Source organism: Nicotiana tomentosiformis, chromosome 10, assembly GCF_000390325.3.
Source record: "Nicotiana tomentosiformis chromosome 10, ASM39032v3, whole genome shotgun sequence".
Taxonomy (NCBI): domain Eukaryota; kingdom Viridiplantae; phylum Streptophyta; class Magnoliopsida; order Solanales; family Solanaceae; genus Nicotiana; species Nicotiana tomentosiformis.
The window spans coordinates 38,905,698-38,977,786 of record NC_090821.1 but is presented as its reverse complement, the minus strand read 5'-3'; the positions used below and the strand labels follow the sequence as shown (position 1 = coordinate 38,977,786).

The 72,089-nt window shown below is 40.1% G+C and overlaps 2 protein-coding genes and 1 long non-coding RNA gene across 10 annotated transcripts; 2 read left to right on the top strand and 1 right to left on the bottom strand.

The window, feature by feature from the left end:
• The first annotated feature begins 35,675 nt into the window (after positions 1-35,675).
• Positions 35,676-38,619, top strand: LOC104106980 (uncharacterized). Of its 2 annotated transcripts, XR_688682.4 has the most exons (3): positions 35,676-36,057; positions 36,247-36,349; positions 38,279-38,619. It is a non-coding gene; the product is annotated as an uncharacterized lncRNA (long non-coding RNA). The 2 variants fall into 2 exon arrangements; XR_011411508.1 differs by having other exon boundaries at positions 35,676-36,349.
• Positions 38,620-60,968: 22,349 nt separating this feature from the next.
• Positions 60,969-66,438, top strand: LOC104106982 (beta-arabinofuranosyltransferase RAY1). Of its 7 annotated transcripts, none has more exons than XM_009615656.4 (6): positions 60,969-61,281; positions 61,838-62,051; positions 63,073-63,224; positions 63,310-64,083; positions 64,304-64,550; positions 64,766-66,438. In XM_009615656.4, the coding sequence occupies exons 1-6, from the start codon at positions 61,195-61,197 to the stop codon at positions 65,206-65,208; spliced, it is 1,917 nt and encodes a 638-aa protein (XP_009613951.1). In that variant the 5' UTR covers positions 60,969-61,194; the 3' UTR covers positions 65,209-66,438. The 7 variants fall into 7 exon arrangements, with proteins under 7 accessions (XP_009613951.1, XP_009613950.1, XP_009613949.1 ...); XM_009615655.4 differs by having other exon boundaries at positions 61,735-62,051; positions 62,972-63,224; positions 63,316-64,083; XM_009615654.4 differs by having other exon boundaries at positions 61,735-62,051; positions 62,972-63,224.
• Positions 66,439-66,705: 267 nt separating this feature from the next.
• Positions 66,706-70,813, bottom strand: LOC104106984 (inorganic phosphate transporter 2-1, chloroplastic-like). Its single transcript, XM_009615660.3, has 3 exons — positions 69,744-70,813; positions 67,936-68,127; positions 66,706-67,835 (listed from the first exon to the last, which is right to left on the bottom strand). The coding sequence occupies exons 1-3, from the start codon at positions 70,488-70,490 to the stop codon at positions 67,011-67,013; spliced, it is 1,764 nt and encodes a 587-aa protein (XP_009613955.1). The 5' UTR covers positions 70,491-70,813; the 3' UTR covers positions 66,706-67,010.
• Between the last annotated feature and the right edge of the window lie 1,276 nt (positions 70,814-72,089).

Here is a 72,089-nt window from a genome sequence, read left to right as displayed (position 1 = left end):
TCTTGTACTCTGTCACAGTTTTTCTTGCGTTTCATATCTCCGTTTCCTCTTATTTTCTTGTTGATACTTGTTATTATCTCTTTTGGCTAATTGGTATGATTTCTGAAAACCCGAGAGGGCTGGAGAGGTTAGTGATTAAGATAGGGCCTGAGTGCCGAGCTGTGAGCTATGTGAGGGTATATGGATCGGGTTGCATGCCGCAACGAGCCTTATGGCTATTTATGGATTATGGATCGGGTTACACGCCGCAACGAGCCTTATAGCTATTTATGGACTGTGGATCGGGTTGCACGCCACAACGAGCCTTATGGCTACTTATATGATTTGGTCGAGCTGCACATCGCAACGATATAACGCTTCGGCTGAAAGGAGCTCCTCCGGAGTCTGCACACCCCCAGTGAGCGCATGTACCTATTGAGTGTGAGTACTGAGGGTTCAGAACCGAGTGATTTAGTTGTTGTGATGAGTTGAGTGACTGTTGCCCTGAGAGGCTGTACTTGCTTTTCATTTGTTGATGCACTTAGTTGCTATCTGTCATTGCTGTGAAATTTCTGAAAGATTTTATATCCAAATTACCTGAACTTGAATTATATAAAACTGATTTGACTTAAACTGCCGGATTTGAAAGAATATCTATTCTTTGCTGGAATTATTGAAAATGAACTGTATTTGTATAGCTCGTCACTACCTTCTTAGATCCTTATTTATTTTTGTTACTTACTAAGTTGGTTATACTCACGCTACACCCTGGACTTCGTGTACAGATCCAGGTGTTCCCGATCATAGCGGGTGTTGATATTTGAGCAGCTCATTTCGGAGATTTTTTTATTTTAAGGTTGTTGCACGGCGTTCGCAGGCCTTGTCTCTCCTTCATTATCTTTATCTCATTTCAGTTCTTATTCCTTAGACGTTGTATTAGACTGTTCCTGGTATAGATGCTCATGTACTCGATGACACCCTAGTTTTTGGGATAGATTGTATTGTGATGCGGGTTATATTTTTGTTCCACAAAGGTTGTCTTAAATATTAATTGCTTCCGTCTAAAATTTCAAAGATTTTACTGTGTTAAGATAGCGAGTTGTGGCTTGCCTAGTACCACGATAGGCGCCATCATGACAGTTGGTTTTTGGGTTATGACAACATGCGTATCAATATCACAACATATCACAAATCGCACATCGAGTGCCAATAACACAACTTGCCAAAGAAGTCAACAATAATAATGTTTCCACAATAAATAGCCCAAGGCTCAACCACAATATGCACAAGAGTCTCAACAATAGCAACCGAAAGTGAATAACTCAACAAGAATGGTATTTCAATAATTTACAACTTTGCCTCAATGTGAATTACGACCTTTATAATTCAATACCAAATTCCACAATAAGATATTCCAAGAAATAACAACTTCAAGTAAGGGACTCAACGGTTGAATAATGAATAAGGCATAGAGAGAACAATAACTTCAAATAAACATGTAAAGATAATGAGCAAGTAAGAGTTAAGACAAGTATTAATGATGACAAGTAAAACATGTGAAGATAGACTAACGATGATGAATATAACATGTTATGGTAACTCAATTAAAGGCGTGAAAGGAATCTACATAGCTAAAACCGGCCAATTACCACATTTAGTCCGTGTACACACTCGTCACCTTGTGTACACGGCTTTCACATATCACAATTAGCACAAAACAACACCAATTCCAAGGAGTAATTCCCTCACACAAAGTTAGGCAAGTCACTTACCTCAAAACACGCTAACTCAATCCACTAGTAAGCCTTTCCCGTGATTATCTAACTCCGAACGGCTCGAATCTAGCCAAAACAATTTCATACCATAAATATAAACTATAGGAAGCTATTCCGAACAATAAAGTTACAATCTTTAAGGAGAAACAAAAAGTCAACTCAAAAAATCAACTACAGACTCGCGTCTCGAAGCCCGACCAAACTTATAAAATCCGAATACCAATTCGATAATGAGTCCAACCATACAGAAATTACTCAAATCCGACTTCGAATCGCCTTTCAAATCCCCAAAATTTAGTCTAAGAAGTTTCATAATTTTTTCCCAAATGTTTCAACTCAAATCACTAATTAAATGACAAAAACAATGATGGATTCATGTAGTATAGCCAAATTCGAGTTAGAATCACTTGCCCCGATGATTTTCTTGAAAATCCCTCAAAACATCGCTACAAATGGGCTCTCTAGGTCCAAAAGATTAAAATGAGAATAATCCCTCGAAGACCCCTTTTTCTGCCCAGCGATTCACGCTTCTGCGAGGCCTTAGCCGCATTTGCAGCTCAGCACCTATGGAATTTCCATCGCAGGTGCGGCCCTCACTTAGGCCCCTGAATACTCACACATGCGAACACCTTAAGCGCACCTGCGCTTGCACTTCTGCGGAAGACCAGCTGCATCTGCGCGTCCGCTTCTGCGCATCACTGACCGCACCTGCGGTCCAAGCTGGCCAGACTCACTTTCGCTTATGCGGCTCGAGGGCTGCTTCTGCAGTGCTGCACATGCGGCCCAAAGTGCGCAGGTGCGATTGCACCAGACACAACAATGGTTCAGCAATCAACCAAGCCCAAAATTGCTCTGAATTCAATCCGAATCATACCCGAGGCCCCCGGGACCCCGTTCGAATACATCAACAAGTTCCAAAATACATAACGGACCTACTCAAGGCCAAAAATCACATCAAACAACATCGATTCTACGAATTGCAACCCAAATCAAGCCTATTGAAACTATGAATAGCCGACTTCCAAAACTAATGCTGATTCATACCAAAACAACTCTCATTGACCTCAAATTTTGCACACAAGTCATAATTGACATGACATGTCTATTCCAACTTTCAGAATCGGAATCTGATATCAATAAAGTCAATTCCCAGTCAAACGTCTCAACTTTCCAAACTTTCAACTTCCTAACTTTCACCAATTCAAGCCGAAACGACCTATGGACCTCCAAATCAATGTCCGAACACACTTCTAAGTCCAAAATCACCATACGGAGCTATTTGAACAATCAAAACTCCATTTTGGAGTTGTTTGAATAAAAGTCAAACTACAGTAAACTCTTTTAACTTAAACTTCCAACTTAGGGACTATGTGTCCCATTTCACTCTGAAACTCACCCGAACCAAAATCAAACACCCCCGGCAAGTCACATAACCACAATACAATATAGAGGAGGCAACAAATAGGGGATCGGGGATAAAATACTCAAGACGACCGACCAGATCATTACATAAATATATATAACAAACTATTTCAAATGATCCAATAAACCATCAACTTTAAACAAAACAACAACAAACTAGAATCATTTTCACCACCCTCTAGATTTGCAATGACAATATATGCTCTACCTTTGAATTTTTTCTACGACAGTATGTACTTTGGCACAATCTTAATCTACTGAAATAACATCAACAGAATTACAAGTACCAAAAGGTTCAACGACAGGTTCAGAAAGACTTAAAGGTTCAACTAATGAGGATTTGTCATGAGGATCATCAACATGATAAACTAAAGGACTAGAAGAGCCATCAACAAGATCAACCAATGAATATTTATTTTTAGGATCATTAACATGATCAGCCAAAGGACTAGAAGAGCCATCTACAGGAATGTCAAGGCCCAATTTTCACCACAGGCCGTTATGGCGCCCAACGGTGCTGTTAGGCAAACCAACGGTGAACTTCCAACTTAATTATTTATTTTTAACTTTTAAAATCAGGAATTTTATTAAATAAATGGAATTAAATCTAGAACTCGTGGAAACATACGTTCTTCCTTACTAAATCACAGAGTATGAATAATACATAAAGCAAAGTGATAATAATATTAGGTACAACTGTGAACATCCACTAGACCCCCAAAACCTGGTGTCACAAATACATAAGCAATCTAGTGGGATATACAAAACCACTATAGCTATTGTCTGAGATAAAATAGACAGAAATAATAAACTGACAAGACAGAGACTTCGGGTGCTTCAGATCGAAGCATAGAGAGCAACTCACCGCTAAGTCTTCGGGTAGTGCATCTATACGCTCGAATGACCACTTGAAGTACCTGCTTATGTTGGGCATATTTCTATATGTTTTAATGTTACTTTACCCATGTTTTAACCTTTTTTTGGTGCTATTTGGTGTTTAAAATGGCCAACATGTGTTAATTATTAATTTTTTGAATAATTAAGTTGTGTGTTATGATTTAGGATGTTTGGAGTGCAAAAATGTAAAAAACATATGCTCCAGCTATAGGATAAGAGGGTGGATGTGTCGCATCCAACCTAGAAAATAAGGCTATTTGAAGCACCCTTAGCAGTGAAGTCTTAAGAAGGCATCCACCTTAGCATCCGCATCGGGGCGCAGTAAGGTTGAGGGAACAGAGGGTGGACGCGAAGCATCCACCCCAGCATCCGATGTTGAGAAGTTCAAGCTGAGACAGACGCGAAGCATCCAACTCAGCATCAATCCCTGAAGCTGATTCGAAAAGGAAAAGGAAAGCTTTGGCCCACGACTTTTGTACGCAATATATAAGCAAAAAACGCCTCTTTTAGGTCATCTAACACAATGGGAAGCGGAGAAAAGGCATCACAGATTTTGGAAACCACGAAATACGTCTTGAGTTCTTGCTTTTTCCTTATTTTCTTGATTTTTATGTATTCTTGGGAATTAATTGAGATTGCTACCATGACTATGCGTGGCTAAACTCGTTTATTCTGGGGTTATGGTTTCACATGAATATTGATATTTGAATATTGATTTGACGAGTTAATTTATCATATTGAGTTGTTTATTCATATCCTGAGTTTAATTATTTTACTGCCTAGCTAACAGTGAAATACTATATATGAATCTTGAGTTGAACTTGAAAGAGGTAATTCTTGATTGTGATAGAATTGAATAGAGCGCGATCTTGAACCTAGTCATTGGGGAATTAATTTATGAATACGGATAGAAATATACCTATTTGCCGTGCTTAGCCAATTGTGCAAGAAATCGTTAGTGCGTTCTTTTTATCTCTAATCTCATAGAAATATAGGGTTTAGAATAAATTGAATAGACGAGTAGACGTTGTCAAATTTCTACAAGTATTATTGTCCTTGCAGGTTAATAACCCAGATAAATTAATAAGTCGAGTTGATTGAAGAATTCAACAGGATCGCTATCCAACTATGACCCTGGAATCTTACCTCGCATTGAATTAAAAATCTTCGTGCTAAGTGTGATAAATCGCAACTTTAGTTAGTAGAATTAATTAAACAAAAATCACCTTGAAATTGTTCTTGAATCGATAAATTAGAAATTGCTTGATTTAGTTGATAATTGATCACAAGTCCTCGTAAAAACGATACTCTACGAAGTTTTTGGCGCCAGTTCCAGGGACTTTGAAATTAATTGTTTCACTACATCAAGATTTTACTACCTATCAAGTCAAATTTTTATTTTTATTTTTGTGTTTTCTAGTTTTAGTATAATTTAGTATGTTTTTACTTGTGTTAGATGGCATCTTTTAACAAAAATTAGTTGAATATTGGTTATTCTTATTTTGGTGATCCTTGTCCATATTGTGGAGGACTACACTTATGGCAAAATTATAAAAATAATTCCGTGAGCGAGTTGTGTGCACCATCACAATCGTTTGAGTGGAATATGTGTAATGTGTGTGATGGTCAAGGTAGCCATTGGGATGACTATCCTAATTCTTTTTATCCTTCTTCGAGCCCTTATTATGATATTTTTAATAATGTTTGTGAGTTTGATAGGAGTAATGAAGTGGAGGATTTGGAACATGCTGCCTGTATTATGGACATGGTGAGGCAAGTAGCCGAGCAACAAGATGAAATTCAAAAAAGGATTGTCTTAGAAATCAAAGTACTGCAGGCTAGAATGGAAGAATTAATGGTCAGTTTTCAAGAACAACCTTAACTCGACGAAAAGAGTGAGTTCCCACAAGAAGATAACTTTGAAGAAGCAGATATCGTGAGCCAATCTTGGCTAGAGGAACAAGCGAAATTAATGAAATTTCATGGATTTCTCTGTAATAGTCTTTAAAATATGGGAGAACTGCTGATAGAAGGAAGAATTGAGCTTAGGAAAGAGATAGACCAATTTGGCTCAGATATCTATGACCTGCAGACTCAATTGAATAAAAAAGTCCGACGTCTGATGCCCAACAACAAATTATTCTAGATACTAGCCAGCTTGTGAAGCATAAAGAGAAGTTCCAATCATTCGACCAAATTATTATTGATGATGCCAAGGTTGAGTAAGTTTTCAAAAGTGAGGATATCAAAAGTGAAGCGATTTTAGAGTTGGAGCATATTGGACCTCATTCTAACCACTTTTTAACATTGTGTTGGGATGATGACATGGGAATCGATCCTTTCGTGTCTATGGAGGAGTCAAGGAATGAAGAACAAAGTGCATATACTCTGAAATTTTCTAGGCCAAGAAGACAAAATGGCATTTCTCACTTAAAGGCCAAGAAATACAAGATGCGATATATATTACTTGGTTCCTTTATTTTCACACCACCTTCCCTGGAACGTGACAGAAAAATTGATGTAAATTGGGGATACAATTTATATCTTCAAGGTAGAATAAAAAGTGGTGAAGTTGGTGTAAGTCATGCCACAACTATAACTAAGGCACTTGTTGGGATGCAACTCAGTCTGTATTTTATTTTTAATTTTTATTTTATTTTTATAATGTCACGTTTTATTTTGTTTTTATTTGCAGATTAGGGGAAGTCTGAGTACCCGAAGTTGAAGCTGAGGAGCATGTTTGAGCTTAAGTAAGGGGTCGTCCTGACCCTTAGTATTGAGGATCATGTTGCTAGCTAGGCGCTAGAGGGTCTCAGGGAGTATTTCTCATTCTTGTTTTAATATTTTTCTCTGTGATCATGCATTGAGGACTATGCATAACATAAGTGTGGGATGGGAAATTATTTTCTGAGTGTAATTGTATAAAAAAAATTCTCATTATTTATTTTAACCCGTAGCTAAAAGTAGTCTAGTTTAGAGTAGTTTCAATATAAAAAAAATAGAAAAAGTTTGGATTTTTTCCGACGATGGATCTCTTGGACAACTTTCTTGAGATATTAAGGTCTGATTAAAAATACCAAAAAGATTTTCTTTTTCTTTTATTAGGATTTCATATGTAATAATTCCCTTGGTTTTTCTTTGGGCATTGGTTCTTTTCCAAGGGATGAATTTTGAACCGAATATTTTTTATTTGAGAGTAGTATAGGATGTAGAGACTCGGATTGAATTTGGTATATTAAGTGACCTATTTGATACCAACAGAGTTAGACCTGGGCATGTGGATTATAACACTCCCCATGAGTCTTTGAGAACTATTTGTGCCTTGAAAAGTAGAATAGCTTGTTTTGTGATGCTTAGGTTCATTTTCTTGACTTTGGTGCTAACTGTTGTGCCTTGTGCATTAAAACCGTGGCTTAGATCTGTACTTGCTTTGATTGAGAGTTGGAATGTAGCCATATAATTGAGTCATGTTCCATTGTGTGGAGAGATTTTTGTGTAGTTCCATGTAGTACATTTGTGTCTAGAACTTGCCCTGCAAATGAGTTGAAGCGAAATCCTAGATTTTGCTCAGTTTAAGAAGTGATTTTAGGCCTCCCTTGACCCGTTTGAGATTTTCTAGCCTAACCTGTGTTATTTGACCCTAGTCATCCCCGTTGAGCCTAATTCCCTTCTATTTGGTAGTCATGTTACAAGTTTTGACCTTTTTGTGTTGAATTATCTATCTTTTGAACCCTACCTCTTTGAGCACTTATAAAAGCATAATGAGCTAATAGCTAAAGTTGAAGTAAAAGATTGGTTGAGCTATGAATTAAACCATCTAAAGGTGGAAGACTTAGGAAAAATAAAGTTTATTTGCAATGAGGAACACAAGTTGTTGAAATAAAAAGAAGAACGAAAAGAAAAAAAATTGCATGAAAAAAAAATATGTTGAAAAAGAAACAAAAGAAGGGCGTTCTTGTTGCATAAAAGTGAAAAATAAATAAATAAATAGATTGGGTGTTGATAAGAATTTATAAAAGAGAGGTACTTGAAGAAGGGGGAGTGTGCTTGTAGTTATTATGTTGTAAGTGCTTGGGAAGCTTAGTCAATATCATCCATATGCATCTTACCTGTCCCTTAGCCTAAATTACAACCCTTAAAAAGTTCTAATTATTTTTAGACTGAGTATTCCTATATTAGTAAAGATTTACATAACGGACAAGCCTATGGTACCTTTTGTGCACATGTGAACTTCTTTAAGAGAGTGAGTGATTTCTTCCATTGTTTGAAGTCCTTAAATTATGTTCGAATTTTATTTGAGTGTGTGGACTATCTCTCTTTATTTTGTGGTGAGGGCACATATTTCATGGTGGATGGGTGACTTTATTTGGCTCTTTAGTCATAGTAAGTAAGTTGGCCTGAAAGTAGTTATGCTAAGGAGTCAGTTTTTGAGGTTGAGATGTCTCGAATATACTATTTGATTATTTTGAACCGCTCAATATTGTGCTTGGCATGTTTTTAATATGGAGAAGTAAGTTAAGGAATGCATATGCAAAGGGCTATTTGTTGGTATCAACTAAAGTCATGGGTGTGCTTGAGCTTAACTGAAACGTTGTGGCTTGATAGTGATAAGCTTAATTTTGTTCGGTCCATTACAAGTTGATTTTACGTTGCTCGAGGACGAACAAAGGTTTAAATATAGGGTGGTGATGTTGGGAATATTTTAATATATTTTAATGTTACTTTACCCATATTTTAACCGCTTTTTAGTGCTATTTAGTGTTAAAAATGTCCAACATGTGTTAATTATTGGGTTTTCGACTAATTAAGTTGTGTGTTATGATTTACGATATTTGGAGTGCAAAAATATGAAGAAAAGATGCTCCAACTATAGGAGAAGAGGGTGGGTGTGTTGCAACCAACCTGGAAAAAAGGCTATTTGATGCACCCTTAGCAGTGAAGTCTTGAGAAAGCATCCACCTTAGCATCCGCACCTGGGCGCAGCAAGGTTGAGGGAATAGAAGGTGGACGCGAAGCATCCACCCCAGCATCCGATGCTGAGAAGTTCAAGTTGAGGCGGACGCGAAGCATCCAACTCAACATCCATCGCTGAAGCTGATTAGGAAAAGGAAAATGAAAGGTTTGGCCCACGACTTTTTTACGCAAAATATAAGCCAAATATTTCTCTTTTAGGTCATCTAACACACTAGGAAGCGGGGAAAAGTCATCACAGAGTTCGGGAACCGTGAAATTCGTCTTGAGTTCTTCCTTTTCCCTTCTTTTCTTGATTTTTATGTATTCTTGGGAATTATTTGAGATTTCTACCATGACTATGTATGGCTAAACTCGTTTATTTTGGGGTTATGATTTTACATGAATGTTGATATCCGAAGATTGATTTGACGATTTAATTTATCATATTGGGTTATTTATTCATATCCTGAGCCTAATTATTTTACTACCTAGCTAACAGGGAAATACTATATATGAATCTTGAGCTGCACTAGAAAGATGTAATTTTTGATTGCAATAGGATTGAATAGAGCGTGATCTTGAACTTAGTCGTTGGGGAATTGATTTGCGAATACGAATAGAAATATACCTATTTGCCATGCTTAGCCAATTGTGCAAAAAATTGTTAATGCGTTCTTTTTATCTCTAGTCTCATAGGAACATAGGGTTTAGAATAAATTGAATAGGCGAGTAGAAATTGTCAAATTTCTAATTGTATCATTGTCCTTGCAGGTTAATAACCCAAATAAATTAATAAGTCGAGTCGATTAAAGAATTCAACAGGATTGTTAGCCAGCCATAACCCTGGAATATTATTTCTCATTGAATTAAAATATTCATGCTAAGTGTGCTAGTCAATTAGTTCTTCTTTTAATTACAGCTCTAGTTAGTAAATTTAATTAAACAACAATCACCTTGACATTGTTTTGACTCGATAAATTAGAAATTGCTTGATTTAGTTGATAATTGATCACAAGTCCTCCTGGGAATGATACTCTACTCACTCTTTATTATTTGATTGACCGCATATACTTGCGTGTACGATTTAGGGAAACACCTGTCTCAGTACCTGCACAATTAGTGTAGAAGTGTAGTATGAATATGTAAATCAACGCATATCCAATAAGTATCTAGTTTAACCTCGAAGAAGTAGTAACGAGGGATCGACTCGACACTTACTAATGGTCAAATGATAATGTACATAAAGTAGAAAGGTATGAAACACAACAAGTAGCAACGAGATAGATAAATATCAATAATAAAATTTCCAAACAAGAATTATCACGAAATCACTAAATACCATAACCTGCCCCGAAGGCACAAGATCACTTGATACCAATACCAAATCAAATCTCAAGTATTACGCACGAGTCTGCCAAGGCAAACAACCTGATCCCATAAGAATAGTGTTACACAATACCGCGAGGCGAATGGCCCGATCCCATAAGAATAACTCACGATACTTCCAAGGCGAACGACCCGATCCCATAAGAGTAATTTACAATCCTGTCGAGGCGAACGACCCAATCCCATAAGAGTAATTTACAATCATGTCGAGGAGAACCGCCCGATCCCATAAGAGTAGAGAAAACTCTCTCACTCGCGAAGATACATGCGAGTCGAGAAGACACGGAACTACGATTAATCAAATATTTCACAAAATCTAAAGTAAGAGGCTTAGTCAGTATATTTATTATAGTCTCAATCTCAGTCATAAATTTAAATAATCAAACAAACAAGTTTAATACAATAAGTAAATTTAAGGCATGGTGTGGATCTAAGTCTACCCGGACATAAACACGAATCAAGCTAGGCACGGACTCTCGTCACCTCGTACATATGCAGCACCCTTAACAAGAGGCACACAACAATTAAAATACCTACATGGATAATTTTCTCTTACAAGATTAGGCAAGAGACTTACCTCGCTTTCAAGCCCACTACTCGGCTCTCAAACCTCACTAGTCACGTCAAATCGATACCGAGGAATCGGAAACTAGTCAAAGGTCGTACAAACCAATCAATATAAAATGTTCATAATTTAACTATTAGAGTAATTTTCCAACCCAACTCGGAAAGTCAACAAAAGTCAACCTCGGGCTCACATGCCTTGATTCCAAATTTGTTTTAAGATAAATGTTATCTATGGCATTATGAACTCAAATATATAACTTTTTCTCAATTCCGTAATCAATTTCGTGGTCAAAATCTCATTTTTACTAAACCCTAGGTTCTTCATCAAAAACCCAAAATTTTATAAATTTCTATATTAAAATCTGCCCATAATCCATGTATTTAACTCATAATTGGTAGAAATCACTTAGCTTATGATTCTTGATGACAATCCCCTTCAAAAGAGCTCCAAAAATTGCCCAAGTTAAGAGAAAAGTGAGAGAAATGAGCCTAAGTCCCGAAATAAAAATACATTCTGCCCAGGAATTTCTTTATCGTGATCGCGAAATGTTCCTCGCCATCGTGAAAACCAAACTAACTCAGCCCAGATTTTTTCTCTTTGCGTTTGCGATAATCGGGTCACATTCGCGATTCACGTTGCGTTCGCGGAGGCTAAATGCCTTCCAGCTCCCCCTACCTCAGCCTTCTTCGCGTTCACGAAGAGGAGCTAGGTCCTCCATCGCGTTCGCAGAACCCTCCTTGTGTTCGCAAAGAGCAAACCTCTTACCCCTTTTACAGCCTCCTTCGTGATCGCGAAACACACCAGCAAAATCTACTAACTTCAGCTTTGCTTCGGGTGGTCCGAAACTCACTCTAGCCACCCGGGAAACCATCCAAATGTACCAACAAGTCCATAAACATACTATAGCCCTACTCGAAGTCTCGAAACATATAAAATAACATCAAGATCAAGAATCACACCTCAAACTAAATAAATCAACTTTTAAACTTCAAAACATCTTCCAACTAACTCCGAATGTGACGAATAATACTTAGACAACTCGGAATGACGCTAAATTTTACGCACAAGTCACGATTAACTAAACAAACCTATTCCAAAGCTCGCAATCCCAAACGGGCATCGATAACACCAAAGTCTACTTTAAATCAAACTTAGAAAACTTTAAAACCATCAAGATGCCAACTTCCAACAATAAGCGCCGAAACGCTCATGGTCCACCCGAAACTCGATCCGAATATACGGTAAAAATAGTACGGGCTAGCCAGTTTTTGGACTAGTAATTGAAAAATAGCCAGCATTTTGCAAAGTCATTAATAAATAGCCACTATTTTGCTGAAACACGGAAATTTTCAGTATAATTTGTTGGATTATGGAGCTCATGCGTATAAACTTTCAGTATATTATGTTGGAACTCCAGCACCCGGAAAGTTCTAGCATAATATGTGGGATTATGGAGATCATGCATATAAACTTCCAGCATGTTATGATGTAACTCCAGCACATCATAAAATTCCAGCATATTATGTTGGAAGCTCATATGTAAAAAATTCGTATTCCAGCATATTATATTTCCGAATTTTTAAGAGTGTTTTTGTTCAGATTTTATCTTTACATGAAAAGTAGCTAAATTTTGATTACTTTTAAAACAGTGGCTACTTTTCAATTACAAGTTATAAATATGGCTATATCTGATTTTTTTCAAGTCCAAAATCATCATACAAACATATTGGAACTTTCAAATCCCGATTCCGATGCCGTTTACTCAAAGTGATGACTCAAGTCAAACTTGGCCATCTTAAACCACTATTATGGAACTAAGTATTCCGAATTCAACCCGAGACCGTCCAAAACCAAACCAACTATCCCCACAAGTCATAAAATAGGAAAAGCACATACGAAAAGTCTTAAATAGGGGAACATGGATCTAAAAAGCAAAACGACAGGTCAGATCGTTACATTATCCATATCCTAAGTAAACATTCATCCTTGAACGGGTTTAGAATCATACTGAAGTGCCGAATAAGTGTGGATATCTGCTCTTCATGTTCTCCTCGGTCTCCCAAGTCGCCTCATCGACTGGTTGACCCCTTTATTGGACTTTCACCGCTGAAATATTCTTAGACCTCTACTTGCGTACCTGCCTGTCAACAATAGCAACTAGATCCTCCTCATAACCCAAGCTCTCATCTAGTTGAACTGTGTTGTAATCCAACACATAGGAACTATCAGAATGGTACCTCTGGAGCATAGACACGTGGAATACCGGATGAACACTCGATAGACTAGGAGGCAAAGCAAGCCTGTATGCAACCTCACCAACTTGCTCCAACACAACGAATGGACTGATGAACCTCGAACTCAACTTGCCCCTCTTTCTGAACCTCGTGATACCCTTCATTGGCGAGACTTTCAAGAGTACCTTCTCTCCTACCATAAATGACAAATCGTGCGCCTTCTCATTTGCGTGACTCTTCTTCCTGGACTATGCTGTGCGAAGATGCTCTAAAATAAACTTTACCTAATCTAAGACATCTTTCACCAAATCAGTACCATATAACCTAGCCTCTCCGGGCTCAAACTAACCGATAGGGGAACAAAATTATCGACCATACAAGGCCTCAAATGGAGCCATCTAGATGTTGGACTGATAGCTGTTGTTATAAGAAAACTCGGCCAACGGAAAGAATTGATCCCACTGCCCTCCGAAGTTAATCACACATGCACCGAGCATATCCTCCAGAATTTGAACTGTCCGTTCCGATTGCCCGCTGATCTCCGGATAAAAAGTCGTGCTGAGCTCTACCCGGGTACCCAACTCACTCTGTACAGCTCTCTAAAATACAAGGTGAACTGAGTGCCTCTATCTAAAATGATGGAAATAGGCACGCCATGCAACTGGACGATCTCCTGAACATAAATCTGGGCCAACCTCTCTAAAGTGTATGTAGTCATCACAGGAATAAAGTGTGCAGACTTGGTCAGTCTGTCAAAAATGACCCAAACGTCATCAAATTTCCTCGAAGTCCATGGTAAACCAACCACGAAATCTATAGTGATGCGCTCCCACTTTCACTCTTATATAACCATCTGCTAAAGTAAGCCACCTGCCCACTGGCGCTCGTATTTAACTTGCTGGGAATTCAAACACCTCGCCACATACTCAACTATGTTCTTGTTTATCCACCACCACCAATAATGCTACCTCAGGTCATGATATATTTTTGTGGCACCTGGATGAATAGAATAACGCAAAATATGTAGCTTCTCTAGAATCGTCTCCCTCAGGCCATCAACATTAGGAACACATAAGCAAGCCTGGAGTCGTAGAACACCATCACCTCCGATAGTAACCTTCTTGGCATCACCTCGCAGTACCGTCTCTCTAAGAACCAGCAAGTGTAGATCATCATACCGATGAGTCTTGATCAGCACGAATAAAGAAGATTGAACCACAACATATGCAAGAACTCAGCTGGGCTATGAAATATCTAGCCTCACAAGTCGGTTAGCTAAGGACTGAATGTCCAACGCCAATGGCTTATTGCAATAACTCAGCCAGTTGTTTTGAGTATCTTAGCCTCATTTTTTGTATTTGATGCTTTACATATGTGTATTTATGGTTACGTGACTTGTCAGGGTGGTTGGTTTAGTTTCTGGGAAGTTTTGGAGTGAATTGGGATACTTAGTCCCGAGGTTGGAAGCTTAAGTTGTAAGAGTTTACCGGCGATTGACTTTTGTTTAGACAACTACGAAATAGTGTTTTGATGATCCCAATAGCTTCATATGGTGATTTTGGAGGTACGTAGGTTGATTTAATGCTTTTTGGCGAAAATTAGAAAGTTAAAATTTTGGAAGGTTGATAGATTTAACTAGGAGTTGACTTTGCTGATATCGGGTTTGGATTGTGGTTCTGGGAGTTGAACAGGTCAGTTGTGTCATTTGGGACAAGATGCAAACTTTGAGGTCATTCCAGGTTGGTTTCATGTGGTTTGGCATAAGTTTTTGAAGTTAAAAATTTATTAGTTCATTAGGATTGAATCGTGGTGCGATTCGTGGTTTTGATGTTATTTTATGTGATTTGAAGCTTTGAGTAGGTTTGTGTTATGTTTTGGGATTGGTTGGATTGTTGGAGGGGGTCCCGGAGGCCTCGGGTGTGTTTCAGATTGGTTTAGGCTTGTTTTGGACTTGGTTGTGTTGCTGAAGATTTTGGCTTATGGTATTTTCGCATTTGTGGTAGGTTTGGCTGCAGATGCGTAGCCGCAGAAGCGGCCAGGTGAGCGCAGGTGCGGAGTTGGCTAGGAAAGGTACGGACTGCAGATACGGTTAGTTGGGCGCAGAAGTGGAAGCGCATTGGCGGTGAAGGACCGTAGTTGCACAGGGTGGACCACAAATGCGGTAAGTCGGCAGATGGAGGGAACTCGCATATGCGAGCTTGTGATTGCAAATGCGATACTGCAGAAGCGACTAAGTGACCGCAAATGCGGAATCACTAGCAGACCTTATATTTTTGACGGGTTTAGTCATTTTTCATTATTTCGAGTTGTGAAGCTCAGTAGGAGGCAAGTTTTGGGAGACTTTTCACCACAATTGAAGAGGTAAGTGAAGTTTATTCAATTTTTATGATAGATATTGATTACCCATGGATTATTTCATCTAGTTTATGTGAGTTTAAGGTAGAATTTGTGGATTTTTTACTATGATTTTGGAGAGTGAGATTTGATGATTTGAGGATCGATTTGAGGTTAGAATTGGATGAAACACATACATTTGAACTCGTATCGGAATGAGTGTTCAAAATTTATGAGCTTAGTCGGGTTCCGGAATGTGGGCCCGGAGTTAACTTTTTGGGTTGACTTTGCATTATTGATTCAAGATCATAGCTTATCATTTGGAATTGTTTCTGATGGCTTTTATTGATGATATTAAGTTATTTTGACTAGATTCGAGTTGCTCGGAGGCCGATTCGCGTAAGAAGGGCCTTTTGGAGTATTGATTTCTATGTTTTGAGGTAAGTAACATATCTAAACTTGGATTTGAGAGTAATTATCCCTGCAAACTATGTTGCTTGGGATGTGGGGTGATGCACGTGTTAGGTGACAGGCGCGTATGCATGCACCGGGGTATTCATGATTCGGGTGGACTTTAGACTACTATCAGACTTGTTTTGCTATCATGCCTCGTTATATCCGTATTTTCTTCTTGTATTATTATTTCAGTTATGATTTATGTTAGAAATTATGTCTATACTATGTGCTTATTTGGTTGAGACATAATAGGGCTATTCTTGCTGTTTTGAGTTGTTTGCCTGAATTGTAGTCATATCCTCAGTCATAATTCTTCATTTGCATGTCGTATCTCAGCCTCTGTACATTATTTATTATTAGATCACACGTTGTTGTTGTTTGCCATATGTGATACTGTTGGGGCTGAGTTCTATGAGATTGTGATCCCTTGAGACTTAAGTGGTTGATGACATATAGCCATTTTGTGAGTTATATTTGGACCGGGTTGCACGCCGCAACTGAGTGATATTTGGATTAGGTTACACACCACAGCGGATTGATATTTGGATCGGGTTGCACACCAAAATGGTAATATTGAGTAGCGCTTGGGCCAGGATTCGCTCCTCCGGAGTCTGATATTACAGTGAGAGCATGCACAGTGATATATGTGCTTTGGTGAGGGAAATTTATGCCAGGCACCCGTACAGTACTGAGTGTAGTTATGTGTGATGGTAAGGGGCATTGTGCCAGGCACCATGAACGTGCTGAATATGGTTATTCTTGATGGTTTTACTGTGATGATGTATATTTGACATGTAGGCATAAAGATGTACTTTCCTTATGCTAGCTGGTAAATAAAATATTTTATCTATGTTGGCCTTTAACTGTTATACTTGAAAAACATGTCTCAATTTCTGTAATGTGGACGAGCTGAATATTATATCATTGAGTTATTTACTTGTATTGTTCTATTATATCCTGAGTTGTTACTGATTATTGATATTGATCACTGATTGTTTCTTCTGAGCTTGTTACTGCTTTCAGCCCAAGATTAGGTTTTTCATTTATTGAGTATATGGGGCCGGTTGCACTCGTACTACACTCTGCACTTTATGTGCAGATCCAAGTACTTCTGAGCACGGCGATCGCTAGAGTTCGCACCGGTACCAGCTGAGAAGACTACGAGATAGATGCTATGTCTTTTGCAGACGTTGGAGTTTTCTTTCATTTAGTTTTGTTATTACTATTCTATTGTTCAGACAGTTGTATTGAGGATTTGGCCTCGTATTTCGACATTCAATAGTGCTCATGTACTCGTTGATACTAGATCTTTGGGATAGTTGTAGTAGTATTATCGTCGTTTTCTCAGATATTTCATGATATTTTCACTGTTGAGTTTAATTAAGTTCTGCTTTATTGAGTTCATTGTTATTGTGAAACTGTTGGCTTGCCTAGCAAGTAGTGTTAGGTGTCGTCGCGACTCCGGTGGGAGTTAGGCCGTGACACCTCTCCTCTGCTGAAATGAATGCCAAACTATCCATACTCTTGGCCTTTCTGCTCAAGGCATCTGCGACCACATTCGCCTTACCCAGATGATAAAGGATGCTAATATCATAATCCTTCAGTAACACAAGCCACATGCCCTGCCTTAAATTAAAATCCATCTACTTAAACAGACGCTGCAAATTGCGGTTAACAGTGTAAACCTCACATGACACTCCATAAAAATAATGCCTCTATATTGAGTGCATGAACTATCGCCGCCAACTCCAAATCGTGCACAAGGTAATTCTTCTCGTGGGGCTTCAACTGACGTGAAACATATGCAATAACTCGCCTCTCGAAGTCTCGGAACACGTAAAATAACATCAAAACCAAAATTGCACCTCAAAACTAAATAAATCAACTTTTAAACTTTAAACTTCTTCCAACTAACTCCAAACGTGGCGAATTATACTTAGACAACTTAGAATGGCGTCAAATTTTACGCATAAGTCACAATTCACTATACGAACCTATTCCAAGGCTCGATATCCCAAACGGATATTGATAACACTAAAGTCTACTTCAAATCAAACTTAGAAAACTCTAAAACCTTCAAGATGCCAAATTCCAATAATAAGCGCCGAAACGCTCTCGGTCCACCCGAAACTCGATCCAAACATACGTCCAAGTCCAAAATATCATACGAATTATTGGAACCTTTAAAAAATCTCGTTTCCGGGGTCGCTTAACCAAAGTGAATAACACAGAAAATAACAATAGAACAAACTAGTTTATAATAAAACATTGGTAAATATTGTAGAATCTGACATTATCTTTCAGCTTCTTACTCATGGCATATAGCAATGCCTTGTTGCTCAACCTCACCGAAGGGTTTCTAGATAAATGGTTTACTCTTGGTTTTTCCTCGAGGTTTTTGGGAATATGGGCCAGTTCTTGCTCAATAAATGGTTTACTCTTGGTTTCTAGAATTATATAAAAGTTTCATATTATTACCTCACCGTAACCAATTATTTTTTAAAAGATCCAGATACTTTTGTGGATTTGGCACCAGTTTTTTCCCAATAAACGAGAAAGCTTCATATGCGCATGCCTGTAATAAATATACAAATAAAAAATACAGTAACATAAATCACCTACCTTATTGTTGATAATAATCTGCATATTGGTTCTTAATAAGTACTTACAAGGAAGGCCTAAGGGTAGCCATAAAGAGCATATTGTGGTGCATCTTTTTTTTTTTTTTTTTTTTTTTTTGAAAAAAAAAATTAGAAAGATCTAAAATATTTTTACACTTTCCCTCCAGCGTGACTCGAACTAATGACCTAACGGTAGTAGATGAAGGTACTTTTAACAACAGAGCAAGTCTCGCTTGTTTTAATATGTCTTAGATTATGCATTAAATAGTTTCTCCATATCCACCTTGTGAGATAATCAAAGGTTAGATCGAAGCATTCCTTGCCTGATGGATATTTATAAAACAATGGCAAATTAAAACTATAGTGACCCACTTCTTCAAAATAAAATTCTAACATATTGCGCACCAACAAGATGTATATGTATAAATAAAACGCACCAATAACGCCTTAAACTTCTCTTCCTTGGTGAATTTACTCATTTCTATCAAACTCATCAGCCTATCAGGGTCACTTTTCTCTTTTACCTTATATTTTTTTCCTTCTTTTTTACCTTGTATTTTTTTCCAAAATTTCTTACCTCTTTTTGGATCTTTAACAGCTTTTTCTAGAAAATTCTCTGCAATTCATCTTTTGTTACCAATGCAAACTCCCTCAACCCAAAACAACAGGGTAATCCCTCCATTATAAATCACATCTCACGCTTATTATTGTAATTCATAACTTGACGAAGAAGAAGAAGAGAATGAACCATTTGTCCATCGAATACATTTCAAGAAGTGCACAAAACAACTGTTTTCAAACTATGTTACAAGGTCCGATCTTGCGATTGAAAGAATCACAAAACTTATTCCGCCATATGATGAATCCATAACTTCGGACGTTTATGGGTATCTCAACATTGTAGGACTGAAATTATCCTCATCATCGTCTTCTTCTTTTTCCTCACCATCAGAATACTTTTTCCCTTCTTCTTCATCTTCAGAAGTTTCTTTTTTATCACTATCACCATCATTTTCCCCTTCTTCTTCATCCTCTGCAATTTCATCTTCCTCATCAACAACATCATTTCTTCTTCTACTGGTGTATTAATAATATTTTTTGTTTGTAACTAAACTCAGCCAACACACTAAAATCGTTTACTTCTTCCTTATTACTACATTTCCTCCTTTCCTGTTTTTGTTTTTCCTCGCTGGAAATTCGTTCCCAGTTACAACTACTTTCTTTTTTGTGTTAAGTGGAGTAATAAGAGTTCAAAGTTATGTGATGCATTTCTATCTTTTATCTATTTAAAAAATAATGATAAGTTTTGTATTTAAAATTAATGATAAATTTTTATATTTGAAAAATAATTTAACTTGAATTTTTTTATATTTCCATTAATTAAATGATTAATAATCGCACAAATATATATAGATTCTTTCAAACCACAATTTTCACAATTCTTTTTTTTCTTAAATTTCTCAATCAAACAGAGGAAGTAATAATTTTCTTTGGATTAATTCATTTTATGGACTTTAAAAGATCTAAATAACAATCTTAAACATAACCTCTGAGCATGCAATATAATTAGTTACATATCTATATCTATGTTTATATTAAAAGCACGAACCCCGTAACATGTCGTTTGCCTTTTTATCCTTTAAAAACAGATGTCATATTATAAAATTATGATTTTTTCAAAATTTAAGACTTTAAGATTAACTAAAATTTATTTATTAGATTGGTTCTTATTTGATTATATATGAAATACTAATATTTAAGACTTTAATATCGATTAAAATTTTACTTTATTCAAATTCTTTCTTTATTTAAATTATGTAACATAACTATAAATATTTTCATGTTACTTTTACGAAATTTAGGACCTTGAAAATAGTTAGCATAAAGCCTATATACAAAATTTCAAATAAGATCACCATCAAAATAAATTATAGTATTGTTTTACCCGAAAAACGAATAGAGTTAAATTTGTACGTAGTTCTAAGGATATGTGGTATAGCTTAATACAAACCGTAAGGATAAATAGAAATATCAAATATGGATTGCAAAGAGTACAAAGTAAGCACGGTTGTAAAGAAGATGATTTTTAGGACTGAACGGGTTGAACCAATTTATGAAGCTTAGAAGAACAAATCCTCTCTATATGAGAACATGGTGCTTGAATTACAATGTAAAAAAAAAAACTCTCCTTTACAGAAATAATAATCGTCCCCTTTATAGTAGAGGGACCTTACTTTAGATATAATTAAAAATACATAGCGGGAGACCCCATGATAAATCAGCTTTTTCATAATTCCTGCAAGGATTCTCTCATTTAGTGGGATTGCAACGGCTCTTGTCTGTAAGCTCGATATTGACTCGAGTTTTCGGTCTCGACTCGAGCTCTCGATCTTGACTTGAGCTCGATTCTGATTCGGATCCTTGCATTAGTTCGGGGTCAGGGTTGGTCAATCTCTGAATCATAAGCTCGATAACTTTACTTTGCATCATAGTTCGATTTGGATTCGAGATTGATAATGATATCGAGCTCGACATTGATCGGTCCCTCGGGCTCGAAGGTTGTTTGTACCATCTTCGGAACCTATTTTGAAGTCTAAATCCGATCTATTACGTTTTGACCTCGACCGATCGTACGAAGGTCGAAATCTATTTCGACCGTATACAGATAGTCCCCTCGTTTCTCGGGAAGGATGTGGTGAGAAACGATATGATTTTTCAACGGCTCGATCGGATTATAAGCTGACGTTTACATTGGGTTCGACTATGACATACATGATAGTTGTCTCGTCGATTTAGTCTTTCAAGGTATTTAATGCTTGTCAGACGGTGGTCGGCCACCGCTGATACTGAACCGCCATTGCTTTAATCTATAAATAGCCCTTCCTTTTATCATTTACCACTTTTACATCTTCAATCTTCCAAATTTCCTAAGTTTTTTTTCGTTCTCTCTGAGTTTATTCGCAAAACTGTGATTCTTCTTTGCAAGATTCTTCTTCTAAACCAACAAATCTTTGTTACCTTTTTTGAATCCGAAATTGTGAAGACATCAAAAATCGTCCCCCCAAAAGACAAAGCTTCTTCTTCCCAATCCACCGCCGACAAAACACCGGTGGATCCACGGCCTGAAGAGTGCGTTCCGGCGGCGTGTGTTCTTACCTCCGATTTCAAACTCGACAAAGGTTCGCCGGTCCCTGGCCGATGTGAGCCCGTATCGAGATATATTTGTTCGATAACCCGGGAGCGCATCGAGCGAATAAAAAAAATTGTAACTTGGAGAACAAAGAAGTGGTAGTGCCGTCTCCCGAAGAGGATATTACTACTCACGTGAGAGGGTTTTTAAGCGTGTATACTTACCCTTTCACATTAGGTCTCCTTGACCCCGTTATCATAGATTTTTGTCGCAAATACCTTATAACCCTAGGCCAGATACATCCTTCTTTTTGGCGGATCGTTATTTTGATCCGATATTTTGTGAGTAAAATCTAAGGGATGCCTTTCACCCTCGATCACCTTGTCTGATTATACCGTCCTCGCCTTTTTCGAGGAGGGTTAATAAATCTCCAATGTCGAGATACCAAGGCTCTGTTCTTGAGTATAGACGAGGATAAGGATCGAGTCTGGATGGGCAGATTCGTTCGAGTAAGGACTTCGGACCTGATTCCGATCGAAAAAATACCTTTTCCCGAGGAGTGGAACATAAAGCGTAAGTGTATGCTATTATCTTCTACTATTTTATCCTTTCATTTCCTTCACCAATATTCTCCTTTTGTGATGCAGCAGTTCCCTGGATGCCCGGCGTAGTGCCTGATATTAAGAACTGGGTATGTGATCTGGTTTCGACCTCCTCCTATGCCGAGCGCTCATGGCGCGACTTGTCGAAGGGCCGATGGGAGGCCAAAAATCACGGTAAGCACCTTTTTCGTATCTTTTGATAATTTGAATAAAATGCTTTTCACAGACTTTAATAAAATTTTCAGTGTGTAGGTGTGGGCAAAGATGCAGTTTTGAGGCCCTCATCTGTCGAGGAAGAGGCTTCGGCCTCTGTTCCATAGCCGGTGAAAGATAACAAGAGGAAAAAAGCCTCCGTCCTCGAAGATCAGAAACCGAAGAAAAGGACGGCTCATAAGCTGAACAAGAATATTGTTCCTTTGACCGTAGAATTGGTTCTGCGTCTGAGGGATGAAGAAAAAGAAGAAAAAGAGAATGACGGGTCTGCGCTGGCGGCCCAAACGAAGAAGACCACCGACGTTCCACAGGCAGCTGGATCGATGGTGGTTCATAAGGCTCCACCTCGTACTGAGGATATATCGGAGAAAGATTCGGGCAGAGTCCCCGAGTTGTTGGAGATCGAAGACGCTTCCCATCGAAGCTAACGAATGGAGGATACGTCTTAAGGGACTCTTCTCGAATCTTTTCGAACCGAAGAGAATGCCCCAGGTGATTTGCTTGGGGCAGTAGCAATCGAAGACTCGCTCACCTTTCCTACTTTTTTTGCAGGGGCGATTCGGGAGGCCCAAGATTTGGGGGCCCTCGAATTAGATAGGCCTCATGATGGAGAGGATCCATTTTGTGACCGGTTTATCGGTGTCGAGGACACTACCGGTATGAGTGATGGATCGGATCTTTTTCACAGAGTGCAGCAGGCTTTGAATCAGGTAAGCCTTAAATTATATGGCGTTACCTTTAAGTTTGCTTTTCTTTTCTAACTTCGTTTCTTCTTTCTTTGAAGGCAGCGGCAGTTCATCAAGAATCATGTTCTCGGTCCCGAACCGAGCTGCGTCAATACGAGGCCGAGCTTCAACGGGTTACGAAGGAAAGGAACTCCCTAAAACTCCTCTTAGGCCAAAGGGGGGAAGAAATAAAAGACCTCCGAGCCGAGTTCGCCAAGGCTCACCAAGATCAGATCGATCTTTCCGAGCAAGTAATAATACTTTTAAAAGCCTATGGGATCGGTACCGGAACGATGGTTAATTTTTCGGTCTCACAGCTGCAGCATAAAATTGAGATGATCCGAAAACTCCGTGAAGAAGTCGATGTGATAAAAGCGGAGTCTTTGGAGTGAAAAGAAGGAATGGACCGCTTTTCTGCAGAGAAAGAAACTGCTCGAGCTCAATTGTCATCGAGCGAAAACCAACTCCAAAAAATAAAGGAGAAAGGCTCGGTCCAAGCGAGAAGAATAGAGGAGCTCGAGGTTCGGTTGGCCTCTGAACTTGCAAAGGCCGAACTTGACACCGAAAACTCAAAGGCCGATGCGGATGCACTCGTGGCCGTCTATCGGGCCAATGCTGAAGCTGCCCAGGTCCAAACAAAAGAGGCAGCCGAGACCGCCGATACTCGAGCACATTGGGTCGCTGAACTTTCTAAGTGCCGATCTTGGAGGGAGACCCTCGAGGAGATCCATGCTCGAGGTTTCGACCTCGCTGAAGAGATTAAAAGGGCCAAAGAACTCAAAGCCGAAGCTGAAGCCTTGGTTTCTGATGATGATGACGATGATAACGATGATGATGATGGGAGTAAGAGCGGGTCCGAGAATGGGGGGGAGCCTGATAGAGAAGAGACCGCTCCTGGGGATAACCAAGAAGCTTAGTCCTCAATTTTTATGTTGTAATCAATTATGTAAGCAATCTTGTATATAAAAATATCCCTTTTTTGCCGAGTTGCTTCCGTTCTGTTTCCTGTTTTGTGAAGATTTTATTTATGCCTTATGAATATTTTCACAAGGATTTAGGCAACTTGATCAAATTTGGACTTCGTAGCCTTTGTAACCGAGTGAGCGCTTACTAAAACTCGAAGTGATGTAGCCCTTAAGCTTAGTAGTCGAGTGAACGATCCGAACTCGAAGTAATGTAGCCCGTAGGCATAATGATCGAGTGAGTGCTTGCTTGAACTCGAAATAAAAATAGCCCGTAGGCTTAATGTTCGAGTGAATGATTCGAAGTCGAAGTAAAAATAGCCCGTAGGCTTAATGTTCGAGTGAATGGTTCAAACTCGAAGTAATGTAGCCCGTAGGCATAATGGTTGAGTGAGTGCTTGCTCGAACTCGAAATAAAAGTAGCCTGTAGGCATAATGGTCGAGTGAATACTTGCTCGAACTCGAAATAAAAGTAGCCCGTAGGCGTAATGGTCGAGTGAATGATTCGAACTCGAAGTAATGTAGCCCGTAGGCATAATGATCGAGTGAGTGCTTGCTCGAACGCGAAATAAAAGTAGCCTGTAGGCGTAATGGTCGAGTGAATGATTCAAACTCGTAGTAATGTAGCCCGTAGGCTTAATGTTCGAGTGAATGATTCGAACTCGAAGTAATGTAGCCCGTAGGCGTAATGGTCGAGTGAGTGCTTGTTCGAACTCGAAATAAAAGTAGCCTGTAGGCGTAATGGTCGAGTGAATGATTCGAACTCGATCATGTTTGCATAATAAATCTTGAAATAGAGGAGTTTTGCTTGGATATAAGATATCGGTATAGAAGAGAACTTCTCTTTGCAAGTCATTATACATGTGTTCATGTTTTGCGTCAGGGCTCGGGCCAACTACATGAGCATGGTTCGTTTTGACCATTTGGCTCTTATAACTTTTCCTATTGGAACCCTGTTGTTATGACATATCTTTCTTACCTCAGAACTTGATATATTTGAGGGCTAATGCCCCCCCAGTATTCGAGGTTGATTATGAAGAAGCCTCGGATACTGTTGAATTGCCTTCATGCAGCACATGGTTGTTGCCTCATTAAAAACCTCATCGGGAAAATCCATTTGGGATAAAAGCCGATCTAAGGGGGAAAAGAGTGCAACGCGTACTTTAAAACCTGAGGTATCGACGTCTTTGATCGAACTCCTGCGATGGGTTAGCTTCGAATATGTATATATGGGCGAAAGGAAAAAGAGAATCATACCTTAACAATAATATCGTTTGAGGAGTGATATGTTCCAGTTGTTCGATAATGGCTTGCCATCCATCGTTCCGAGTTTATAAGATCCATTTCCGACTATACCGAGGACCTGATAGGGTCCTTCCCAATTTAGGCCGAGCTTCCCTTCATTAGGATCTCGAGTATTGATGGTGACCTTCCTTAGGACTAAGTTCCCAATTCTGAAGTGGCGAAGGTTGTTTCTTCTATTGTAGTACCTTTCGATTCGTTGTTTTTATACAGCCATTCAAACGAGTGTCGCTTCTCATTTTTTATCTAATAATTCAAGGCTAGTGTTCACTGCCTCATGGTTTGATTTCGCAGATGCATGTCGAAACCTTGCGCTGCGTTCTCCGACTTCGACTGGAATTAAGGCTTCGGAGCCATACACTAAAGAAAACGGAGTTGCTCTTGTACTGGACTTCGATGTTGTTCGATATACCCATAGGACTTCGGGCAGAATTTCTCTCCATTTCCCTTTGGCTTCGTTCAACCTTTTCTTCAAGTTTTAGATGATAGTCTTGTTTGTTGATTCGGCTTGTCCGTTCCCACTGGGGTGATACGGTGTCGATAATATCCTTTTTATTTTATGATCTTTGAGAAATTTTGTTACTTTACTGCCGATAAATTGCTTGCCATTATCGCATGTTATTTATGCGGGTATCCCAAATCGACACACGATGTGATCCCAGATGAAATCTATAACCTCTTTTTCTCTTACTTTCTCGAACGCCTGTGCTTCAACCCATTTAGAGAAATAGTCAGTCATAAATAAAATAAATTTAGCTTTACCTGGGGCCGATGGTAGGGGGCCGACGATATCCATCCCCTATTTCATGAATGACCATGGGGATAGGACTGAATGAAGTTGTTCCCCAGGTTGATGGATCATCGGTGCAAACCTTTGACATTTATCGCATCTTCGAACAAACGTTTTAGTATCCCTTTCCATGCTATCCCAGTAATATCCTGCTCTGATGATTTTGTGAATCAGTGATTCGGTGCTGGAGTGGTTCCCACAAGTGCCTTCATTGACCTCTCATAAAATATAATCGGTGTCTCCTAGTCCCAAGCATACTGCCAATGGTCCATCGAACGTCCTTCTGTACAATGTTCTATATTCAGCTAACGTGAATCGAGCAGCTTTGGTTCGTAGGGCCCTTGACTCTTTAGGGTTCGATGGGAGTTTTCCGTTTCCCAAATATTCAATATACTTATTTCTCCAATCTAAGGTTAAGCTTGTGGAGTTTATCTCGGCGTGCCCCTCCTCGATTACATACCTCGAGAGTTGAACGACAGTCCCCGAATCGATCTCATCTTCCTCGATCGATGACCCCAAATTTGTGAGTGCATCGACCTCACCGTTTTGTTCTCGAGGCACATGCTGCAAAGTCCATTCCTTAAAACGATGCAAAGTTACCTGTAACTTGTCCAAATACCTCTGCATTCTGCCTTCTCGAACCTCGAAGGTTTTTTTTACTTGGTTTACTACTAGTAAAGAGTCACATTTAGCTTCAATCATTTCTGCTCCTAGGCTTTTTTCCAGCTCGAGACCTGCAATCATGGCCTCGTACTCGGCCTCGATGTTAGTTAACTTAGAAATTTTGATAGACTGCCTAATGATGCCACCTGTGGGGGGTTTCAACACGATGCCAAGCCCGGACCCCTTCACATTCGAAGCACCATCTGTGAAGAGGGTCCAAACCCCCAATGATGTACCCGATTTTAACAAGAGTTCTTTTTCAACTTCGGGTACGAGGGCTGGCATGAAATCGGCCACGAAGTCTGCTAAAATTTGAGACTTGATAGCCGTACGGGGTTGATATTTGATATCGTACCAGCTGAGCTCGACGGCCCATTTGGCCAATCGGCCCGATAGTTCGGGCTTGTGTAAAACATTACGAAGTGGGTAAGTTGTCAACACGTATATGGGGTGACATTGAAAGTATGGTCTTAATTTCCTAGAAGCGCTTATCAGTGCAAGTGTTAATTTCTCTAAGTGTGGATATCTAGTCTCTGCTTCTCCTGAGGTCCGATTTATGTAATAAACAGGAAATTATGTACCTTGCTCTTCTCGAACTAGGACGCCACTTACTGCGATTTCCGATACGGCCAAGTATAAGTAAAGTCTTTCATCTATCTTCGGAGTATGAAGCAGTGGCGGGCTAGACAGGTATTGCTTCAATTGTTCTAAAGCTTGTTGGCATTCCGGGGTCCAAGCGAAGTCGTTCTTCTTTTTGAGTAGAGAGAAAAATCTGTGGCTTCGATCCGAAGACCTCGAAATGAATCGGCCTAGGGTAGCTATCCGTCCGGTTAGCTTTTGCACCGCTTTCACACTATCCACGATGGTGATGTCTTCGATGGCCTTGATTTTATCGGGGTTGATCTCGATTCCCCGATTTGATTCCATGAAGCCAAGGAATTTGCCCGAGCCGACCCCGAAAGCACATTTCTCGGGGTTGAGCTTCATGTTGTATTTCCTTAAAATCTCGAACGTCTCCTGCAAATGAGTTAAATGGTCCTCTGCATGCAGGGACTTGACTAGCATGTCATCAATATAAACTTCCATTGACTCACCTATTTATTTTTCGAACATTTTATTCACTAGGCGTTGATAAGTAGCTCCTGCATTTTTTAGCCCGAAGGGCATTACATTATAATAATATGTTCCATACTTGGTGATAAATGAAGTTTTTTCTTGGTCCTCCGGGTTCATTCGAATTTGATTGTACCCGTAATAGGCATCGAGAAAAGTAAGGATCTCGTGGCCGGCTGTGGCATCGATCATCCGATCGATGTTAGGCAGTGGAAGAGAATTTTTGGGGCATGCTTTGTTTAGATCTTTATAGTCTACACACATTCTGAGTTTGTTCCCTTTTTTAGGGACTACAACTACATTAGCTAACCATTTGGGATATTTTACTTCCCGAATCAACCATATTTTGAGAAGTTTACTTACATCGTCCTTCACGAACGCGTGCTTTAACTCGGACTGAGGTCTTCTTTTTTGCTTCACCGGTCTAAACCTAAGGTCCAAGCTCAGCCGGTGCGTTGTTATCGACGGTGGGATTCCTGTCATGTCTAATGGGACCAAGAAAAGCAATCTATGCTATCAATAAGAAATTGAATAAGTTTTTTCCTGAGTTCGGGGGTCAATCCCGTTCCTAGGTATACCTTTCTTTCTGGCAGATGTTTGATCAATATAACCTATTCCAACTCTTCGACCGTCGATTTGGTGGCGTCAGAATCCTCGGGGATGATAAAAGTTCGGGGGGTCAGGAAATTTTCCTCGTCATCTTCTGTTTCCTGCTTCGCCGATTTGGTCGAGACAGGCAGCTGTGATTGCTATTTGGCCTCTCGTACATTTCTAATGCTCGATCTTTCTAAGGCTGATAATGTTGACATCGGTGTTACCTCATTGACTGCAAATATTTTCTTCGCCGCATGCTGCTCCCCGTACACTATTTTCACGTCGTCCGATGTTGGGAATTTCATTACTTGGTGGAGAGTCGAAGGTATTGCCCTCATGTTGTGGATCCAAGGCCTTCCGGGTAGGGCATTATATCTCATGTCACCTTCGATTATGTGGAACTTTATGTTTTGGATGGTTCCAGCTACGTTTACTGGTAGAATAATTTTCTCTTTAGTCATTTCGCTGGCCATATTGAAGTCGTTTAAGACCCGAGTTACGGGCACGACTTGATTCTGCAGACCGAGCTGCTCCACGACCCTTGATTGGATGATATTCGCAGAGCTACCTAGATCCACCAAAACACGCTTAACCTAAACTTTATTTAATAGGATAGAAATTACCAGAGCATCGTTGTGGGGCTGAGAGATGCCTTCCTCTTCTTCGTTTTCGAACGATAAAGTGCCTTCGGACACATAATCTCGGGTTCCTCTTTCCCTTGTGGCCGATACCTTAGTGCGTTTGAGTGCGAGTCTCTGTGGAGTGTCGACCCCGCCGATGATCATGTGAATGATATGTTGAGGTTCCTCTTGTTTGTCCTTTCTGTTGGAGTCCCTTTCTCTAAAGTGATTCTTGGCTCGATCACTGAGGAATTCTCGAAGGTGGCCTTTACTGAATAGACGGGCTACCACCTCCCTTAACTGTCTGCAGTCCTTGGTCCTGTGGCCATGCGTACCATGATATTCGCACATAGAATTTGGGTTTCTTTGGGAAGAATCGGTTTGCATGGGTCTGGGCCACCTAGTATCTTTGATTCTTCCAATTGCCGATACAATACTCGATGCATCGACGCTGAAGTTATACTCCGATAACCGAGGTGCCTCTCTAGAACCGGCATGTTTGTCAAAGCCATTCTTGATCATCAGTCCCCGAGAATTCTATCTTCGATCACTCCTTCGATTGTTCCGGGCGGCATTGTGTGCCGAGCCGTTATTCATTCGATCTATGACGTATGGTTGATATTGGTCTCTGGTCGACCTCGGTTCTCTATTGATGTCCCTCTGGTTTTTAATAACCGGTCTGTTTGGATGTGCGGATCCGGAATGAGTTCCTAATTGGTCGTCTTCGACCCTGATCTTTGATTGATATCGATTGTGCACATCTGCCCAAGTTATTGCCGGGTACTCGATCAAATTTTGTTTCAGCCGACATGATGCCATCGAGCTTCGCTCGCTCAACCATTGAGTAAAAGCTTGGACGGCCCAATCATTTGTGACCGGTGGCAATTCCATGTGTTCCATTTGAAATTGAGACACGAACTCCCTCATCATTTCATTATCCCTTTGTTTCACTTTGAAAAGGTCTGATTTCCTCGTTGCAACCTTTATGGCACCGACGTGTGCTTTTACAAATGAATTCGCTAACATGGCAAATGAATCGATGGAATTTGGTGGCAGGTTATGATACCAAATCATTGCCCCCTTCGAGAGGGTCTCTTTGAATTTTTTCAACAACACGGATTCGATTTCATCATCTTCCAAATCGTTACCCTTGATGGCACACGTGTAAGAGGTGACGTGTTCGTTGGGATCGATCGTACCATTATATTTAGGGATTTCGGGCATACAAAATTTTTTGGGGATTGGTTTTGGGGCTGCACTCGAGGGAAAAGGCTTTTGTACGAATTTCTTGGAATCCAATCCTTTTATCATGGGCGGAGCCCCTGGGATTTGATCGACCCTAGAATTATATGTTTCTACTTTCTTATCGTTGGTTTTGATTCGCTTTGTGAGCTCCTCAAGTATTTTGGCAATTTCGGGAGTAGTCCCCGATTCTTGCTCGTTCGACCTTACTACGGCTGGCTCCGTTCGGTGGGCAATTTCTCTAGGTGGACTGGGTTCCGGTCTGCTTGGTAGCTGGGTTTGGCTCTGCAACTGAGCTATCTCTATCTGCTGGGCTTGTAACATTTCAAAGATCATATGCAAGCTGACTCCATTTTTCTCCACGTTATGGGAGCCTCGAGCTGCAGATCGAGTACCGCCATGAATGCTATTTTCAGGCTCGGAACGTTGGTTTGCCTCAAAGGCCACATGCGAGTTGACATCTAGCGGTACTTCGGCTCGAGCTTCAAGTACTTCGACTCGAGCTTCAATGACATCGATAAGCGCCTTCCGGCCCTGGGCATCAAGTTATTGGTTTCGTCTTGAAGGCCGGCTTTATTGTCGGTAGGTAAAGCTTTAATCGAGGGTTTGCCATTGCTAGTTCGAAGTCAGAGACACCCTCAAAAGATGAGCGTAAACTGATGTGTGTTGCAGATTTGTATCAAACAAACACTGTTATCCTTATGGGCGCTAAACTATTTTACCCGAAAAACGAATAGAGTTAAATTTGTACGTAGTTCTAAGGATATGTGGTATAGCTTAATACAAACCGTAAGGATAAATAGAAATATCAAATATGGATTGCAAAGAGTACAAAGTAAACAGGGCTGTAAAGAAGATGATTTTTAGGACTGAATAGGTTGAACCAATTTATGAAGCTTAGAAGAACAACTCCTCTCTATATGAGAATATGGTGCTTGAATTACAATGTAAAAAAAACTCCCCTTTACAGAAATAATAACCGTCCCCTTTATAGCAGAGGGACCTTATTTTAGATATAATTAAAAATACATAGTGGGAGACCCATGATAAATCAGATTTTCCATAATTCCTGTCAGGATTCTCTCCTCTGGTGGGATTGTAACGGCTCTTGTCTGTAAGCTCGATATTGACTCGAGTTTTCGGTCTCGACTCGAGCTCTCGATCTTGACTTGAGCTCGATTCTGACTCGGATCCTTGCATTGGTTCGGGGTCAGGGTTGGTTGGTCTCTGAATCATAAGCTCGATAACTTTACTTTGCATCATAGTTCGATTTGGATTCGAGCTTGATAATGATATCGAGCTCGACATTGATCGGTCCCTCGGGCTCGAAGGTTGTTTGTACCATCTTCAGAACCCATTTTGAAGTCTTACTCCGATCTATTACGTTTTGACCTCGACCGATCATACGAAGGCCGGAATCTATTTCGACTGTATACAAGTATTTATTTCTTGGAAATATTGTTCCACGTCATGACAGGTTTAAGGATGTTAAGCTAAATTCATATATTAATTCCTAAGGAACTTGAACTAAGCATAAAGCAACCAATTACTTCACTCAGGATTACGTGAAAAAAGAAATTAAAATATTATACAAAGTTTTGACACATTGACGGAATTTTCTTCGAAAATAAATTAAGAAAGTAATCCAGATGCAACTGTAAGGAGTTAGCTTTCACATTAGTCCCTGAAACATGTTATATAATCACTTGGCTCCCTAAATAGTCATTTTATTTAATTTTTTATCCATAATTTCTATTTAAAGGTCAAGAAAAACTTCACGACACATATAATTCATACCTTCAGGTATGCTGGTGAGGTTTTGACAATGAGATCAAGGTAAAGTACTAGAACGAACCATACACTTAAGCATGCAATTATTATAAGACATTTGATACGTAAGTCAATATATACAAAGTACAAAATTATCCTCTTGTGTGTGTGTTTTGGGGGGAGGGGGGTTCTGTTGGCATGTAAATTTTATTAGAATTAAATCCGTAAAATAATTCGGACTATATTTTAAATTCAAGTTATATTTGATCAAATAAACTTATTGAACTAATATAGTTGGATTAATTATAAGTCCAATATATATGAATTAAATAAAGGTCTTAATCCATTGGGATTGCCCATTTAATTGGACTACAAGTGATGAGCCCACTTCATTAAGCTCAAGACGACATCTTCCTAGAGGCCTAGTTTGACGCCACGTGTCAAATGACATGGCACGCCAAGTCAAACAAAAGAGCCAATAGGATCGTGCCACGTGTCAAAATGACAAGGCATGCCAAGTCAAATTAAAAGACCAATGAAATCATGCCACGTGTACAATTGACATGTTCTGACCAATCAAATGGGGCCTTGTCACTCTTCAATCTGATTGGTCGGAAAGAGTTTGTTCTCGTCACAACTCTTCCCTCCCACAACTATAAATAGGGGTTTTCATAACCCAGAAAAAGGGACCAGAAGTTATAACAAGAAGCAAGAGAAAGCTCGTGGATCAAACGCCGTAAATTTTTCTACAAGTTTTAAGCTTCAAGAAATCAAGTTCAAGCTCAAGAACGAAGAATAAATCAAGATACAAGGAGTATGAGTTCAAATCAAAGTTCGTACTAGTTGAATCCAAGATCATCGTTCGTGGCAATAGATATAGATTCAAGATCAAGCTCAAGGGCCTTTGAATTTATTTACTATTAGAAAGTAGAATCAGAGAATCCATAGAGATTGTAACACTCATATTACTTGAAATCAAATACTAAGATTGTTGCAATATTTTTCGGTCTCGATTAATTTTTTGACAAAATTTTATTGTTTACAAATTCTGGTACGCCCAGTGGGACAATCTCAACCTCTCATTTCAACTTTTCAATCACCAAAGTCCAAGAACGTCGAAATAGCTTCACAGAAAATTAACTCCAGATCAACTTCTAGTGAGGCTACTAATTCCAAGTTCTATGCTAATGTGGAAAACATCCTCGATGTTACCTTTGGAAATTTTGGGCCATTTACAAGGAGCAAAGCAAGCTCTTTAGGACAACAAGCACTCCAAGTGTCATCAACGTCAACCCCTATTTTCGGATCTTCATCTTCAAAAGGATCAAGATCCTCTACAAGCACGATCCAAAAAGGGAATGATGTCGCCAAAAGGATCGAAAAGGTTCTTGCCCAACTAAGTTTATCTAAGTCTAAGAAACCTTTCATGCAAGTTTATGATGATGACTTGAGCGTTGGATCTACTTTAGTCTCCATTAATGCGACCTCCTAGCTATATCCCAATAATGATCTATTTTATTTTTCATCCACTACATACATCATGCAAGCAATGGTTATTGAAGTTTCTACCGTAGAAGAACAACTCGCAAATTTGACGAAAGCAGTTGAAGGCTTGTCAAAGCGCGTGCAAGATCAAGATGCTAAACTTTCCAATTTAACAAATAAGTTGGATAGCATAGTAGAAGGAGAATCCATATAAACACCTTTAAATCTTCAAAGGTTACACAAGAAATGGGACTCCTCCGAAAATCAAGCAACGACAACTAAGGAGATTCAAGTCTTCGCTGAAGGTCTAATTCCCGTTGAAATATTGAAGGAGTTCATCATGGAGGCTATCAAAGATAAACATGAGTCGTCATCCAAATTATATCTCACATATGCAAAGTCGTATATGCAAAGAATTGATAACTTGAATATGCATGCTGCTTATCAACCTCCTAAGTTGCACCAATTCGACGACAAGGGAAATCCGAAACAACATGTAGCGCACTTTGTTGAAACTTGCAGCAATGCTGGAACGTACGGTAATTATCTTGTCAAACAGTTTGTTCGATCTCTCAGAAGTAATGCATTCGATTGGTACACAGATCTCGAACCTGGATCCATCGATAGTTGGGAGCAGTTAGAGCAAGAGTTTCTTAATCGTTTCTATATCACAAGACGCATCGTAAGCATGACCGAACTTACAAACGCTCATCAACGAAAGAATGAGCTAGTTATTGACTTCATCAACCGCTGGAGGAGCTTAAGCCTCAACTGCAAAGATAGGCTTAGTGAAGCTTCGTGCATAGAGATTTGCATCCAAGGCATGCATTGGGGACTTCGCTATATTTTGCAAGGTATCAAGCCTAGCACATTTGAAAAACTTGTGACTCGTGCCCATGACATGGAGTTAAGCATGACCTCCGCTGGAAATGAAAGGCTGCCTATCTATGAGCCTCGCAAAGGGAACGACAAGCAAGAAGTCAAAAAATGGAGCAAGTTTGCACCCAAGTCTGAAAACAAAGAAGCTATAAATGTCAACACATCACCTGTGAAGTTCACAACGAAGGTGAGCAAGAAGCAAGAGAGAGCTTGTGGATCAAACGCTGCATATTTCTCTAAAAGCTACAAGCATTCAAGTGTTCTAAGGATTAAAGATCAAGACGAAGATTCAAGAACAAGCTACAAGCCCTTGGATTAAAAATACGTCAAGATTAAAATCAAGATTAGACCTCATGCACTTGGATTAAAATAAAATAAAATTTAAGATTACGCTCGTAGGCTCTTTTATTTACTATTGCAAAGTAGAATTAGATGATCCATAGAGATTGTAACACTCATATTGCTTGAAATCAAATATTACGATTGTTACAATATATTTCGTTCTCGATTAATTGCTTGACAATATTTTTCGGTCTCAATCCACAGAATTTCAATCAAATTCTAGAATTTGTAGATAATAAAATTTTGCAAAAGAAAATAATCGAGACCGAAAAATAATGCAACAATCGTAGTATTTGATTTCAAGCAATATGAGTGTTACAATCTCTATGTATCCTCTGATTCTACTTTCCAATAGTAAATAAATTCAAGGGCCCTTGAGCTTGATCTTGAATCTACATTTGTTGCCACGAATAATGATCTTGGATTCAACTAGCACGAACTTTGATTTGAACTCGTACCATTTGAATCTTGATTTGTTCTTCATTCTTGAGCTTGAACTTGATTTATTGAACTTGAACTTGATTGTTTGAAGCTTGAAACTTGTAGAGAAATTTGCGGCGTTTGATCCACGAGCTCTCTCTTGCTTCTTATTATAACTTCTGGTCCTTTTTTTACTACAAGAAAAAGCTTAATTTGTTGGGGTTTATTTAGGGAGGTCATAAGAAACCCCCACTATTCGTTAGTTTTGTGGCGTTTGTGTCAATCCCCTCAAAATAATTGTATTTGTGGAGGTTTATGTATAGGGGTTATAAAAGAACCCCACTAAAAGCCAGTCAAAATTTTGATTCTTTATGTTTCCCGCGATTTTCTTAATCCAACTATGACCAATTCCCTCCATTCCTTTTTCTTTTTGATATTCCCTCATTTTTTTGCTCTGTAAAAATTCACAAAATAATAGTTGCTGCCCAACCTCATTTTTCATATTTCTCTGCTCTCGTCGTTATTGCCCAACCCTTGTCGCTCTGTCTCCCTATCGCAGGCCACCATCCCCAAAACTCAGGTATTATAACTCATCTCTCGCTACTCTCTATCAATCTCTGTCGCTGCCCATAGACTTCGTCAGTCAAACCCTAATTTTGCTGATGGAAAATTAAAGCTAGAAAAACATTCAGTGTTTATTTTCCAAGAATTGATTGAGCATAACTCGTCCAGTTTTTGTTTCCTTGCATTTTTCATTGATATTCTGCAGATCCCACTTAATATTTTACTATTGTAAAGTCAGCAAAAGTTTACCATTGTGAAGTCAGCAATGACTTAGTGCTCTTTTCATTACTATTCTACAACTCTACAAGGTATAATAGATCCCTCTTTTGATTCTTACCATTGTAATTTTATATTCTTTCTGTTATTTTAATCTTATTCTTGTGTACAGACAAATATAATCATTGTTGATATGTGACTTGTGAGATTATTTTTACTGCATTTTCTTATGTGCATAGTGCATGCCAATTGTTTGATGAAATACACGTATTCTTCCATTGAACTCTGCAAGCAGATAAAAAGAATAAAATGAGCCTATGTATAGCAGAAATTTGAACTTACGTGTTCGGAGATGCAATAGGCTATGTATGAGGTAAACCTCACCTCTCTAAATTAACTTTTCTTTATATATAATTGGTGACATCATATGTTCGATAATTCTCTTGTTGCTTGGGGTTATTAACAAGGTCTTATGTAAGCTTCCTTTGCTACTCAACTGATCCTCTCAAGTAAGAGGCGTTTTTCACACCAACTGAAAGTTTAACCTTAGAGCTTTAGGCTGGTTGAATAAATTGAACTATGACCATATTCATCAACCAAAAATAAAAAATTAAAGAATAAAAGTCATAATTATAAATTGTAGATGTTGCTATGACTATTGGATAGTGCTTCATTTCCTATAAAGATACCCAATGCACGACCAATAACTTCGGGTGCCCAATAAATAGGTGCTTGCATATTTTTGCTACAAAACAAGTCCATTGGGTTTAATAGGGGGGAAAGGTTAGGGAAAGACTATATATACTTGCCCCTCATGGTCCTTACTCACCTCATGTTATTAGAAATTTGTAGTAGTTGGGACATACTTCATACTTCAACTTCTCTCAATGATTAATAAAATACAAGAAGTTACAGAAACTATATTCTAATTTTTGCAATTGGGTGGGAGCTTTGTACTTTATATTCTGGCTGGCAAGGATTTATATTTTGTATTTATCTTTGGTAGTCGAAATGGTTAGTGAGGATTCATATATCTAATCACACTAGCTTGGAAATTGAGGCGTAATAGTAATAGTTGTTGTAGTACAGTTGTTGTTGTCCTTAGTTTTATTAGGAGACTACTCTCTTCTTATAAAAAAAATATTTACTTCATTTTTTCAGTCGCGTGAGATTCATGTTTGTCCCTGTTTGAGCTCCTAAGCATTTATTTTATTTTCAGTATAATAAAATATGGCTGTTGGATTTCCATGTTAGTCAAGGAAATAAATAATGAGGTAGAACTTTGTCAATATGTTTCCTAAAAGCTCAAGTGCAGTGTTAGTTCTAAGGTTGCTTTCCTCTGGAAGGTTGTGACTTCTGAGAAAGCTTACTAGTTAAAAATTATTTGCAATAGTAGATATAGCTATGGAAAGAAATAGTTTATTTAGATTGGTCAATGAAACCATGTGTTTGTCAAGGCTTTGCATAATTTTAACCTATAAAAAAGGCTCTGCATAATTTGAATTTCTGATTGCATTGGATGTAAACCTTTTTAACTTTATCTATAACATATGCTCTGGACAAGTTGAACGTTTCTTTTCCATAAAACTTATCTTGTTCAACCAATTAACAATTAAATCCAAGACTAACTCTATGTCTAGTACCATAACGAGAATAAGTACTACTGTGTAGTTTACGACTTCAACAAACTCATACTTTTCCATTGATTTAGTGTTGCCATGAATGATGAAAAATGATTGGCCTTGTTGTAGCTCATCAATATGCTTTTTCCTTTGGTTTGTCAAAAGTAAAAACTGAGTGGCCTTCAACAAACTCTGAGTTATGGATGGTATAGTACTCAATAAAATTGTGGTTACTTTGATGTCAAAATGCTTCGCTTTTAATGTATTATTAATTGCCTTTGTTTGATGTTAAAATGTATCACTTCAAAATCATTACACTTTGCATGTATGCTCATTGCTTTAAAGTTTATATTTGCCGAATGTGCTTTTACGTATAATCTTTGAATTTTTTTTTCATAGTTAGGGAGGGTGAATTGAAGCACATGGATGCAGCACAACTGAGAGAGTATGGTCACAACATGGTTAAAATTCATTGTTGATTATTACAAGAATATTGAGAACTCCCTGTTCTTAGTTAAGTTCAGGTTTTTATAACCCATCAATTTCTTTGCCATTGTATCATTACCATGTTATTGCGGTATTGCCAAGAGTTAATAGTTTTCTTAAGAGTTTTTGTACCTGCCTGTCAGTTGTGTTTCGGCAGTCTATGGAGCCTTAGCTAGAGAGCAGTACTCTATTTTATTTAGAATAAATGGTGGAGCTAAATGTTATAATAATGAATATATATACAGTTTTTACTATCCTATCTAGTTGGTCACCATATTAGATATCATACTTGATAATAGCTTTGTTTAATTTGGTATGGATTTGAATTTGTAATGTTTCTCACAATGGTTGTTTCTAATAAAATTTGACTTATATTATAACTTATTCAATAAAATTATTTATTTAACAGTGGCAAAATGAACTACCACTAATATTTTTTGAACATTAATATCATATTTGGGGGGGAGGGGGGAGGTTATAAAACCCCATATATTTTTTTTAATGCTGAAATCATATTGTGGGGGTTTAAAAATCCCCGAATTTTTTTTTTGAAACACTAAAACCATATTAATGGAGGTTCTAAATTGTCACAAATTGATTTAAAACTCTCACAATGTAAAAAGTTATTTTGCGACGGTTGTCGTGGAGGTTTTAAAAAACCGCCTCAAATATGCTCGTGACGAACGTAACTGTAGCGTTTTAAAAAATCGCCTCAATACAATTTGTCGGGGGTCAAAAACCGTCACAAATTGACAAAATAACCTCCATAAATTGAGCCTTTTCTTGTAGTATTTTTAGGTTATGAAGACCCCTATTTATAGTTGTGGGAGGGAAGAGTTGTGATGAGAACAAACTCTTTCCGACCAATCAGATTTAAGAGTGACAAGACCCCATTTGATTGGTCAAAACATGTTACTTGCACACGTGGCATGATTTCAATGGCCTTTTAATTTGACTTGGCATGCCTTGTCATTTTGACACGTGGCACGATCCTATTGGCTCTTCTGTTTGACTTGGCGTGCCACGTCATTTGACACGTGGCACCAAATTGGGCCTCTAGGAAGATGTCGTCTTAGGCTTAATGAAGTGGGCTCATTATTTGTAGTCCAATTATATGGGCTAGCCCAATGGATTAAGGTCTTTATTTAATCCATATATATATTGGACTTATAATTAATACAACTATATTAGCCCAATAAATTTATTTGAACTAATATAACTTGAATTTAAAATATAATCCAAATTATTTTACGGATTTAATTCCAATAAAATCTGCGTTTCATGCCCGCATGTCTCGATAGACAGGTCGAGAGTCCTACAAGTAGGCGATCAGCTCAGCGGAATATGTTGGTGCACTCCATTTGCTCCGGAGTTGCTTGTTTGGTCAGTATGATTTAGATGTGTATTGTTTGGTATGGCGGGGCTCTGTCCCGACCTTTATGATAATTATGTATTCTTAGAGGCTTATAGACAGATGTCATGTACCTAAAATATTGTATGGCCTTGTCGGCCTATGTTCAATGTATGAGTGGTTATTTTGGTCTTATAGGCCTATATGTCTTATGTATAAGTTGGTATTACATGATGTATTCTACCTATCTCACAGTAGCCTCTCCGGCTCAGTTATCTATGATAGTATGATACGAAAAGATACGTTATGTTGGTACTCGGTTGAGTAAGGAATCGGGTGCTTATCGCGGCCCATCGGTTTGGATCGTGACAAAAGTGGTATCGGATATTTTAATTTCCTCTCCTTTAATATCAAGTGGATCCCAACAAGTCATGTCGTTAAAGAGAAAAATTAAAATTTCAATATTAAATAATTTCTAAAAAGATAAAAATGTCATTTTTAATCTTCATAAAATTGACAAATGGCATATATTTTGTTGAATTGAAGTACAAATCTTATTAATATGGGTGTGCTGTAAAGTTGAAAATTGTAAGTCTTGTAAAGACTACTGCTGTTATAATTTGTAATGTGCTTAACTATTTTTAACTTTGTTTACCCTTAAAATGGATAACAATTGAATTTGTACGCGGTTAAGAATATGTAGATTGATTTAACACAAATAATCAAGAATATTAGATAAACAAGTTAAAGACAAAATGAATGATCAAACCAATTGTAACGTTACGGCCCAACTCGAACTCAGGTTGAACATTAGTTTTGCCCTCAATCGGACCCTTAGTTCGAAGCCAATTATGAATAAAGAACAAACAGTAAAGTAAGAACTTCACAATAGCTAGAAAGCAGAAAAATAAATTTGTATTGCCTTGGTTTGCGTGTTATAATGTGTGTTATCAAAGAAAAACTTCTCCTTTATATAGTATGAGAGTTTCATCCCTAGTACAAGTCTAAAAAAGGTAAAAATCTTCCTTTCTCGTTAATTACTTATTTGTAACCGACATCGGGCAAGATCTGTGCCGTGATATCCGGTTAGTTACGGACATCACGGCTCTCTGTTAGTCGTGCGTGATTGCTTGCCATATTTCCCAAGGTCTTAGAGCTCGTTTCAAGTCTAGGGAGCGTTGCTTTATCACGCCCGACGATGAGCACATTGTTCACCTTTCATAGGTCTTGGTACGAAAGGCTCCCAGCCTCGATTTCAACCTCATGTGTCGGTGCCCTCCTTCCGTCTTCTTCACCGGGAAATAAGGGTATGAATTGTCCCCGATTTTACCTGTATACAGATAGTCCGCCATTTTCCAGGGAGTAGGTTCGTCGGATCGATTGGAAACGAATAGATGAACCCCAATTTCTTCCCTCGTACGTTATAACTGAGATAACAGGTAAATCAAAACGTCCCATCAGTCGCGTCGTTCTGACTTCGGACACGTGTCGGTCATCGGCTGGCTGTCTTCGAATGTGAAACGTTGCGCATTGATTGCATTTTCCCTTATAAAAACTTCGACCTTTTACACTTCTTTCACTTTCCGATCTTAGCTTTTACCTTTGAATTTTCTAACGGCTTTTAACTTTTTCAAATCTCCATGCCATGCCTCTTGAGCCTTCATATCTTCATCTCTAATCTTCAAACCCTTCATACTCTTTCTTCAAATCTTCATATTTTTCCTTCGAATCTTCATATTCTCCTTCAAGTCTTCATACTTCCATTCAAATCTTCATATTTTCCCATATCACGATGGCTAAAACTTCCAAGTTCATGCCTTAGCAGGCTGCCCCCTCGTCTTTCCACCCGGCCGCAGATGCCGAGGTGGCCATTCCCGGGGTGGCTCAGGAGCCCTCCATGAAGAGCTTCATACCCGGGGGCTGCTCTATCGGGGATGACTTCAAGATTGAGAAGGCCTCTAGTCAACAAGACCGAGGCGAGGGATCATGGAGATACATATGCTCTGTCACTGAAGAAACCCTACTCGTAGTCCGAGCGGATTGCAAGTGGGAGGGCAAGGACGTGGTCATCCTCGGGCCCAATGATGATATTACTACTCATGTGAAGGAGTATCTGAGTGTTTACACTTACCCCTTCACGATCGCCCCTGTGGATCCCATAGTTCTTGCTTTCTGTAAGAGGTATGAGGTGTGCCTTGGGAAAATCCACCCATCCTTCTGGAGGATTGTGATCCTCTTGCACAATTTCGTGATCAACACTGAGTCTCCTCGGTTCACCCTCGACCACCTACTTCGCCTGTACAGTCCCTGAATCTTCCGAGGGGGATTGATCACGTTCGTCCGCGGAGGAAGCAAGGCTCCTTTCTCGAGCATTGACGAGGACCGGGACCTAGGTTGGAAGCGGAGGTTCGTTCGAGTGAAAACTGAAGACCCGATTTCCACCGAGTTTCTGCCGTTCCCTGAGGAGTGGAACGCATCCCGTAAGTATTGTCTTTCTTGGGTATTTCTTCCTTTTTATTTCTTTTTCTCATCGCTTGTGTTTGTGGTCGTGCAACTGTTTCCCAAGTTCCAGATGCAATCCCCCGATTCAAGGAGTGGATCGAGGGGATTTGTAAGTAGATGTTGTACTCCGAGCGCGCATGGCGCAATCTCTTGAAGGGAAAATGGGAGGCCCGTTCTTATGGTAAGGTTCTTCCCTGAAATAGTTACCCTCACGCTCTTAACTCATATAGTGCTAACCTTTTCTTCTTCCTTATAAGTCTGCCTAAGACCGCCGAACTTAGGCCGCTTGATGAGGATGAGGATCTGTCTTTGCCTGCCGAGCCCTCCGTTTCGGGACAGCCCGAGGCTGCCACGAAGGAGGAGAAGAATAAGAAAAAGAGAAAGTCCTCGGGTTCCCCGGACCCCGAGGGGAAGAGGAAGAAGGGGGAGGCCACTCGAGCCCGAAAGCCCAAGAAAAATACCAAGTCCAGGGCACCGGACCCTGGCTATCTCTACCGGCTCAGGGATGATCCCGAATAAGATGACATCTTCATCGCTCATGGATCGACCCCTACTGGGGAGCAGGTGACGACCGAGAAAGGGGACCACGAGGTCGATCCCCTGATGGCTCGGGAACTTGAGGGGAATATGGAGGCTGCGACCTTCCAGGAAGACGCTCCTATTTCAAAGGAGGCAACCGATGTCATTGACATCATGTAGACGTCCTCCTATACCGAGTCCATGCTCGACGAGGCCCAAGCAGGCAAAGAAAAGTCAAGTGATGGAGTCCAGGGTTTAGATGATCTCCTCAACTCCTTTTTTGACAGCATGGACATGTCCATATTGGAGGATTTTTCGGGCTGAGCCACATGGAGATACCGGAGAAGGACATGCCCTCGGGAGTTGGCGGGGTGAGTTCGAACCCAAGACTAGTGAAGTAATTTCCATCGCCGATCGTGGACCCCGAGTGCAAGAGAATGATCTTTCTCACAATCCTGGAGGATGCTCGGGTCCTGTCTACTCCAGTGGGAGTAGCCAGCTACCTTCGATGCCTAGTGACTGAGGAGGATCAGGAAAAGATGAATGAGGTGGGCACGTCAAGTCTTTTCAATGAGGCACAACAGGCGCTGAACCGGGTAAGGCGTCAACACATTTGTACCTCTTTATGAATCCCATTTACAAGCTTCAATGCTTCACCATGAAACCTTCCTCCGGTACCGCTTGGAAATTAGCCAGCTCGAGTTCGAGCTCAAAAAGTAGGTCTGGAAGAAGCACATATACATGCTTCTTAGTGAGCAACAGGACGAGGCCCTTAAAGACCTCCCAATTCTTCAGGCCGAGCTGGAAAAAACACAGAAGGAGGCCTCGACCCTGAAGCGGGAACATGCCGACCTGGTTGATAAGGTAAAGGTCTTTGAAGCTAAAAATGAGGAGCTAGTCGTGGTGACTAACAACATAACTTCGCAGGTCCAACAAAAGATTAACCTGATCGACCAGTTATGGGCTGAGATGGATGAGGTCAAATCCACGATCGAAGTATGGAAGGGCAAGATAAACCTATTAGCCTCGGAGAAGGAAGCTGCGAAGGTGGAGCTGGCATCGGGTGAGAACCAACTTTGGGTGGTGAAGGACAAAGTTGATAAGGGGTCTCGGTTGAACAATGATCTCCGGGCACAGCTGAGCTCGACCGTCGCGGAACGGGATGCTCTCGGAAGAGAATATGTGGAACTGAGGTCCAAATTGGACACAACTTCTGCTAAATCCCTGGAAATGGTGGACCAGTACAAGGCCGATGTGGAGGCAGCCGAGACCCGGCTAAAGACAAAGATAAAATATATGCAGCGGATGTCCCGAAGAGAGATCCACGTCCGAGGTTTCGACCTATCGGCCGAGATCAAAGAAGCTAAGAGGCTTGAGTCCGAGGAAAAGGAGCTCTACGAGCCTGAGAGAGCCGAAGGCTCCAAGGGTTCCGAAGGCTCTGAGGGCTCTGACAGTTATGGCGACGAGTCGGGCCCCGGTGAAGACCGGGCGTAGATGCCTTAGTACATTTTCAGTTTTTTATTTTTCCTTATTTTTTTTGGTTTATTTTGAGGTCGTTCTATCGGGCCTTTGTGTGTGTGTATATATATATATATATATATCATATTTTCCCTTTCTGGAAATATCGTGTCTTTACTTTTCCAGCATCTTCTTGCAACTTTTATTTGTATATTGTTTTTGGTGCGTTACCATAGAATTAGATATAGTTCCGGGGTATTCGTTTTTCGGAAGTTCGAACGAAGCCCGACTTTGATGAAGCTTTGTTTGCTCGAGGCTTTGGACCCTTGGTGAGACCGTAGGTTCCCAAGATTCTTAAGTGTTTTTAGACGATATTTTTGCTGAGGGTAATCTTTTAGTAGGTTTTGTATTTTTCTAAAGGCCTTACTTTCTGGTTACAGGCTTCGAACTTCTCAGAGTCGTTTTTAGGGTGGTCGTAGCCTTTTATATTTGGGCCCCGCCTAATAGATTTGATGCTTCGGACTTCTTAGAGCCCGGGTCATCAGATATTTTTTCGGGCGACAGTCCCGAGTAGGGGTAGCCCTGGGGCTCGATAGTCCCCGAGTAGGGGTAGCCCGTGGGCTCTAGGATCCAGGATCAAAGAAGCAAAAATTTGTAACAGCAAAGCAAAAATTTATTTTATTTCTTAGTATGCAAGGTACAAGATCGAAAGCGCAAAAACAAACTTGTGTCATGGCTAGACCGGACTATGTGAGCACGATTCGTACGACCGTTTGGCCCTTACAATGGATCCTAACTACCAAGCCTTAGCTTTTAGCATACAAAATTTTCTTTTTTCCTCGCTAAAGACCTTAATCTGAGGGTAATGGACCCCAGTATTCGAGGTCAAACTCGTGAGGGCTTGGATACTATTGAGCTGAAGCGAACGATCATTGAATATGGTCTAAAACTAGTCTTCGAATTTAAGTTGGCATATTTTATTATTGCCTCGTTAAAAATCTGGCTGAAAAACCCATTTTGGGACAAAACTGGTTCAAGGAAAAAAGAGTGCAACACATACTTTCAGACCTAATAGCCACATCCATCCTCGGCCGTTTACCTACAAACGTTAGTCCGATTTATAACATGATTAAAGAGTAATTGAGTTTGTAACTTAGCAGTAGTACTGCTTTAAGTGTGCCACGTTCTAGTTGTTCGGTAGTTGTATGCCGTTTCCTACTTTGAGTTTGTACGAGCCTTTACCGGTTATTATGACAACTCGATATGGTCCTTCCCGGTTCGGTCCCAGCTTCCCCTCATTCGGGTTTCTGGTGTGTAATGTTACTTTTCTCAACACCAAGTCCTCCACTTGAAAGTGTCGGAGGCTGGCTGTTCGGTTGTAACACCTTTCTATTCGTTATTTCTGGGCGGCCAACCGGACTAGGGCGGCCTCCCGCCTTTCATCTAATAGTTCTAGGCTCGTGATCATGGCCTCACCATTTGGCTCTTCTGGTCGCATATTGGAACCTGAGGCTTGGTTCCCTCACCTCGACTGGTATTAAGTCTTCGGCTCCATAGACCAATGAAAACGGGGTGGCCCTGGTGCTAGACTTTGATGTCGTATGGTATGCCCATAGAACTTCGGGAAGGATCTCCTTCCATTTCCCTTTCGCACCGGTCAACCTCATTTTTAGGTTTTGAAGTATGGTCTTGTTTGTTGATTCTGCCTACCATTCCCACTAGGGTGATAAGGTGTTGATATTATCTTCTTAATCTTGTGATCTTCAAAAAACTTATTTACCTTGCTACCGACGAATTATTTTCCATTATCGCAAACGACTGCGGCCGGTATCCCAAATCAACATATTATGTGGTCCCAGATGAAGTCAATAACTTATTTCTCTCGGACCTTTTCGAATTCTTGAGCCTTAACCCATTTGGAAAAATATTCGGTCATGAATATTATGAATTGAGCTTTACTGGGTGCCCACGTTAGGGGAGCGACGATGTCCATTCCCTACTTCATAAATGGCCACGGGGATAAAATTGAGTGGAGCATCTCTCCCGATTGGTGGATCATCGGGGCGTGTCTCTGGTAGTCATCGCATTTTCGTACGAAGTCCTTCGCATCTTTCTCCATTTTGGTCCAGTAATAGCCGGCCCTGATTAGTTTTCGAACCAAAGATTATGCCCCCCAAATGGTTCCCGAAAGTGCCTTCAGGAACTTCTCTCAAGGCATATTTGGTCTCTTCCGGTCCCAAGCATCTGGATAGCGGGCCGTCAAAGATTCTCCTAAATAATACCCCTTCGATCAAACTAAATCTGGCAGCCTTGGTACGCGGGGCTCTCGATTCTTTGGGATCCGAGGGCAATTTTCCAGTCTTCAAGTAGTCTATGTACTTGTTCCTCCAGTCCCAAGTTAAACTCATTGAGTTTACTTCGGCGTGGCCTTCTTCTATTACTGACTTCTTGAACTGCACTATTGTTCCCAAACAGAATTCATCGGCTTCGATCGACGACCCTAAATTAGCCAGAGCAATGGCCTCGTTGTTCTGATCTCGGGGTACGTGTTGTAGGGTCCATTCCCTGAATTGATGCAACTTTACCTGTAATTTGTCTAAGTATCTTCGCATCCGTTCTTCCTTTACTTCGAACGTCCCGTTCACTTGATTTACCATGAGGAGGGAGTCACACTTAGCTTCGATCACCTCGGCCCCAAGGCTTTGGCCAATTCTAGACCTACAATCATGACCTCATACTCGGCCTCATTGTTAGTTAATTTCACAGTTCTGATAGATTTCTTAATTATATTCCCCGTAGACGGTTTCAATTCGATGTCGAGCCCAGACCCCTTTGCGTTCTAGGCACCGTCCGTGAAAAGGGTCCAGATTCCCGAAGTGGTCCCCGAGGTTAACAGTAATTCCCCTTCGACTTCGAGTATTAAGGCCGGCATAAAGTCGGCCATGAAGTCTGCCAAAATTTGAGATTTTATGGCGGTTCGGAGTCGATACTTGATATTGTACTTGCTGATTTTGACGGCCCATTTGGCCAACGGGCCCGAGATCTCGGGTTTGTGCATAATGTTCCTCAGTGGGTAAGAGGTCACGAAACATATGGGGGGGCATTAAAAGTACGACTTTAGTTTTCTGGAGGTGCTTAGTAAGGCGAGCACCAATTTTTCCAGGTGAGTATACCTTGTTTCGGCCTCGCCTAGAGTTCTACTGACATAGTAAATAGGAAATTGCGTACCTCCCTCCTCCCAGACTAAGACTCTACTTACCGCCACCTTGGAAACCGCCAAGTAAAGGTACAACTGTTCATTCGCCTTCAGAGTGTGCAGCAGGGGCGGACTCGATAAGTACCGTTTAAGCTCTTCCAAAGCTTGCTAGCATTCTGGGTTCCAGGAAAAGTTATTCTTCTTCTTTAACGGTGAGAAGAATCGATGGCTTTTGTCCGAGGACCTCGATATGAACTGGCCCAGGGCGGCTATACGCTCGGTCAACCTTTGAACAGACTTGACATTGTCCACCATGGTGATATCCTCTGTAGATTTAATTTTGTCTGGGCTGATCTCGATCCCTCGATTGGATACCATGAACCCAAGGAATTTTCCCGATCCAACCCCGAACACGTACTTATCTGGGTTCAGCTTCATATTGTATTTCTTTAGTATGTCTAAGGTCTCTTACAAATGTTTTAAATGGTCCTCTGCTCGCAGGAACTTGACTAGCATATCGTCAATATAAACTTACATTGATTTCCCTATCCGTTCTTTGAATATCCGGTTTACTAGGCATTGATAGGTGGCACCTGCATTCCTTAATCCAAACGGCATTACACTATAATAGTAGGTGCCACATTTAGTGATAAAAGAAGTCTTTTCTTGATCGTCGGGGTCCATCCGAATTTGGTTGTACCCGGAATAGGCATCGAGAAAGCTGAGTATGTCATACCCGGTCGTCGCGTCGATCATCCGATCGATGTTAGGCAAAGGGAAAGAATCCTTGGCGCATGCCTTATTTAGATCATTGTAATCTACACACATTCTTAGCTTATTCCCTTTTTTAGGCACGACCACTACGTTAGCTAACCAGTCTGGGTATTTAACTTCCCGAATGGACCCTATTTTAAGGAGTTTGGATACCTCATACTTGATGAACGTATGCTTGACCTCGAACTACGGTCTCCTATTTTGCTTAACCGGATGGATCTTTGGGTCCAAACTCAGCTGGTGAGTGGTTACCTCCGGTGGGATCTCTATCATGTCAAGATGGGACCAAGTGAAACAATCTATGTTAGCTTTAAGAAAATCAATGAGTTTTTTCCTGAGCTTGGGATTTGGTGATTTGGTGATGTTGGCCGGCGATTTGGTGATGTTGGCCGAGCTACGTGGATCAATCAACACATGTTTAACTCGAGATTTATTAATAAGTACGGATATTACTAGTGCATCATTAAGTGACTGCATGATGCCTTCGGCATCCTCGTCACTGAACGAAATGGTTCCCTTCGGGACATAATCTCGGGTGCGTTTCTCCCTTTGTGATAGATACTTTAGTGTGCTTTATCATTGGCACTTATGGGATATCGACCCCTCCAATGATCATATTGATGACGTGCTGAGCCCTCACGAGTTCGACCTATTTATTGGCGTCCCTGTTCATGAAGTGGTTTTTAGCACGATCACTCAGAAATTCTCTGAGGTGCCCGTTATTGAACAACCGGGAAACTTCTTCTCTCAATCGTCGGCAATCCTCGGTCATGTGACCATGAGTGCCGTGATACTTGCACATTAAGTTAGGATCTCTTTGGGTAGGGTCGGATTGCAACGGTCCGGGCCACTTGGTCTCCTTGATGCACCCGATGGCTGATACGATGCTGGCGGCATCGACGTTGAAGTTATACACTGATAATCTTGGTGCTTCCCTACCCCCAAGCAGCCTGTCGAAACCATTTTTGCTCATCAGTCCTCGGCTACTGGGCCCTCGATTGCCTCTCTTTTCGTTCCTTGTGGGGTGACGCCCGGACCCATTTCCCTTTCGGTTCGTGTTGTATGATTGGTACCGATCCCGGACCGGCCTTGGCTAATGATAGACGGCTCTCTTAGACCTATCGTCGGCCCTGATGGTATAAATAGACCCATAAGGGGCTCCGAGTTGGTCGTCCTCGACTCTGATCTTTTACTGGTACCTGTTGTGGATGTCGGCCCAAGTTACCGCCGGGTACTCTACCAAATTTTATTTTAGCTACTGTGAAGCCAAGGAGCTTCGGGGGTTAAGTCCTTGAGTAAATGCCTGAACGGCCCAATCATCTGCGACTGGAGGCAGGTCCATCCGTTCCATCTGGAACCTCGAAACGAATTCCATGAGCATCTCGTTGTCCCTATATTTAACCTTGAAAAGGTTCAACTTTCTGGTCTCGACCTTGATGGCCCCGACATGGGCCTTCACAAAAGCATCTGTAAGCATAGCAAACGAGTCAATAGAATTTGAGGGTAAGTTGTGATACCATACCATTGCTCCTTTGGACAAAGTTTCCCCAAACTTCTTCAGTAACACCGACTAAATTTCATCATCTTCCAAGTCATTCCCTTTGATTGCGCATGTATAGGAGGTCACATGCTCATTCAGATCCGTGGTTCCATTGTATTTTGGGATATCAGGCATACGAAACCTCTTCGGGATCGGCTTCTGTGCCGCGCTCGGAGGGAAAGGCTTCTAGATAAACTTCTTGGAATCCAGCCATTTCAATATCGGGGGTGCTCCCGGAATTTGATCGACCCTAGATATGTGTTTCCATATTTTTATCATTGGTCTCAATTTTGTTTTTCGCCTGACTCCACCCGCTTCGTTAATGCTTCGAGCATTCCCATTATTTTAGGAATGACCTCGGGCTCAACTTCACCCGGTCTCTCGATTATCAGCTCATTTCTTTAGATGTATTCACCGGACTGTTCGGGCTCAACTCTGCTGGGGGCATGGCTTTGATTCTGCAGCTGCAATATCGCCGCTTGTTGAGCCTAAAACATTTCGAAGATTAAACGTAAGCCTACCCTATCTCCTTCGCCTTCGGGCGCTTCTCGAGCTGTTGGATGGGGTCCCCCGCGAACGCTATTTTTGGGATCAGTTGGCAGGTTGACGTTGATAGCCACCTGTGAGTTAGCATCGACCGGATCGACAACTGGACTCCGTTGGATTAGCAGGAGGTACCTCATTGCTAGGCATCAGATTGTTGTTTTCGTCATGACGGCTAGACTCAGCGTCAACGTTCAAGTGGGCACACTGAGAATTTGACATTTTCAAACTGAGCTGAAATTAACAATTTAAAGAACAAGCATAAAATAGAGTGTGTTATTGAGATTTATATCAAATCACCACTATTATCCTTAGCCCCACGGTAGGCACCAAACTGTTTACCCTTAAAATGGATAACAATTGAATTTGTACTCGATTTTAAGGATATGTGGATTAATTCAACACAAATAATCAAGAATATTAGATAAAGGAGTTAAAGATAAAATGAATGATCAAACTAATTGTAATGTTACGGCCCAGCTCAAACTCAGGTTGAACAGTAGTTTTGCCCTCGATCAAACCCTTAGTTCAAAGCCAATTGTAAATAAAGAACAAACAGTAAAGTAAGAACTTCGCAATAGCTAGAAAGCATAAAAATGGATTTGTATTGCCTTGCTTTGCGTGTTACAATTTGTGCTATCAAAGAAAAACTTCCCCTTCTTTACATTTGCAGGCCTCGGTATTGCACCATGAGGCTTTCCTTCGAATCCGGAAGGAGTTAACCCAGCACGAGGCTGAGGTTCGGGAGCTCACCAAGAAGAGGGATACTTATAAGCTTCTGAGTGAGAATCTTCAGACCGAGTTAGAAGCGGCTCGGAAGGAGCATATCGAGTGGGCCGAACAGGTAAATCGAGTACTTGAAGATAGGGACGACGAACTGGACTCAATGGCTAATGATCCGATCCTGCGGGTTTGACAAAGGCTTGAACAAATCGGGCAGCTCTAGGCGCAGACAGAAACGATACAAACTGAGGCCGAGGAGTTCAAGAAAAATATGTACCTCATAACCTCGCAAGAGGAAGCTGTCCAAGCACAACTAGCGTCGGCCGAGGTTCAGCTTCGGGCTGCAAAGGAGAAGACCTCGGTGTAAGCCAAGAGGATCTAGGAGCTCTAATATGAGCTTAACTCGATTGTTTCTGGCCAAGAGAGCCTGGCCACAGAGCTCGAGGCGGCCACATCTGAGGTGGTCGTGGCTAGTACCAAGGCCGATGCTATAGTGGCCCAATTCAAGGTTGATGTCGAAGCTATTCAGGCATAGGCCAAGAGTTTGGAGGATCATGCAAGGTGTGGAAGCTCGAAGGGAAGCCCTCGAGGGAGTCCATGCTCAGAGCTTTGACATACTGGCGGAAATCGAGAATGCCAAGGTAGAAGAAGCCAGGGCTCGAAAGCTGGCTTTTCCCGAGGAAGACTCCGAGAGCTTAACTGAATCTGAAGGTGGGGAAGACCCCGAGGATGAAGGCGCTGCCCCCAATGAGGACCAGACCACTTAGGCATTTAGATGTTTTTATTTTTTGCTTTTTGCATCTTTTTGAGGTCGCTTTGGCCATTGTACATTTATATATCGGGCCATTCTGGCCTTTATAAAAAATATTATATATACAAGGCTTTCTTTCTCCTTTGGCTTTCAAATTTTCCCTTTACTTTATTACTTGTAATCATAAGGGCCGAAATGTCTTAACATAAAGTAATTTAGGCTATGTTCGAAAGTTCAAACCTTGCCTTTACCCTACTTTGTTTTAAGGCATCTTGGGGGTTCGGTGTTACCAGAACCTTTTCCCTAAGTAGGTAGCAGAGATTGTAGTTTGCCGAGGGTAGCCTTTAGAACCGGTTGTGAAACATTTTCTTTTTCGAAGGCCTAGCTTTTGTTACGGGCTTCGGATGTCTCCGAGCCGTGTTAATTTGGCCGTAGCCTTTTAGTTCGGGAGCTTCCCATTGGACTTATTTTCCCGAGCTATCAGGGCTTGCCCAAGATAACAGTCCCTGAGTGGGGTGGCCGTGGCCTTTAAAAACCAGGGAGTTGCCTAGTAGGTCTTATGCCCATGAGGCCTAGTGACTTGGGCCTGTTCGAGTTTTTCGGATGGTGATCCCCGAGTGAGGGAGTGGTCATTCGTATTCCAGTTATAGACTGCCCTTGGGCTCGTTATTTTCAGTAGATCGGAAGTACGAAACTCTTTAAGGGATGTAAGGAGGAAAATTTTTAAAACATAAGATGATTGTAGGGAAAGTACTTCTCTTTATTCTTGTGCAAAGCAGACATACATGCGTACATATTTTATGCCAGGGTTCGAGTAATCAATGTGGGCATGGTTCATTTGACCGTTTGGCCCTTACAATAAATCCTACCTATCGAGACCCTTCCTTTACGAAGTAATTTCCTCGCTAAAGTTGATATCCAAAGGTAATGTATAACTGGCGGTAATACTCTCCCCCAGTATTTGAGGTTGATTGTAGAGGGACCTCAGATATTGTTGAATTGGTCTTCGATACCGATTCATGATCGGACTTGATTCTAAGTTAGCACGATCCATTGTTGCCTCGTTAAAAACCTTGCTAAAAACCCATTTGGGACAAAATCGGTCTAAGGGAAAAAGAGTGCAAGACCTAAAAACTTCGTATCCGCTTCTTGTTGATCACATGCAAGTGTTAGTCCAAAATAAAAAGTAAATGAAATGGGGTCGTACCTTAGCAGTAATATCGTTTTAGGTGGGATATATTCCAATTGCTTGGTAGTTGTTCTCCGTTCATCATTCCGAGCTTATAGGATCCTTTCACGGTGACCTCGAGAATTTGGTACGGTCCTTCCCAGTTCGGACCCAATTTCCCTTCATTCGGATTTCGAGTGTTTAGGGTGACTTTCCTTAGCACTAAGTCCCCAACATTAAAGTATCAAAGGTTGGCCTTTCGATTGTAATACCTCTCGATCCATTATTTTTGGGCAGCCAATCGAACAAGGGCGGCCTCACGCCTTTCATCCAATAGTTTCAAGCTCGTATTCATGGCCTCGTCATTTGACTCCTTTATTGCATATCAGTATTTGATATTTGGTTCCCCGACTTCGACCGGTATTAAGTCTTCGGCACCATAAACGAATGAAAATGGAGTAGCCCCGGTACTGGATTTCGCAGTCGTGCGGTATGCCCAAAGGACTTCGGGTAGGATCTCCTTCCATTTCCCTTTGGCGTCGGTTAACCTCTTCTTAAGGTTTTGGATTATGGTTTTGTTGGTCGATCGTCTTGCCCGTTCCCACTAGGGTGATACAGTGTCGATAAGATTCTTTTGATCTTATGATCTTCGAGAAACTTGGTCACTTTAATGCCGATAAACTGTTTCCCATTGTCACAAACAATTTCGGATGGCATCCCGAACCGACATATGATGTGGTCCCAAATGAAGTCGACGACTTCCTTCTCCCTAACCTTCTCGTATGCCTGTGCTTCAACCCACTTAGAAAAATAGTCAATCATAAATAAGATAAATTGAGTCTTACCTGATGCCCATGGAAAAGGGCCAACGATGTCCATTCCCCACTTCATGAATGGCCATGGTAACAAGACTGAATGCAGCAGTTCCCCGGGCTGGTGAATCATTAGAGCATATCTTTGGCATTTGTCACATTTTCGAACAAACTCCTTCGCATCTTTTTCCATGTCGATCCAGTAATATCCGGCTCTGATTACCTTTTGAACCAATGATTTGGCGCCTGAATGATTTTCGCAAGTGCCCTCGTGAACTTCCCTCAGAACATACTCGGTATCTCCTGGTCCCAGACATATTGCTAGTGGGCCATCAAACATTCTTTTGAACAAGGTTCCGTCTTCGGACAAGGTGAATCGGGCTGCCTTTGTGAGCAGGGCCCTCGATTCTTTTGGATCTGAGGAAAGTTTCCCAGTCTTCAAATATTCTACATATTTATTTCTCCAATCCTAGTTTAAGCTTGTGGAATTTATCTCGGCATGACCGTCTTCGACTACCAACCTCGTGAGTTGCAGAACGGTCCCTAAGTTGAGCTCGTCGTCCTCGACCGACGACCCTAAGTTTGCGAGGGCATCAGCCTCACTATTTTGATCTCGAGGCATGTGCTGCAAAGTCCATTCTTTAAACCGATGTAATGCCACTTGTAACTTATCTAGGTACCTGCATTCGTTCTTCTCTGACTTCGAACATTCGGTTAACCTGATTCACCACAAGGAGGGAGTCGCACTTAGCTTCTATCACCTCCACATCCAAGCTTTTGGCTGTCTCGAGACCTGCAATCATGGCCTCATATTCGGCCTCGTTGTTAGTCAGCTTCACAGTTCTAATGGATTGTCTAACCACGTTGCCCGTGGGTGGCTTCAGTATGATGCCAAGTCCGGACCCCTTTGCGTTCGATGCACCGTCCGTAAAGAGGGTCCATATTCCCGAGGGCGTTCCCGAGTTTACCAACAACTCTCTTTTGACCTCGAGTATTAGGGCCGGCGTGAAGTCGGCCACAAAATCTGCCAAGATTTGAGACTTAATGGTTGTTCGGGGTCGATATTCAATATCGTACCCGCTGATTTCCATGGACCATATGGCCAATCGTCCCGAGAGTTCGGGTTTATGCATTATTTTGCAATGGGTAAGTTGTCACAACACATATAGGGTAGCATTGAAAGTACGGTTTCAGTTTCCTAGAGGCGCTTAACAAAGCGAGCGCCAATTTTTCTAGGTGGGGATATCTTGTTTCGGCCTCACCCAAGGTCCGACTAACATAATAAATCAAAAATTGCGTACCTTGTTCTTCCCGGACTAGGACTCCACTTACCGCTATCTCCGATACTGCCAAATATAAGTACAGTTGTTCGTCATCCCTTAGTGTGTGAAGCAGTGGCGGGCTCGACAAGTGTTGCTTAAGTTCTTCCAGGATCCGTTGGCATTCTAGAGTCCATGTGAAGTTATTTTTCTTCCTCATTAATGAGAAAAATCGATGGCTCTTATCGAAGGACCTCGAGTTGAATCGCCCCAAGGTGGCTATGCTCCTGGTTAGCCACTGCACAACCTTCATGTTGTCCACTACCATGATATCCTCGATAGCTTTGATCTTGTCGGGGTTGATCTCGATTCCTCGGCTGGATACCATGAATCCGAGAAATTTACCTGACCTGACTTCGAACACGCATTTTTCTGGATTCAATTTCATGTTGTACTTCCTCAATATACTAAAGGTTTCCTGCAAATGCTTCAAATGGTCCTCTGTTCGGAGGGACTTAACTAACATGTCATCAATGTAAACTTCCATAGATTTTCCTATTTGTTCTTCGAACATCCGGTTTACTAGGCGTTGGTAAGTGGCACCAGTATTTTTTAATCCAAATTGCCTTATGTTATAGCAGTATGTGCCATACTTAGTGATGAAGGAGGTCTTTTCCTGATCATCCGAGTTCATTCGTATTAGGTTGTACCCGGAATAGGCATCGAGAAAACTAAGGATCTCGTGGCCGGCAGTGGCATCAATCATGCGATTGATGTTAGGCAAAGGAAAAGATTCCTTGGGGCATGACTTATTTAAATATTTGTAATCCCCACACATTCTTAGTTTGTTCCCTTTCTTAGGGACTACTACTATGTTTTCTAGCCATTCGGGGTATTTGACTTCCCGGATGGACCCTATTTTAAGGAGTTTAGTTACCTCGATGAAGGCATGCTTGATCTCGGATTGGTGTCTCCTTTTTTGCTTCACCAGATAGAATTTCGAGTCTAAGCTCAGTTTATGAGTGATGATCTCTGGTGGGATTCTTGTCATGTCGAGATAGGACCAAGCAAAACAATCCATGTTAGCTATAAGAAATTGAATGAATTTTTTCTTGAGCTCGGGAGTTAACCCCGTGCCCAGGTATACCTTTTGATCGGGTAGATATTCGATCAGCATGACCTGCTCCAGCTCTTCGACCGTTGATCGAAATCATCGGGGACTATGAAGGATCGAGGTACCCCATAATCATCGTCTTCGTCAGTCCCCTTCTTATCTAGTTGGGTCGAGGCTGACGTCTGTGATTGCTATTTGGCTTCCTGTTTTGCTTTCGAATCTGACTCCTTTCTCGATGAGAATGTCGATATTAGAATTACTTCATCGATGGAAAACATTTCCTTCGTGACGGGCTACTCCCTGTAGATTGTTTTAATCCCTTCTAGTGTTGGGAATTTTAGTACCTGGTGAAGGGTCGAGGGCACAACCCTCATGTTGTGGATCCACGATCTCCCGAACAGGGCGTTATATCTCATGTCCCCTTCGATCACATAAAACTTGGTCTCCTGGATGGTCCCAGCTGTGTTCACTGGTAATGTTATTTCTCCCTTAGTAGTTTCACAAGCCATGTTGAATCCATTTAGCACTAGAGCCGCGGGCACGATTTCGTCCTGTAGGCCGAGTTGTTCTACGACCCTTAATCGAATGATGTTGGCTGGATCAAATAACACATGCTTAACTCGAATTTTATTCATTAGTACGGATATTACCAATGCATCATTATGGGGTTGTATGATTCCTTCTACATCCTCATCGTTGAAAGATAAGGTTCCTTCTCGTATGTAGTCCCGAGTTCGTTTCTCCCTCGTGATTGAAACCTTGGTGCGTTTTAACATCAAACTTTGGGGAACATCGACCCCTCCGATAATCATATGAATGACGTGTTGAGGTTCTTCTTGCTTGTTTTATTTATTGGAATCCCTATTTCTGAAATGGTTCTTGGCTCGATCACTCATAAACTCCTGAAGGTGCCCGTCGTAGAATAACCTGGCTACTTCTTCTCTCAACTGTCGACAATCTTCCGTTTTGTGGCCATGGGTGCCATGATATTTGCACATTTGTTGGAATTTCTCTGGGCTGGATCGGTTTGTAAAGGTCGAGGTTATTTGGTATCTTTGATGCGTCCGATAGCCGATACGATGCCGGCTGCATCAATATTAAAGTTATATGTTATATTTTGTTAATCATGGTGCCTCTATAGGTCCGATAGGCCTATCGAAGCCGTTCTTACTCATAAGCCCTCGAGAGCTCTGGCCTCGATCACTCATCCTTTAATTTCGTACAGGATTTCGCCCAGATCTGCTACTCCTACGATCTCCATTATACGGCTGATACCGATCCCTGTCAATGTCCCTCTTGATTCTATCAACGGTCGAGGTAGGATAAACGGACTCGGAAGAAGTTCCAAGCTGGTCGTCTTCGACCCTGATCTTTGATTGATACCGATTGTGCACATCGGCCCAAGTAATAACCTGGTATTCTATCAAACTCTGCTTCAACTGCTGCAAAGCCACTAAACTTCGAACATTGAGTCCTTGGGTGAAAGGTTGAACAACCCAATCATCGGCGACCGGTGGAAGATCCATTCGTTCCATTTGGAATCGAGACACGAATTCTCTGAGCATTTTGTTGTCCTTCTGCCTTACCTTGAAAAGGTCAGACTTCTTGGTTTTGACCTTAATGGCCCCAGCATGTGCCTTTACAAAAGAATCTGCAAGCATAGCAAATGAATTAATAGAGTTAGGTGGTAAATTGTAGTACCATATCATAGCTCCCTTTGACAGGGCTTCCCCAAATTTCTTTAGCAAGACAGATTCGATCTCGTCATCCTCTAGATCATTCCCTTTGATAGCACATGTTTAAGAGGTGATATGCTCGTTTGGGTCGGTCGTTCCATTGTATTTAGGAATCTCGGGCATGCAGAACTTCTTGGGAATCGGTTTGGGAGCCGTGCTTGGGGGGAAGGGTTTTTGCACAAACTATTTGGAATCCAGACCCTTAAATATTAAAGGTGCCTCCGGGATTTGATCGACCCTGGATTTATAAGTTTTCACCATCTTGTCGTTAGCCTCGATCTTCTTTTTCCCCGACTCAACTCATTTTGTTAGTTCTTCAGGCATCTTCATGATTACAGGATCGGCCCCGATTCCTTCTAGTTCGATTTCCTTGAAACCGATTCGACCCTATGGACAAATTCCTGGGACGGCTCGGGCTCGATCCTGCTCGGTGGGTGATTCTGGTTTTGGAGCTGGGCTATCGCTGCTTGTTGAGCCTGCAACATTTCGAAGATCACCTGCAGGCTGATCCCGCCCTCTTCGCCGCCACGTATGCTTTGAGCGGCTGATCGAATGTCTCTATGGATGCTGCTCTCGGGATCGATGGCCAAATTTGCATTGATGGCTACATGCGAGCTGACGTCAATTGGATCTACAACCGGAACTCCATCGAGGCCAACTGGAGGTACGTCGTTCCCTGGTGCTATGTTATAATTTTCGTCGTGGTGATTGAAATCATTGTCTGCGTGTAGGGGTGTTGACTGAGAGTTCAATATTTTGGTCATGGAATCAAAGATACTCCAAAGAACAAGTGTAAAATAGTGGGTGTTATGAAAGTTTGTACCAGGTAATCACTATCTTTAGCCCCACGGTGGGCGCCAAACTGTTTATCCTAAAAATCGGATAATAATTAAATTTATACGCGATTTTAAGGATACGTGATATAACTTGATACAAATTAAGGAAACAGATTAAAATTGAAATTGACGATAAAAGAATTAATGCAAACCACACGAATCGAGCAGCCTTATGCCAAACTGTTTATCAAATTGAACAGCCTTGGCCCTCGAGTTCGATCACCTTTGATCCGAGAGATGTCTCAACTGATGTATGAACATAATAACAAGATGATAAAAGCTAAAAAATGACAGTATATTATTTTATGTTGCGTAATGTGTCCTCTTACAAATGATCAGTCCCCCTTTATATAGTAGGAGAGTCCTACTCTTGATACAATTCTATACAAGGTAAGAAATCTCATGATTTGCTAATCAATCGGCCTATCCTTGATACGTGCCGAGATTTCCGCCGTGATCTACAACCGATTGCGGATATTTCATCCTTCTATTATTCGACTTGGTAAATTTTCCTCGATCTCGTCTGATCTCGATTTTGTTCGATGACATAGTCTCGAGTTTAACGATATAGGTTCGCACCTCGGTTTGATATAATTCGAGGTTGAACTTTAACCTACTATTTTTCAGTCTCGATTAGTCGCACAAGAGGCGAACCTGGTTTTGACCGTATACACATTGATTTTACGAAATTTTATAAACCAAACACAACGTGCAAATTGCTAACATAATAGAGACACGTCACAGAATTATTAATCCAGAAACTTGATTATAAATATATACTAATGGATTGAAGGAAAAAACATCACAAGGAATTAGCATATAAGTTCACAATAACACAGATTGAATTTTTTTTTCAGAAAAGCAGAACAAACAGCATCACAGTAGCAGATTATTACAAAGACAAGCGCTTGAAGAAAAAATCACTCTCCATGTTGTGACAACGTAATTGCGCATGTAGTCCTCTTGTGGCCATATTTATTGGCAAATTATATTGAGCATTTATATCTCCATTTATATGGTCGAGGATTGTTTTTTCAAGAAAAGTAGCATCAATGCATTTATAAACGCCTCCATAATCATGATAGTTTACCCACGAAGAAAACTTGATTCATCAAGACTGTGACTGGGCTGGGTTGTAGCAGAATAAATTTGCTGAAAATAGCGGCCGACTGCTCGATAGCCTCGTCATCATTTTTTTGACAATTATTCATAAATCATAGATTCTCCAAAATCATCCCCTGTTGAATGATGATGGTGGTGATCGATAGTGATAATGCTTCTATTGCCGCTGCGGCATTTGAACTCGGGATGAAACTCTCAGCCACTGTTATTCTTAGAATCGGCCTAGACTACTAATAGCAATATCAAGAAGATACAAACGAATATTGTTACTAAGTTTTTATGAATGAAGCAAATACTTTTTCCCTTGTAGGCGCTTCACTAATCGTATAACTAATCGACACGTCGCTCGACCAGCATTTCAATTTTCAACTGACCACTTTCAACCAACTGTTTATAGGTATATTGCCGTTGAATATACAATTGGTGCCTTCACCTTTGTCCTTGGATGCCAAATCCAACAATTTGAAGTCTACATCCATTCACCCAAATACTCTTTACCTGTTACTATAACGTCCTCCATACCAACTAGACTAAGGCTAACAAATACTAATAAATTGTCTATAATAAACTAAGAATAGCCCCAACCAAGTCTTAATAAGCCTAGCAGACTGAAGTTAGTAAAATAATTATTTATAATAAATAAAGAATGGTCAATTAAATCTGAAGAACTAGAATATCATATATATGCTTCCAATTGCAAAGCAACAAGAGATTTCATTACTTACCAGACGAAAATATGGTTGAATATATCTATTGCGATTAATACCCAAGCAAATGTACTCAAAAAACAGTTTAATAGAGTTTTCCGGAATAAAATGAAGATCGATATCCGAGCAAGATGAAGAGGATGAATAGAAGGAGCTTCGGGGGACTAAACAAGGAAGAAATGTGAGCACAACTACTGAATCTAAGCAATTTTTACAGCATGGAACTAGCAGTTGAGGAAGAAGGAGCAATAGGGAGGCAGCTGAATTTTTTCCATTTTAGCAACTTTGCAATAATTATTTGTTGGACCAAATCGTATTTATAATTACTTTGGGGTTGATTCTGAGTATTTCATAATGAGAATTAGCCTAATTAACACTGAGTAATTTTGAAGAATTAAAACTTAGGGTTCAAATCTTTAAAAAAACTTGAAAGGGGTGCTGCCACGCCCCTAGTAATACAAAATGTTTGACTATTGCAGATTGGGCAGTTAGTTCCATTTCCAGTTCATAGTTGCATCTGCACTCACCCATTAATTTAGTGAAGAAAAAAGTGACACATTCATTGACCCTTGAAACCTACGTACGGCTGCCTAACACACTCACATGCCTTTAGCTCCTCTTCTACTCCCATGCTTTTCCCACGGCGTTGCTGCTGTGCAAAGTGGCTGCCTTTTCACTTTTCTTTTTCATCCGTTAAAGTTCCATAAAACCCAAGATCATGAAAATCTCTAATCCCTTATTCTTATCACTAACAACAATGAACTTCTTTCAATCTATTCTCTTCCCATTTCTCTACAACAACAAGGTTCATTTCTACATACCTTTCATCTACTATTATGTTCTTTTTTTATCAATCAACATTGATTCTTTTTCCACTTCACCAAATCAACATCGAATTTTTTTCCATTGAAGAATAAGTTCACCTTTATGTATTTACTATGCTATTTTGTTCTTTATCCTTAATCAAGATTTTGTTTTTCGTTTTCTGCCCACTGCAACAAAGTTCTCAACTTTCTGCATTTACAATGCTATTAATGTTCTTTAGCATCAATAAAATTATTGATTACTTTTTCCTCTTCAACAAAGTTTTCAACTGTATTTACATTTAATGATGCTATAATGTACTTTAGCATCAATCATCATTAATTATTTTTTCCATTTCAACAAAGATTTTAGCTTTATGCATTTAATATGCTATTGTATTCTTTATTCTCAACCAATATTGAATTTTTCTTTCTCTTTTGGTGGGGATTTACAGGCAAAGCAACTTGGGATGTGGTTGATTTGGCTATGGGGGTTTATCTTAATTGGTGTCTCTTTTTATGCTACTCAACTTATGCCATTGCCATTTTCTTTTAAAGGTCAGATACTTTTGGATGGTCCAACTATTACCATATTTACAGCGCCAAGGCCTTTTGTGGGTTCCATTGGGGAAAGGCAGGCTCTTGCTGTTCGATCTTGGCTTGGCTTATCACCAGACATTACTGTTGTTCTGTTCAGCCAACAACCTTCTGTTTTCTCCTTTGCTGAATTATTTAGTCCCCGCGTCTCAGTTGATCCCAACATCGATTTCACGTATGAAAATTTTACTTTTATTTCTTAGTTAGTCTCATTTTTGCAACTAGTTTTGGTGTTTTTCGTATCCTAATTGAACTTTACCGCGATAACTGTAAAAGGTAAAGTCACCTTGATGGGCGTGTTTTGTTGTTTTAATGGATAAAGTTTAGTGAGTTTACTCTTATGAGTAGAGTTCAGTTACTCTATTGAGACAAAAAAATAGTTTTTAAGTTCAATTATTTTAATAAGGCAAATATAGTTTCTTTAACTTTATTATCACAATGGATAAGTTCTGTGATCGTACGTTTTTTCTCGTTTATGAACTTTACAGTTGTAAAGACTATAATCAGTCAATCCTGCATAAAAATGGCGTACCCCGTGTACGGAGTGCGTCTGGCTAGTAAGCGGTAAGAAGAGTGGATGTATACTGTATGCAGTATTTGGCTGCATAAAATCTCTGGTATAGGCTGACACTTGAATTTCGTGATGCTAAAAATAGCAATTTCTAAACGAGCTTGATTTTGAAATGATATTTATATCTCTAAGTGGACCGAAGAGAGGAGGAAAACAAGAGTGGCCGGACATGTTTATAGATAACACAACCATTAGACATTCACTGAGAAATGGAATATAGCCACTGTAGTTGGTTAAGTCACTTGTCTGACAAATGGACAAATGGTCCAAGTTGGTATTTTCGCCCTTAATATCAGGATTTAAGCTTACACATTGTCTATGGATAAAACAAATGCATCTAAACGGTTACTTAAGAGAACCTTAATGGAAGAGCTTTAAAAGAGGATCCATAAGATAATCACTTTGTGAAAAAATTACGACTATAATATGGGGTCCTATGGCAAACTTGCATTACTCTTTTTCAGTTTTAGGCTTCAATTGATCAGGAAAGTTTGAATTGTTACTCTTACATCTTTGTCTTTTAGGTTCCTAGGCACACCATTTTTTCATTCCATAGTTGCAAGGTCAAAAGCATCCTCTTCAGATGTTTCTATAGTGATTGATCCAGACACTATTCTCTTGCCAGACTTCATTCAAACTATGAAACATGCTCATAAACTTGATCATGATTGGCTCCTGTTTTCTTCATCAAAAAGTGTTTCCCACTTCCCATTTCACTTGGATGCAGATGGAAAACATTGGCTTCAAGATGATGGAAGCCGAGTGAAGACCCGAAAGGTATGGCTAAAAGGGAACCTTAGAAATGATTTGGACAGGATATGTGATGAGGAAACTCCTTAATTTGAGTACGCCGTTCCTCTAGTTGCAGGATTTCGTTTCACAAGATTGGAAATGGAACCTTTGTGACGGAAAAATGCTAATAGCTTGGAACAATGGAGATCTTCCGTTGCATAAAGGAGTCCTCCCCCCATTTCTATATGGAAAGGGGCTTCATAACCGCTGGCTTATAAATGAAGCTCTGCTCTCTGATTTCAGATTTGTCTTTGATGCTAGTTGGTCCATATCCAATTTGAACCTTAATGATCTTGACCAGGATTTCAATCGCACAAGTGAAGATTTTCTTGGCCTGGCTACTGGAAAAAGGTTTTGGGAAGTGACGGGGAACTCCAATTTAGCAATGCTTTATGGATCATTATATTTCCATGAACAGAACTTCTCTAACATATTTAGACTTTTTCAGTGTGGAGGAGACTATCTCTTCGTAAATTCTGCAAAAATGGTTGTTTACCCTTTGAGGTACAAAGGATCATTGAGTTTAAGAAAACAAGTTATGTCCAAGTCAACAAGAGAGAAGAAAACTTTGGAATGCGTTGATACTATCAGATCAACTAAGGGGGCTAATGACTGCTCTGTGGAGGACTACTGGACTGTGTCGACGCCAATTTCGCTTCCTTTATCTTTAGATATATTACTGTCACTTCGTGCAGACAAAAATAAGACAGTTGTGCTAGCAGTTGTTGGGTATAGTTACAAAGAGATGCTAATGAGTTGGGTCTGCAGGCTGAACCATCTCCAGATCTCTAACTTTTTGGTCTGTGCTCTTGACGATAATATATATGATTTCTCCATCTTGCAGGTAACTTATTTTTTTATTAGCTGATATTCGCCACACTATATGTGATTGATAGGTTGAAATCCATTAGTGCAGCTCGGTAATAGCTCGCTTATTTATCATGACCACCTCAATTTCTGTGGAAAAATATATGTCCTACACCATGCGTAGAATGTTAAGATTTTGTCACCCTCTTTTCTGTTTACCGTCTTACTAAAAGACTAAGATGAACTTGTGTTGCTAGGGCCTTCCCGTCTTCAAGTATGCCAATCTTGAAACCAAGATCAGCTTCGACAACTGTCATTTTGGAACTGAATGCTTTCAAAAAGTAACCAAAGTTAAGTCCAGAATCGTTCTGCAGATACTGAAGCTTGGTTACAATGTATTAATGAGCGATGTTGACATTTATTGGTTCAAGAATCCACTTCCCTTGCTTAGCTCATTTGGCCCGGCAGTTCTTGTGGCACAATCAGATGAATACAAGTTGACAGGTATTTATGTATTTCCCTTTTAAGGACATTATCTTTTTTGTTGAAAGCTGAAATTTTGAGTGCAAGGAACAACTAGTTAAGTAGTGGGATTCATATTCAGGAGGAAGATATCTGCTTATCACATGCTTGTGCTGTTGGAAGATAAACTGTTACCGCCCTTGATTAAGCTAATTTGTCTCTTTATTTGTGCACAAATATTTATGGCTCAATTACAGGACCTATAAACTTACCTCGACGTCTGAATTCTGGTTTCTATTATGCTTATTCGGATGTTACGACTATTGCTGCTCTTGAGAAGGTTGTGAAGCATGCAGCAAACTCAAATCTTTCTGAGCAACCAAGCTTCTATGATACTTTGTGCGGGGAAGGTGGATACAATCGCATAGATGATAGCAGATGCTTAGAACCTCAAACGAATGTGACCGTTCAATTCCTGGACAGAGACCTCTTTCCGAATGGCGCATACAAAGATCTTTGGCAAGAAAGCAATGTGAAGGAAGCCTGTTTGATGAAGGGCTGTTTTATTATTCATAACAACTGGATTAGTGGGAGAAGGAAAAAGCTAGAACGTCAAGTGCCATCAGGGCTCTGGGAATACGATATGAGCACAAGAATGTGTTTGCAGACGTGGCACAAGACAAAAGTTGTGTATTTTTGAAACAACAAAACTTGGATGTTTTTTGCTTCTTCTTGTATCATGGAAAACTTTGGTTTTGCCGATTGAGGAGAATCCAAAGAGATATTATTGTTGGAGGATATAATTTTCTATTTGGCCTTTGGAGTTATCACTTGGTTCATTTGAGATAATGTTAAAGTTCATAAAGGCTGGCCTAGAGAACACAAAATATGTTTATCTTGTTTATAGAGATATCTTGATCACAACTGTACTCCTATTATGATGCGTGTAGTTGTTGTGGCGGGCTTCTAGTTGCTGGAAATGCTGAAGCTTTGTGGTAACAAGTCAGGACTAGGCCAGAATAGAGACAGAGAATTTGGAAAAAGGAAAAAGTTGAAGGAAACTGATTCATTTAGCCTGAGTTTACAACTTAAGGATATCACCGTGCGGATAGTTCATCCCGGTGGGAAGGTAGATATGTACGAATGTGCCATTTCTGCAGCTCAGTTATTAAAGAACTATCCAGGAAGGCATGTTGCTTTGCCGGATTTTTTCGATCGTCCCCATGAATCTCTTCTCATTGCAGATGATATTCTTATGCCAGGGGCAAAATACCTTTTAATCCCCTCTACTACTGTAGAGAAACTGAAGCGCAAACACTACTCTCATAAAGCAAAACATTTCACTGAAAGTGAGGAGCCTAAGTTGGACCGCGAAGAAGTCGTGGATGTAAGCGGACATAGTTTAGAGGACTCTATATCTTATGCAAAGGACTTCTATGCCTCCAAAGAGAGATGGTCCGGTTGGTTATGGAAGAAAAGGCAACAGGAGAAATTTGTACCTCCTATCCCAACAACAAAAACGTGGAGGGATTCGAGATGGGAACCTAATCTAAATTCAATAGAGGAGATTTCTCCATGAGTATCTATCTTTTCCCGGTATGTCAATTTTTTCATACTGTTTAACTGCAAAGCTCTATCTTTAGCTAAGGAGAGATAATGGTCAGTTTTGCAAGACTGTTCTTTTCCATTGCTATCTCTCAATTATTATATTTTTTTTTTGAGATTTGGATGTCATTATTTGTGTTAGTTACAAATGTTACCTGCTGGAAAGCAGCTGGAAACTGTAAAGACAAGGAAGGAGTAACCTTTGTACCATGTAACATTGTGCTATGTAGTTGTATACCACAAAACATACACAGCTCTGATTTTAGAAGAAATAAACGGATTATTATCTTTTAAAGTTATGGAACAATTTTTCCGGTTTACATTAGATCTTAACCATTTTGTCGAAGTTAGGCTGATCTCTTTGCTTGGATAAAGTACACAGACACACACACACACTCTTTCAGACGTTACTTTGCCTCCTCATTTTCTTGTGTTCCCTGTCAACTGCTTCCCTTTATTCTTTAACTCAGACCATCTTTCTTTTTGCTCATAGTAAATGGCCCTTACTACCTGTGCCTTCAGTCTACAAGATCTTAACTTTAATTTCTTGTTAATTGGGCACTTAGATGTTGACCTACTGGTCCCAGGCATGTGAAGAACAGTTTCAAACTTTAATGTCTAAGATCAACAACCTGATATGGAAGTAAAATACAAAGAAACAAAATCACATTTGCTTAAATCCAACACAAAAGTTAGCAGCTTATATAGGGAGGCAAAGTGCTAGGCAGAAAACAAAGCTTGTTCGTCTTCTAAACTGAATGGACTACTACTCTTTATCATGGATCCTCCACAAGGTTCAAAAATTGCATTTCTCAAATCACGACAAAAAAGGTTATCTGTGTGATTTTATAATTAATCCAAGAAGTTTGAGTGGTGGCGTTATCCGTTAATTTACACTCAGAGTATGTATGATAAGAGCTTAGTGAATATCCATGTGTAGCTAACAGCAAAGGTAGCACCCGCTGGAATTGTTACTAACCAGGAAGTCACAATCTCCTTCACTGTCTCTGCTCTTACACTGTTAAGTCCTCGGGCAAAACCGACACCCATGACTGCTCCCACCAGGGTATGCGTACCTGAGATTGGTAGCCCCAGCTTGGACGCACACAAAACCACAGACGCGGCTGCAAATTCAGCTGCAAATCCTCTGGTGGGTGTTAATTCTGTAATCTTCTTTCCAATAGTTGCAATCACTCTGTATCCCCACATTGTTAGCCCTGCCACAATTCCAAAGCCTCCCCATGCTAGAACATCATTTGGAATTACAATATCGGCTCCGCTGAGCCCACCCTGCAGAATGGACAATGCTGCAGCCAATGGTCCTATTGCATTGGAGACATCATTTCCACCATGAGCAAATGACATGAAGCAGGCTGATAACACTTGCATGTAGCCAAACACACCATAAACTATTTTCAGTTGTGTTCCTTTAGGTCCTGCAATATCTGAAAGAAATCCAATGTTTTTAGTGTCGATAGTTTCTGATTCTGGTTCTGGTTCTTCTGAACTGGACTTGGCAAGGAGATGACCTAGTTGGCCCCGGATGATCCTGTCAACTACAAAAGCACCAATAGCGCCGCAGGTTATAGCCTGGCCAAGTGCTAGATTTGAAATCTTGCTCAGAGGGAGAGCTACAAAAGAGATTCCCGTGACACCAAGAAACACAGCAATTGGTGCAGCTGCTGCAGCCGCTTGTCCTGGGTTCCGAGCACTATACACAAACTAAAAATAGTAAAAGACGCCAGGATTAGGAATTGTAAGTTGCAATAGAAAAAGTCTTGGTCACTAGAGCTTGAGGAGTATTCATATCAGAAGAACATACCCTCCGGATGCATTTGTACACGAGAAAGGACATTGCTGCTCCCAGTAAAGGGGAGATCACCCATGAGGAAGTTACCCTTGCCAATGAACTCCAAAAGACTGCACCAGTTCCCCCATAAACAAGACCAAAACCAACCATAGATCCTACAATACAATGTGTAGTGGATACTGGCCAACCATAATATGATGCAACCTGAGCAAGAACACAAAATTTTACCAGAAATTTCATATGAGAGTAGTTGGTGAATTGCTAAATGGACAGCAGTGTTCATCTGTCTAGTGTGAGATCAGATAGATGCAGAGTGATATAGTGGAGATTCATCTGAACGAAATATGAAGCGATGACAGAGGTGCCAGCTAAGACTTATTAGCCATTTTTAGCAATTAGAGTCGTTATGCAGTAGGGCTATTTAGTGTTAGGGTACCCTGTGTATTCCCATGCAATTTGGACTGAAGTTCCACTGGTGTACTATCAAGAATTTATCATATCAATAGCTTCTCAGAGTGTAGTTTCCGTGATGTGCAATTTATCAATCTAGAAAAGACACATGTGAAAACAACCAAGAGAGTTTACATGACTTTTAGGCTTTTCTAAGTTCAGCAATCTACAAAATAATTGGCACGGCTTGAAATGTCGTTTACTATTTGTCAGTTTAGGCTAATGACCTAGATTGATAGTCAAAACACAAGACTTTGTTAAGTAATTACTTGTGCCATTCTCATAAGAATATAAAATAAAGTTATGTCAAGCACATATATTAAGTGTGTTCCTAGTTATAATATATGCAGATTATTCCAGGGGAGTAATATCCTTGACAATGTTTCCTTAGTTTACTATTGGAGCAACGACTAAACAACTGCTGGCCTAAGTTGTTCTTAGATTTGTCCAATTACAAGAAACTCAAGACGGTCAGGTATTTCAGTGGGTTTTCAATGTTTGCCTGCAGAATCCTAGTTCGTAACTCCTTTTGTCTCATTGAAAAATTCAGAAACAGAAAGCTAGTATAGGACTACCTTGTAGAAATCAGGAACATCCAAAATTACTAGAATCTCTCACAAGCTAAATTGATTAAATTGTTACTCCATTTCTTCCAATTCATGTCACTGATTTTGTTTTTAGTTTTAATAACAGTGGTGTTTAAGGCAGTTCGGGCACACTTCAATTAACCCCACCGGCACAAATTTCGGATAATTGTATTGTCAAGGCCGAGGCAAATGAAAAGAAATCACCTAGTATTTTTGTATCTCTACTAGGTTTGAATCCTGATCTCGCGGGACTTTTCTGACTTCACTAATTACTAGCCTGCACTTATGTCACTTATTCCATTCTCTGTTTAAGTTATATGTACTGACGATGTAAAATATATACACAATCACGTCGCCTAAAGAGTAATTCAAGTAACTCTACTTAAGTTCATGCATCGATAATCTATAATAAATTTTAAGTAACCTACTATACATTGACGTGAATATTCAATGCATCGTTGGTGTATATAATTTAATACCTTCATCCTAAAATTTCCGATATTTTATATATGGAGCTAGTTTTTGAGAATGAAAAGTAAAGGTAATTTTTTTTGCCCCTCCCCTTAGATCCCCCTTTGATCCTCTTTGTTGGAACTATTGTTCCTTTGGTGACTCAAACCCATTACCCTAAGTTGTAGGTAGGAGGTACTTACCATCTGAGCAACCCCTCTTGTCATATATGGAGCTAGTTTTCAACCACTACTTGTACAACAGGCAAGTTATGTAAACATTTTGAACTATGGATTAGTTGTGGAATAAAAAGGGAATGGTATGTAAATGCACCTGCAACCATGTTCCAGCAGCAGCCAAAGAAGAAAGCAGACCAGCAAAGAGTAAAGTATCCTTTCCTTGGAAAACATTAGCCATAAGAATACCCTTCTGCATTGTATTAGTAACATGTGTTCCCATTAAGAGTGCCCCTGCAAACTCAAGAATCCCTGCTGTGATGACTGCTTGCCTGAGACTCAATGCCCCTGAACCAACTGAAGTTCCCATTGCATTTGCCACATCATTGGCTCCAATATTCCAAGCCATGTAAAAACCAAACAAGATTGTTGTATAAGACAACATCTTGTATTTCAAGGCCAATCCTTGACCCAAAGACTTCATGAAAAATGGCAAAATCAGTGCAGCTAATGCAATGCATATTGATATGGCAGAAGCTGTGCTTGAAGATATGTGAAAAGCTTGTGCCATTCCAGGCAAGTCATCATCTTCCTCAGAAGAAGAATTGGCATGTTCTTGGTGGGATTTGACTTCAAAGTTCTCACCTTTATCACCATCTGCTTCAGCAAAAGATGATAAGGCAGCAAAAGGGTGTCTAAAGCTGGAATTTTTCAGTCTCAAAAATGAAAAGGCAGAACTAATTTGGGGATTGAGTACAAGAAAATCTTTCTTGGGAAATTGGGTTTCATTGGAAAATACACAAAGCCTTTGTCTTGGATAGAAAAGATAAGATTTTTGAGCTACTAACAAGGCTTCTGATTTAGTAGTGTTTCTAATACTAGATAAACTGTAAGAAGAAGTCATGGCTTAAATGGAAGAAAACATTTGAAGGAAAAAAAAACTGTGAAGAGACGAAGTGAAGCAATTATTCAAGTAGGTTCTTGGCCATGGAATGAAGAATAAGAGGAAGAAAAGAGAGGCTTAGTTGGTGGAGGAAGAATTGTGACAGAACAATATGCATAGTCTCTTTTTTTTTGGTTCTGTTGGGATTTAATTTTCCCTTTTTGATCTATAGGTTTGGTGGTGGAAAAGCTAAGGGTGAGAATGGATTTGGCTGCTAGATTTGATTGTATTTCTAATGAGTGGTTGCTATGGGTTCTCTGAACTGCAAGTTCATCTGCATGCCCACTAGTTTTTCAACACCAAAATTGACATATAAATGACACAGATTTTTCTTTCCAAGTTGGATTGGATAAGGAATCTAAAACAAATTAATTTGACATATGATTGTGAAAGAAATATTAAAATAATACCTGGGAAGTTATTAACTTTTAAAAGTTGAACAGTTAGATAAATTAGAATTCTTCAAAATTGAAAAGTTATAATAGAATATTGAACTTAACTTATGTACAGTAATAGTGCAAAATAAAGATACATTATTTTTAACATATCGTACCATATTATTTACTGCATGTTTGTGTTGTCAAATTAGGATAGCCATAGATAGTAATGTTGTTGATCTCCTTAACATAAGTGTAGAAATTATATATTGTTAGTACACAGAAAAATCAAATTGATAAAATAATGCCCAAACATGTTGTAACATGTCATATAAGACAGAACAGATGTGTAGTTTATCCACAAAAAAGAATCTCTAATTTTGTTATCTTTCTACTGCTTGTCATCCATTTAGCCTTATTACAAAACTGAACAAACCTAGTAAGCTTTAGTTTTAGTTCAAGCAAAAACCTTCTACAGTATCCAACTTTTTGGTTCCCACCCGGTGTCCGTACTCACATTGGGGTATGATTAAATCCGGATTTGTGTCGGAAAGTCCCATATTGGGGGTAAAGCGTTTCCTAACAAAGACGATGAAAGAGTACTTACCACTCTATCACAACCTTTGTTGGTACGTAGTTGTTTAAGCAATTTCATGTCACTAATGGTGTTACACAACAAGAAGTTAACTCAGCTTTAATTTCTCATTAGCGGTGATAATACTATGAAAATCCAAGCTTTCATTTGGAATACCCTGTTTTCTATCTATTTATGTTTGGTATTCTGTTTCCTAACGTGGCTCATAATATTTTAAATTTAATAAGTAAAAGAACAATATTGATCTAAATCACTCTACAAGATAACATATTAAAAATATTAATAAACTTTAAATTTAATAAAAATATAAAAAGAAGATAAATTTAGCTATAAAATTAAACTTGTAATCGGTAGCCAACCGGAACAAAAAGCACTATAAAATTACTTTTGCTCAAGTAATACTCAATGGTTGTTTAATAGTGTGACAACACTTCAAAATCATATCTAAAGGTTGTAATTTATTTATGTTCAAATCCAACTTAACATCTGTCAATTTCTTTGTTAGTTTCTTCCTATATTCTTGCAACAAAAAAAGTGCAGAAGGTATTGGCTTTCCATTAGCCACCAAAACCAACCCAAACCATTGTT

Coding starts and splice junctions, on each gene's coding strand:
- LOC104106982 (XM_009615654.4), top strand. CDS start 61,195: ATGAAAATCTCTAATCCCTTATTCTTATCACTAACAACAATGAACTTC. Junction 62,052..62,971: donor GATCCCAACATCGATTTCAC/GTATGAAAATTT, acceptor TTTGTCTTTTAG/GTTCCTAGGCACACCATTTT. Junction 64,551..64,765: donor AGATGAATACAAGTTGACAG/GTATTTATGTAT, acceptor GCTCAATTACAG/GACCTATAAACTTACCTCGA.
- LOC104106984 (XM_009615660.3), bottom strand. CDS start 70,490: ATGACTTCTTCTTACAGTTTATCTAGTATTAGAAACACTACTAAATCA. Junction 68,128..69,743: donor CTGCTGGAACATGGTTGCAG/GTGCATTTACAT, acceptor GTTCTTGCTCAG/GTTGCATCATATTATGGTTG. Junction 67,836..67,935: donor TGTACAAATGCATCCGGAGG/GTATGTTCTTCT, acceptor TACTATTTTTAG/TTTGTGTATAGTGCTCGGAA.